Genomic DNA, 72089 nt, shown 5'->3' on the forward strand with positions numbered 1-72089 from the left:
GGAAAGGTTGTCACAACGGAAATCAGTTGGCATTGAAAATAAAGCCTAAGTTTTCGAGAGGCGACTACGAGAGCTAAGTCTAGTTTTATGAGGTGCGGATAGCGAGTCTCCGCTCCCGATAATATTTTACTAATGTAATAAACAATAAATTATGTACCTTCTTCTTTTTGGACAAAAATCACACTTACCGCTACTTTAGAGACCGCTAGATATATTAATAATTGTTCGCCTTCCCCCGGTTTTGATAGTAACAGGGGCTGGACAGGTACCTTTTTAAATCCTTCAGTGCCTGCAGGCATTCGGGAGTCCACTCAAAATATTTCTTCTTCAAAAGTGAGAAAAAGTGATAACATTTTTTTTAGGATCTTGAGATGAACCTGCTTGAAGCGGCCAACCTTTCGGTTAACCTCTATACCTCTTTTACATTTGTTAGTTGATTCAGTATGTCTTCGATGGTTTTGATTTTATCCGGATTTACCTCGATCCCCCTTTGCGAGACCAAGAACCCTAAGAACATACCGGAACCAACCCCGAACACCAATGTTTTAGGGTTAGGTTTCCCAAACTGTTTACCTAAAAAATAGTACAGTTAAATTTATAACGTGGTTTATAGACACGTGGATTAAATTGACCCGATAAAATAAAGTAATGAAGAACAAAGCAATTAAAATAAAGAGAATTGAGAAAAATACAAGCATGAGCTTTAGAATGTTCCCACCGGGATCCAGAATAATTTTAAAATCTTGACAACACTTATTTTTATTTTTAGATCCATTACCGGCACCACCTGCTTTATTGTTGTTTCTACTAAACTTCCCCTGGTAATGGTGTCACCGGTTCTTGGTGCTGTTTGATTTATAGGGACACTAGAAGGGAGTCGAACTCCACCATTTAAATTATTTAAAGCCCCCGGTATTGCTTGTTGAAGCTAAATCATTATCGGGTCTTGTCTTAAGATATGGTCAACAATTTCCCGTAGTTGTGCTCTCAATATTTTTACGGTAACAGCCACCAGCTCGCTATCCATATCATCAGGGGTAGGACTCCTCTCATGTCAAATATTTTCTACCCAGTTAGGAGTAGACTAATTCTCACCAAGACGGGTTTCACTAGTTGAACCATCTTGTTGATTTCCATATGGAGATTGTCCACGAGCTCATCGTTGTAGTTTATTCCAACATTGAGCGAGTTGTTGATATCATTGTGTGTCATAACAGTAGTATGCTTAAAACAGAAAAAACCTTTAAAGCACGTTAGTATAAGATGAACAGATCAAAATAACACCACAATTATCCATGCCCCACGGTGGGCGCCAAATTATTTTTCCATAAAATCGTACAGTTGAATTTGTTACGTGATTTAAAGACAAGTGAACTGATTTGATCCAAAAATGTTAAAAAAATAAGTTTAAAAATAAAACTTATCAATTGAAATTGAAGAAGATGACAAGCCTGGCTCCGAGCGCAATGTCTCCGAGGGCAAAAATAAAAGCAATATAAAAGAGCAAATAAAGTTGTTTAACTGGGAGCTAAAGTAAAATATTACATATGTTTTTCCCAAAAAACAGTACAATTGGATTTGTAACGTGGTTTATAGACACGTGGATTAAATTAATCTGATAAAATAAAGTAATGAAAAACAAAATAATTAAAATAAAGCGAATTGAGAAAAATACAAGCTTGAGCTTTAGAATGTTCCTAGTGGGATCCGGAATAATTTGAATATCTTGACAACACTTGTATAAAGCATGAGAGAAAGAATTCTAGTCTTTGATCAAGAATAATAAAGGGTAATAAAGACTGGAGGAATCTTGGGGTCTTCTGTACCGTCTCTGTAACGGTCATATCTTGAATTATTTCTTATCCGATCATATGTTTGTATCTGGTGTCAATGTCTTATCCGGTCACAGGTATATATCTGATGTGAACATGGTTGAATCACTGCTGATTGACACGTGTTACTTCCTAATTCACCAATCTTCTGAGATTTATTTTTACCGTATATTTATAGTCCCCCCAATTTTCGATTACTCACTATGATGTGATCGGGAAGTGGAAGTCTTTCACCCTCGTTACTGCCTCATTAAAAACCTTACCGGAAAAACCCAATCGGGACAAAATCCGGACGAAGGAAAAAAGAGTACAGAACTTAGGGATTCAGATGATCACTCCATCACTTATTATTCTTTCATCGTTGACCGATTGGTGCTGAAAAAGTACTACCATTGTAGAAAGCTTGATCTTGAGTCAAAAGTGTTCACCCGAAACTTTTAATCTTTGAACTTTGCCTCGTAGGTTTTTGGTTGTACCCGAAAACGTTTCTTTGAGTTTTGACTCTTGGGTTTTTAGTTATACCCAAATATTTCTTTGAGTTTTGACCCTTTGGTTTTTAGTTGTACCCCAAAATTTTTCTTTGAGTTTTGACTCTTAGATTTTTAGTTGTACCCAAAAACCTTTCTTTGAGATTTGACTCTTGGGTTTTTAGTTGTACCCGAAAACTTTTCTTTGAGTTTTGACCCTTGGGTTTTTAGTTGTACTCGAAAACTTTTATTTGAGTTTTGACTCTTGTGTTTTTAGGTGAACCCAAAACTTTTATAACTTCACAGCCTTAGAGACCGAAGATGTTACGACCAGGAATTTTATACTTCTGGTTTTGATGAAATCCGAGATTTTAATGCTTCTGATTAACTTTACGATTGGGAAACATGACATCCGACTTTTAGCCATTTGACTGGATGGCTTCATAAGAGAGGGCCCTTATGTTTACGGTATTGTAATCCCATTTTTGCTTCTAAGTATGGGCAAATATTAAGAATGATTTTGTTCATTCAAACATATACGAGAATGTTTTTAGAAAGTGCAAGTTTTGCTTTATTTCATACCTTGAACGTACACAAATATTTATAACTTGCAAATACGATGGTTTACAAGAAATGAAAAAAAATACCTTGCAAGAGTATTGCGGCCGGGCTAACATTTATTGGGTCTAGCCAGTCCTTTTCTTTATTCTAGAGATAGTTTGGGCTATCTCTGGTATCCTGTACGGATTGTTCCGGAGCCATCTTCAGATGCTTCTGGTTCTTATTGTCGGGGTTTCTGCTGCTCTAACGCAATAGTCCCCAGCATTCATAGATATTATTATCTTTCATCGAAGTTATTTTCTAGCGACTTGCTTCGGGTATGCCCTTATCTCATGTCAATCCATGATGCCGATGGCTATGGTTCAAATCGGTGTCTAGAATGCCTCTGATCAAAGTTCTGTTGACCTTGATTCTAGGATGTAGAAGATGCCAATGTAATTACCTGATCATTTTCTACGCGAATATTTGACCTTTGCCTATTATGAACATCTGCCCAAGTTATTGCTTGAAATTCTAACAAACTTTCCTTTAACTTCCATGAGGCATCGGAGCTTAAGGGATTGAGAGCCTTGGTAAATGCTTCTGCTTCCCATTCATCTGCTACTGTCGGTAACAACACGCCTTCTCTTTGGAACCTTATCACGAACCCTAGCAATAACTCTAAGTCTCCTTGAATGATTCTGAAAATATCTGCTTTTCTAGCTTGAACTTTCCTCGCTCCAGCGTAATCTTTAATAAAAGAATCTGCAAGCATTTCAAAAGAATCAATTGAATATTCAGGTAAAAGAGAATACCATATTAAAACCCCTTTTGTTAGAGTTTCGCCAAATTTCTTTAACAAGACTGATTCGATCTTATGTGGGGCCAAATCGTTTCCCTTCACCACTGTAGTATAAGTTGTAATGTGTTCTTGTGGATCCGATGTTCCATTGTATTTTGAAATATTTGGCATCTTGAATCTCTTTGGGATCAACTCCTGAGCCGCGCTAGGTTTGAATTGAAATTACTTTTTTGAGTTCGGGCCCTTTAGGACTGGAGGTGCTCCCTGTTGTTGATCTATCCGAGCATGAAATTCTTTAGTATTTTGATCCATTCGAGCATTTATTTCCCTCATAAACCTCATGAGTTTGGTTTTGAAAGAATAGTCTGCGTTATTTTTATTTTCAGATCCACTACAGGCACCACCTGCGTTATTGTTGTTTCTTCCGAACTTCCCCCTGGTAATGGCGTCATCGGTTCTTGGTGATGTTTGATTTATAGGGATACAAGGAGGGACTCGAACTCCACCATTTAAATTATTTGAAGCCCCCGGTATTACTTGTTGAAGCTCAATTATTATCTGATATTATCTTGAGAGATGGTCCATAATTTCTCATTGTTGTGCTCTCAACATTTTTATGGCAACAATCACTGATCCATGTCCAATCCGCACTTAACAGTGAGTGAAAACGTTCGTTGAAAGAATAATACCCAACAAGAGTCGAGGTCGATTTCCACACAGAGTTACTGCGGGTGTTAGGAGTATACACTTGACGAAAGCGAATGGAATAACTAAATTGCACTTCCAACAAAAGGTTTTGATTTCTAATTTTAATTTTACTCTAGAAATTATACGCTAAGAAAAGAAACTAGAAGCGAATGATTGTTTTTGGTATTTTTTCAAATAGTTAAAAAGCCTAGGGATGTGACTGTAACCTAGGTATTCACCTAATGGATTAAATACGTTAACACTTATTTTGTTGATTCGGGTGTATTATAGCTCTCAACTCTATATTACACACTCAATACCTCTCGGTCAAAGAGTGATTTTGTCCAATTTGGCTTTCTCAAACCCAAATGGGTATCAAACTAAATAGTTGATATGAGCTCAAGTCGGGTTCTCACCATCACTAGTTTGAACCATTTAATTAGGCTAATCAAACCCTCAATTAGCCCAATTCATTATTAGTCAAGTTATCCTAGACTAGTTACTTCTTTCTCAAGTACATTTTCATTTCTTGGCTCACAATTACCAATTCTTAGAGGCATTTTCTTTTCATTGGGGACTAGAGAGACTTAACATCACTCTTTCTTGTTGATTTCATTCTTTTTCTTCCTTTTTGATTGCTCATGCTAGGGATCATTACCTCTTTTTGAATCCATCAACCCTTCCACTTATTCATGTTTTGCATTTTTCTTTTTGTTCTTTTCTTTTCTTGCCTTCTCTTTTCATAGAGATCATTTTTTCTCTTTTTGTGCCTTGATACCCTTTTCAAATTCCTCATCGCTCCCCCAAACTTATGTTTTAAGCCACTTGTTTTACAAGAGTGTTAAGGAAAGTTCGGGTACCAAGAGAGGGTCAAGACAAAACGGGTGAAGGCTTATAACATGGTTATCAAATGAGAAAGTCTAGAAGCTTAAAGGGGTTGACTAGGGATAACAACATTGGTTGGCAACAGAAAGCTCAAACGGGCCAAGGAAAGCCTACAATCACCTCTCAAACCAAGAAAAACTTAGGATTTCGACTTGAAACACATTCGGGGCAAGTTCTAGATCTTTCGCACAATACTTGGACTAGCAACAATCCATCTCACCCCTCATGCAACTAGATTGTAAAAGAGGATAGAGTCGAGAGCCTACAACGACCACATTCAAGTTTAAAGATCACTATGGTCCAGTTAAACCACCCGATGATTACCAAAGTCAACTCAAGAGTCACAAAGTCACTAACTAGAGCTATTTCTCCCTCTGCCGGCTGTTGTTTTCTTTCTGATTGTCTTGGGCTGGCCAAGGGGCAAGGCACTTTTACCTCGACCCCAAGAAGATTCACCTCCTCCCTTTGAAGTGCCACCTCGGCCTCTTGATCAGACCATTTTCTGTATCAAGCAGAGAAGATTGTTAGTTGCAATTAATTATTCAAACACATGCAGGAGTCATGTAGGTAATGGGAAACAATTGGACACAGTGGGGTTATGAAGTTGATTCATGCCTGCAGCATAAGGGATCTGCGGTTTGCATATTTTTTATGTACGGCTGCAGATGGGAACTCGCTATCCGCATATTTCTGTTATGCGTCCGCATAAGGGAAGTGCGGTCCGCACATTTGAGATCGCGGCTGCACTTATGAGTCCCAAAATTGTGACCTCTCTGATGACAGAGAAATGGCCAATCTGCGATTGTAATGCGAAATCGGCGGTCCGCACAATTTGACTTGCGGCCGCACCTGGGAGTCTCAAAAGTGAAGCCTTTCTGATGATTGGGAAGGTCATAATATGCGCCCGCAAGAGAAAATCTATGGTCCCCATAATTGGACATACGGCTGCAGTTTCCAGCCTCACTTAAGCTTCAAAAATCAGAATCTACGGACCGCACAATTCAAGTACGGCCGCAGAATTCAAACAATTACGAGCAGACAACTTTTTATTCTAAGATTTTTCAATTTCTTGCACAAATAAGCATATCAACATTGTATAAACATGAAATTTCACTAACCCAATCCCAGTAGAGCATGTATCAAGTTTATCAGTTTAGATCTACTCCTCGTGGACACATAATGGAACTCTAATAACAGATAGCCTAAAAAGAACTAAAAAAAATCTAAAAATTAAACTAACATAAAAATTAACATGAAATTGAAGCATACCAAATAGAGTGAGTGCACTGAGTGATTAATCTAGGTGGTTGTGTGTGTGGACAGTTGAAATCTCCAAGAAAAATTGACAGAGTAATAGTGTTTTGTTCAAAGTGGGAAAAGGGTAAAATGAGGTCTATTGTTCTATATATACCAACAATTTTGAGAAGGGAGAATATACGATTGTGGCCGCACATTTTCATGTGCGATCCACACCCTACCACCTATGTGAACATTCTCAGAACCCAATCTGCGGTCCGCACATTTTCCTATGCGGCCGCAGATTTCACGTGCAGTCATAGATTGACCTCTGCACTAACAAGCTTAAACTTCAAAGAGTTGGTATTTTTGATGTGTCGAATGTGCGGTCCGCAAAAAAAATGTGCGGCTGCAATGCTCATCTGCTATGGCACATAAAAATGTACGGTCCACACAAATAAAGAGCGGTCCGCAATCTTTTGAACACTTACACTCATCCCCGCAGCACACTTCAAATCAAGTTAGAACACAAATAACACTTAACTACAAAAGAAAATGGAAAAGAAACATGGGTTGCCTCCCAAGAAGCGCCTGATTTGATGCTGCGGCACGACGCAGAAAACTTTCAAATGAAGTGAAGGACCGCCACCACGTGGCTATCTCCAAACTTGCCCAAGTAATGCTTCACTTGGTGACCATTGACTTAGAATACTTTTTTGTTTTTGTTCTTCAAGTCTAATGTACCAAAAGGTGTCACACCCATAGTTTCAAAAGGACCACTCCACTTGGATTTTAGCTTCCCGGGAAACATCCTCAACCTTGAGTTAGACAACAATACAAGATCGCCCACCTTGAACTCTTTGTTCCAAATGTATTTGTCATGAAGATATTTCATCTTTTCTTTGTACAAGGACGAACTCGCATAAGCATGGTACCGGAACTCATCCAATTCATTCAAATGTGCAACCCTCAAATTAGCGGCTACATCCCAATCAAGATTCAACTTCTTTAGAGACCACATGGCCTTGTGCTCTAGTTCCATCGGAAGATAACAAGCTTTTTCGAACACCAATTAGTATGGCGACATTCCGATAGGTGTTTTGTAAGTCGTCCGATAAGCCCATAATGCATCATCAAGTTTCTTGTACCAATTCGTCCGATTAGCATTCACTGTTTTAGACAAGATACTCTTTATCTCCCAGTTGGAGACTTCCACTTGCCCACTAACTTATGGGTGATAAGGAGTCGTGACTTTGTGAGTAACATCATACGTGCTAAGTAAAGTGTCAAAACCTTTATTGCAAAAATGTGACCCCCCATCGCTTATAATTGCACGTGGAGTACCAAACCTTATGAAAATATTCTTTTTCAATAAAGCCACCACACTTCTCGCCTCATTGTTGGGTAAAGCAACAGTCTCAACCCATTTGGACAGATAATCCACCGCGACCAAAATGTAGGTGTTTCTACAATGGCTCACAAAAGGGCCCATGAAGTCAATACCCCACACATCAAAAATATTAATATCCAAAATGGTTGTGAGAGGCATTTTGTTTTTCTTTGAGATTCCACCAGTCCGTTGACATTCATCGCATCTTTTCACTAACTCACTTTCATCCTTATAAAGAGTGGGCCAATAGAAACCGCAACTAAGCACTTTGACTGACGTTCTTGCTCCACCATGATGACCACCATAGGGCGAAGACAAGCCCCAAGAATATCACCTTGCTCTTCTTCCGGTACACACCTCCTAATCACCCCATCCGTACAAATCCGTAAAAAGTATGGTTCATCCCAATAATAATCTTGACAATCCCTTTTGAGCTTCTTCCTTTGGCTTGAAGAGAACTCATCCGGAATAATTCTACACACAAGAAAATTTGCTAAGTCGGCGAACCATGGCACTTCTTTCATTAAAATTACCAAGAGTTGCTCATCGGGGAAAGAGTCATTGATTTCAAGGCCATCACGCGGCCTCACCTCCTCCTCCAAACGAGACAAGTGGTTCGCCACTTGGTTTTCACTACCTTTCCTATCTTGGATGTCAATATCAAATTCTTGTAACAAGAGCACCCATCTTATCAACCGACCTTTGGAGTCCTTTTTGCTCATAAGATAATGAAGCACCGCATGATCCGTATGGACAATAACTTCTGCACCCATCAAGTACATGCTGAACTTTTCAATTGCAAACACAATAGCAAAGAGCTCTTTCTCCGTAACGGTATAGTTGACTTGGGCACTATTCATGGTCTTACTAGCATAGTAGACCGGATGGAAAATATAGTTGATGTGTTGCCCCAAAACAGCCCCAACCGCTACGTTACTTGCATCACACATGAGTTCAAAAGGCACACTCCAAATTGGAGCGGTGATGATGGGAGTAGTTGTCAACTTTAGCTTCAACAATTCAAAAGCTCTCATGTAACCATCATTGAAATTAAACTTAGCATCCTTCTAGAGAAGCTTGCATAGCGGATTTACCACCTTAGAGAAGTCTTTGATGAAGCGCCAGTAAAACCCGCATGGCCTAAGAAACTCCGCACACCCTTCACCGAAGTAGGGGGTAGAAACTTAGAAATCACCTCAATCTTTGCCTTGTCAACTTCAATTCCATTCCTTGAGATTTTATGTCAAGGACAATAACTTCCTCGACAATGAAATGGTATTTCTCCCAATTCAGCACCAAATTTATTTTTTCACATCTAGATAACACTTTATCCAAATTTGCAAGACAGTCATCAAAAGAATCTCCAACCACCGAGAAGTCATCCATGAAAACCTCAAGGAAGTTGATGTTTGTCCAAAATGCTATATTTTTAGTATATTACTCAATTCACATGTTGTTAGTTTAGAGGTTAATTGTGCAAAGTTTGAGCTAAATTATGTTACTTTATGTATAGGAGCATCGGAAGACAAATATGAGTGAAAGTTGCACAAAAAGAGGATAAAAATACGAGAAAAGAGCACAAAAGCACAAAGTACCCAAACCGTGCTACAGACCAGGCTTCGCGAGGTCTATAGCTAGCTTGACTGAGCTATAAACCAGGTTTCGCAAGGTATATAGCCAGCTTGACTGCGCTACAGACTAGGCTTCGTGAGGTCTATAGCCAGCTTGACCACGCTATAAGTCTAGCTTCGCGAGGTCTATTGCCTGGTAATTAAAAATCGCAGGTTAAAAGTCTCCAACCCGGATTTGGACTCAAGGGATTCAACCCTAGCCTATAAATACTCCCTAAACATGTCTAAGAGAGGGGAGGACGTTTTTAGAGCAGATTCGACCAAAAAGGAGACGTTTTTGAGAGGGTATTCGACCTAAGGAGGCATGAACACACTAGGATCAAGGCGGAGAATTCTTCTACGAGTTTTTCACTTCCTTCTTCCTATTTTCATTATTGGTTATGGATTATAGTGTTATAGTTTTGCATACTAATATGAATAGCTAATTTATTATTTAGGGTTTTGATGAAACCTTTTGTAGGATGAATTCTGATTACGTTTTTATATAATTGAGCCGTTGTATTTCTCTACTTGTTTAACTACGTATTTATTGTTGTTGATTGAATAGCCAGCAATTGACTGTGCTTATTTACTATGTATTGCTTGGAAAAGGGTACATATTTAGGTAGTTGTTGAACAACATCACTCCTAACGTATGTAAGGAATCAATACGGAGGGTTTAAAGGTGGGATAAGGAATAACGAAACCTTGGTGCGATCTTAGTGAGCGGTGAATTAGTGCCAGCTAGCATAGTTTGAAAAAATATGTCTAGTAAATTTTGGTAGTTGCTCGGAAGAGAATTACGACACCCAAAGTACTCACGATCGGTAGAAAATACTTAGGCGAAATTATAAAAAACGTAGCGAGAAGGGTTCCGACAATTGGGGAAACCACAACTCTAGACCTCCTTAGGCTTGTCTCCAATTTCATCCTTGTTAGTTGATAATTTTACTGCTTTATAATATTTGTTAGTTAATTAGTACAAATAAAAATCAAATCTCTATAACTAGGAAATTATTTGAACTTGTGTTTCTTTGCGGTATTGAACAACTGTATCTAAGCCTTAGTTCTCTGTAAGATTCGACATCCGGACTTTTAGACCGGATTATATTTGCAACTACCGCTTATCCTTTTTAGGACTAGAGTTGGGCGTGATCAAATTTTGGCACTGTTGCCGAGGAACTAATGGTGTAGCTGTAGGTGTACATATTGCTAGGTTTCAAGTTTGAACTTTTATTTTTATTTTTATTTTTATTGTATTTGATTTTTTTATTTTTGTTTTACTTGTTGATTTGATAAACATGGCATCTTGGAATTATGGGAGTTTAGGTATTGGTAATTCTACTATTGATCCTTATACATATTGTGAAGAAACCACCTGTGGCAAAATTATCCAAATATTCCCGAGAATAAGTTATGTGCACCAACTCAATCTTATGTGTGGAATGTGTGTGATATGTGTGGTGGTCAAGATGGTCACTTTCATAGTTGTGCTTATATTTCTTATCATCCCCCAACCCCTTACTTTGATGGTTCTTCTTTTTCTAGTGAAGTTAATAGGAACAAAGAACCCAGGGATAATAACCTGAAAGAGAACAAAGATATGTTAAAGTGCCTCATGGAACGAAGTAATAAGAAACAACTGCAAATACAAAGGCTAGGGGATACTAACCAAAGGCAATGGGATACTATCCAAAGGCAAGAGGCAATTATTTTTAACCTGGTGGCACAAGTGAGGAAATTGGTTGAGGCTTTAAATGCTCAACAAGATAATATTATGAATAGTAGCCAGGAGCAGTGTGCATTAGAGACAGAAATTGAGGTGCCAATAGAGGGGTCCATAGTAGAACACCAACAATCAATCAAACTAGAATTTGAGGATACCGATGTTGTAGAAGAGATACTAGAGTCAACCAAGGACATTGAGGATACATATTTAGTTGACTCTAGTATCATTGGTGTTGAGGATGTTGACAGTCTCAAAGTTCATGTAGTAGAGCGCATTGGTCCACACACCAAGCATTTTTCCACATTGTGTTTGGATGATGATATAGAAATAGAGTCATCCGAGCCACTTGAGGAGGCTTGAGGAGTCAAGAAATGAGGAACAAGGTGCCTACATTCTAGAATTCTTCTTGCTAGAAAGCCGAGATTACACACCTCATCTAAAGGCCAAGAAGTGCAGAATACTACATTATTTTTTTGGGCCAGTTAGATTCGTTCCACCACCCTAGGAGCATAATCATAAGTTTGAATCAAAACTTGGGGTCCAATTCATAAGTTCGAAGTGGAGGTAAAAAGTGATTCGCATCGTGCCGCGACGTTAAACCAAGCACTTATTGGGAGGTAACCCAGCTTTACTTCTTTTTTTATTTTTATCTTTTATTCTTTATTTTTTATTATTGTATTATTCTTGTAGTATTATTTTTTATTTCTCTAGGAGCATGGGAAGCAAGGCCATTGGAAGAAAGCAAAAGCAAGTGAGATGGTTAGAATTAAGTGTGGGGTGCCCGCACAAAGAACCAAGTATGGGAGAAGTTTGAGTACCCTATGAGCTACTAATGCTTCAGCCTTTGACCTACCAGAGAGTTTCATTTACCCTCTTATATATATGGGTGTGCATTGGGGACAATGCGTAATTTTAAGTGTGTGGTGAGGAGATGGTCTGGGGGGAATTTCTATGCTATTTTAGTTGTGTTAGTTTAATTGAATAAATTTTTTTTTTTAGAAAAAAAGAAAAGATTGGACTTTTCTCGACTATGGATCTATTAGACAGTTTTCTTGAGGGTTTAAAGTCTAACCAAAAACACAAAAAATTTAAAAAAAATAGAAAAATCCATAAATACTTCTTTTATTTTTGTAGGTAGTAATAATACCCCGTGGTTTTTCTTTGCGCCTCGGTTCTTTTCCATGGGATGTAGTTTGAACCGGGTCATAGTTTTTTATTTTTAGAGTAGATTAGGATTTAGGGAATAGAAGAAGGAAGATGAAATTTTTAGGTGCCTTTTTGACTTGTTTGATAGTAGCATATTTAAGCTCTAGCATGTGTAGTACATTCCCTATGGTTTGAAAATGCTTATGATGCCTTGTAGAGTAGATAACATGTGTATTGACGCCTGTATCTCATTTTCTCGGCTTGTGTCACTTTGTGCTTGATGCTTAATATTTTGTGGCTCTGTGAATACTTGCAATTGTTTGAGAATCGGAATGAAACCGTCCTTAGTGAGTCATGTGCCATGTGTGGTGAGAAATTATATAGTCCGTGTCATTGCATTAGAGTCTAGAACTTTCCCGATATGTGAGTTGAAGCGGAATTTTAGGTTTTGCTCGGTTTGAAAAATGAATTTAGGCTTTATTTGATCCTTTTGAACTTAATGCTTACCACAAATAAAATTATCCTTAGTCAACCCTTTTGAGCCTATAAACTTTGTTTGGCAACCACATTACAAGCTTATACCCCTTTGTTCTTAATTATCATTATTTTGATCCTTTTACCTGTTAAAGCACTTTAATTATAAAATAAGCGCTAGAAGAAGTAAGGACTAAGTGTGGGGTGACTTTTGAGTGGAACCAATGAAAGAAATAAGGGTGCACTTATTTTGTAAAGTAATACACCACTAGCGTAAACTTAAAAGGGAAAATAATTGTAAAAAAAAGAGAAGAAAAGAAGGAAAAATATAGATGAATAAATTATTGTCTTGTTCTTGCTAGTGGGGTATAAAGTAAAGTAGTGCTTAAAGAAGGAGGGAATATTTTTGGGGTGTGATCTTGTTTGTGAAATTGAAGTTGGGATTGAGGAATTTGCGCTTAAAGTTAATTTTGTGATGTGTTAAAGTGCTTAGGAGGGTTAGACACTATTCCAAAAATATATCCTACCCGTCTTGTAATCCACATTACAACCATAAAAAAGTCCTAATTGATTTTAGATCGAGCGAGCCTACATTAGTGGAGGTTTACATAATGGGCAAGCCGATGGTACTTTGTGCATGCATGTGACGTCTTTGTGAGAGTGAGGAAATTCTTTGATATATGTGAGTCCTTACAATATATTTGAGCATTTGATTCGAATGTGTGGATTCAACTTACTCTCCTATTCGTGAGGGCACATGGTTTCGCAAGGGATAGGTGACGTTATTAGACGTCTCTATGATGTTAAGTGTTCAAGCCACAAATGCATTGTGATATTGAGTCGGTTTGTGAGGCTGGGATTGTTATAAGCATGTTGTCTTGTTGTTAAATAAATTTTTGAAGTATGACATGGAGTAAAGGGAAGTGTGTGTTGAAGGCATATGCTAAAGTTTAATTGTTGCTATCAACCATAGTCATAGGTATGGTGTGCTTTGGATGTGCTAAACGAGAATAAGGTGCTCTAGGAATTAGTGGTTGACTCGAGGACGAGCAACGTTTAAGTGTGGGATAGTGATGTTTGGCAAAAATGCTATATTTTTAATATATTACTCGCCTTACATGTTGTTAGTTTAGATGTTAATTGTGCAACGTTTGAGCTAAATTATGTTATTTTATGTGTAGGAGCATCGGAAGACAAATACGAGTGAAAGTTATACAAAAAGAGGACAAATATACGAGAAAATAGCACAAAATCACGAAGTACCCAAACCGTGCTACAGACCAGGCTTCGCGAGGTCTATAGCCAGCTTGACCACGCTATAAACCAGGCTTCCCGAGGTCTATAGCCAGCTTGATCGCGCTATAAGCCTGGCTTTGCGAGGTCTATAGTAAAAGTCACGGGTTAAAAGTCTCCAACCCGGATTTGGACTCAAGGGCTTCAACCATAGCCTATAAATACTCCCTAAACATGTCTAAGAGAGGGGAGGACTTTTTTTACAGCAGATTCGACCAAATGGGAAACGGTTTTTAGAGGGTATTCGACCTAAGGAGGCAAAAACACACTAGGAGCAAGACGGAGAATTCATCTACTAGTTTTTCACTTCCTTCTTTCTATTTTTACTATTGGTTATGAATTCTAGTATTGTAGTTTTGCATACTATTATGAATAGCTAATTTGTTATCTAGGGTTTTGATGAAACCTTTTGTAGGATGAATTCTTAATACGTTTTTATATAATTGAGTCATTGGATTTCTCTACTTGTTCAACTACATGTTTATTGTTGTTGATTGAATGGCCATCAATTGACTGTGCCTATTTAGTATGTATTGCTTGGAAAAGGGTATATATTTAGGTAGTTGTTGAACAACATCACTCTTAACGTATTTGAGGAATCAATATGGAGGGTTTAAAGGTGGGATTAGGAATAACGAAACCTTGGTGCGATCTTAGTAAGTGGTGAATTAGTGCCAGCTAGCGTAGTTCGAAAGAATATGTCTAGTAAATTATGGTAGTTGCTCGAAAGAGAATTACGATACCCGAAGTACTCACGATCGGTAGAGAATACTTAGGTGAAATTATAGAAAACTTAGTGGGAAGGATTCCGACAATTTGGGAAATCACAACTCTAGACCTCCTTAGGCTTGTCTCCAATTTCATCCTTGTTAGTTGATAATTTTACTGCTTTATAATATTTGTTAGTTAATTAGTTGAAATATAAATCAAATCTTTATAGCTAGAAAATTATTTGAACATGTGTTTCTTTGCGATATTGAACAACTGTAGCTAAGCCTTAGTTCTCTGTGGGATTCAACATCCGAACTTGTAGACCGGATTATATTTCCAACGACCGCTTATCTTTTTTAGGACTAGAGTTGGGCGTGATCAGTAGTCCTCCACCATGTCCGTGAAAATTGCCATCATACACCTTTGAAAAATCACCGGTGCATTACACAAACCAAATGGCATCTGCCTGAAAGCAAAGTACCTAGGGACATGTAAAGGTTGTTTTCTCTTGATATTCCGGAGCAATGAGAATTTGGTTGTAATCCGAGTACTCATCAAGAAAGCAATAGAAAGCACGGCCGGCCAATCTATCGAACATTTGATCTAAGAAAGGAAGTGGGAAGTGATCCTTCCTTGTGACTTTGTGGAGCTTGCGATAGTCCATACACACCCTCCAACTGGTCACCGTTCTAGTAGGTATCAGCTCATTCTTGTCATTGGTGACCACCGTCATGCCCCCCTTCTTTAGAACACATTGAACCGGAGAAGTCCATGAACTATCAGAGATGTGTAGACAACCCCGGCATCCAACCATTTGATAATCTCATTCTTGACAACTTCTTGCATAGCCTCATTGAGTCTCCTTTGATGTTCAATATATGGTTTGGCTCCATCCTCCAACTTGATCTTATGCATGCAAAACGCGGGGCTTATCCCCCGAATATCCGCCAAGGTCCACCCAATAGCCTTCTTCCTCTTTTGTACCACCGCCAATGTGGAATCTACCTACACGTTAGTCAAACAAGAGGAAATAATAATCGGTAAAGTAGAATAAGGACCGAGAAATTCATACTGAAGATGTGGAGGCAATAGCTTCAACTCTAAGATAGGGGCTTTTCAATAGAAAGCTTTGTAGGAGGGGTTGTCCTATTTTCAAGATCCAAGGAGAATTTATGGGGTGCATAGTTGTATGATCCCAGTCCTTGCAAAGAGTTCATATATTCCATGAAGTCATCCATCTCGTCATCATAAAAGTTGAGCAAGACGGCCTCCAACATATCACCAACATTGATTGTAGCATTCGTTTCATCGACAATAACATCGATTACCAAGTCCACAAAAGAACACACCTCATTGCTATTTGGTTACCGCATGGACTTACACATATGGAATACCACTTTTTCATCACCCACCCGAAAAATGAGTTCTCCGGCTTCAACATCACAAAGAGCCTTACCCGTAGCAAGGAAAGGTATCTCAAGAATAATTGGCACTTCATAATCAACCTCACAATCTAGAATGACAAAATTTGCCGGGAGAATATGTTTATCAACATGAACCAAAACATCTTCAATCACACCCAAAGGCCTCTTCATGGTACGATCAGCCATTTGCAATCTCATAAAGGTGGGTCTTGGTTGCCCAATTCCCAAAGTTTTGAAAACTGAATAGGGCATCAAATTGATACTTTCCCCAAGATAACAAAGAGATTTAGCAAACTCGACACTTTTAATTATACAAGGAATCGTGGAAGCACCGGGATCCTCCAATTTAGGAGCCATTGAATGCACAATTGCAATCACTTGATGAGTGACTTTGATGATCTCAAAATTCATTGACCACTTCTTTGCCACAAGATCCTTCGTAAACTTTGCATAACCGGGCATTTGTTCCAAAGCTTCAACTAATGGCACATTGATTGAAAGACTCTTCATCATTTGAATAAACTTCTTGAATTGATTCTCACAATTTTTCTTGGCAAGTCTTTGAGGGTATGAAGGTAGAGGCTTAGGTAATGGTGCCTTAGCCTTTTACACTATCGGTTCTGGTATGTCAATAATGTGTTCCCTAGATGGGCTCACCTCCTCTTGAGTCTCTTCCATACTATCATCAATATCAATCCGAACTTCATCACTAGGTTGCACTACATTGTTCGGGATCTCTTCTTCTTGCATCAATTGATCATCATCAACAAGTTGCCTTCCACTTGAGGTGGGTGAATTCCCGCCTCTTCCACTTCTTATGATAACCACTATGGCATGCCTCGTGTTGTTACCACCCTTTGGGTTTATCACCGTGTCAGTTGGTAGTGCCCCCTTAGGACGAGAATTTAAAGCTTGAGAGATTTGCCCCATTTGAACTTCTAGGTTGCGGATTGATGTGTTGTGTAAGGAAAGTTGGGCATCCGAATCGGCATTCTTTTCCATCATTTACTTGAACATATTTTCAATACGCCCTATCTCATTGTTTGAAGAACTTGAACCATAGGAAGGATAAGAAGGTGGATTGCTTGGTTGTTGGTACATTGGGGTTTGAAAACCCGACCCCCAGTTGCCTTGATTGTTTCTCCACCCACCTTGATTATTGCCTTCCTAATTTCCTTGGTTGTTTTAACTCCAATTTCCTTGATTGTTGTTGTTATACCAATTCCTTTGATTGTTGCCTCCACTCCAATTTCCTTGATTGTTAGAATTTCAATTGCCTTGATTGTTTTGTGGTTGCCATTGTTGTTGGCTTGGGCCTTGGAAGTTGTTTCTTTGCCCTTGAAAATTATTCACATATTACACTTCCTCTTCTTGTTCATTATGGGAATCATCTTGCTAAAAGCCACCATCTTCTTGCACATAGTTCTCCACTCAATTTTGCACTTGTGGACCCTTGGTCCTTCTCATGTTCACCATCATGTTCATTCCTTCCATAGCATTGACTTGCTTTGGAGTTTGCACTTGATTTAGTTGGGCCTTTGCTAGTTGAGTCATGGTAGTTGTTAATTCGGCAATGGCTTGCCCATGGTCTTGCAATTCTTTGTGACGGTGGATCATATTCGGGTCACCTTGTGGAACATTGGCCCGGAATTGCCAAGCCGAAGACGTGTCCGCCATATCATCCAAAATCTCACATGCCTCCGCATAAGGCGTAGTCATAAAGTTCCCACTAGCTAGCTGATTCACTACACCTTGGTTGGTTGTGTTAATCCCACAATAGAAGGTTTGTTGAATCATGTTTTCCGTCATATCATTGTTGGGACATTCCTTGACCATCGTTCTATAGCTCTCCCATATCTCGTGTAGTGGTTCATTCGGCTCTTGCTTGAATGTCAAAATCTCATATCGAAGTGTAGCCATGTGTCCGGGAGAGAAAAACTTAGCAATGAACTTTTCCGCCAACTCATCCCAAGTGTGAATTGAATAGTTCGACAATCGTTCCAACCAATCTAAAGCTTTCCCTTGTAGAGAGAAGGGAAAATGCCTTAGCCTCAATGCATTCTCGGAGACATTCATTTGTTTTCTCCCCAACAAGTATCCACAAACCCCTTCAAATGTTTATAAGCATTTTATGTTGGAGCACCAGTGAAGAAACCTCATTGCTCAAGCAAACTGAGCATCACATTGGTGATTTGGAAGTTTCCCGCCCTAATACGGGGAGGGACTATTACACTAGCATAACCTTCGTTGGGCAATATCCGGTGTGGAGCCGCTCGTGGTGGAGGTGGGGGTGGAATGGGTACATTATCATGAGGTACTCGGCCTCTCTGATTAGCTTGTGGCTCATGAGGTACCTCATCTACTTGCTTGTCATCTGCATCTAAATCCCCCAAAAGGAAACTTTTCGAGCTCATTGTTCGCCATGGTTGTACCTAAGATTTCTCACACAAGTTAGTAACACGGAATAAAAAGAAGATATTCCAAAAACAAACCCAAATATACAGCTAACACCGTTTTAACTCCCCGGCAATGATGCCAAAAATTAATCCACGTCCAATACGCACTCAATAGTGAGTGGAAACGGTCGTTGGAAGAATAGTACCCAATAAGAATCGGGGTCGATTTTCACATGGAGTTACTATGGGTGTTAGGAGTACACACTTGATGAAAGCGAATGGAATAAATAAATTGCACTTCCAACAAAAGGTTTTGATTTCTAATTCTAATTTTACTCTAGCAATTATACACTAAGAAAAGAAATTAGAAGCGAATGATTATTTTTGATGTTTTTCATAATAGTTTAAAAGCCTAGGGATGTGATCGTAACCTAGGTATTCGCCTAATTGGTTAAATACGTTAACACTTGTTTTGTTGATTGGGGTGTATTATAGCTCTCAACTCTACGTTACCCACTCAATATATCTCGGTCAAAGAGTGATTTTGCCCAATTTAGATTTCTCAAGCCCAAATGGGTATCGAACAAAATAGTTGATATGAGCTCAAATCGGGTTCACACCATCCCTAGTTTGAACCTTTTAATTAGGCTAATCATACCCTCAATTATCCCAATTCCTTGTTAGCCAAGTTATCCTAGACTAGGTCCCTCTTTCTCAAGTAGAGACCAAGTCAAAAAGGTATGAATCAATGTTTACAACCATTAATTCTAAAATTAAAGCATAAACTAAGCTAAATAATCAACACCCAATCATAAACAAGCATTAAATTAGATACCCATAAGGTTTACACACTAAGTTGGGTCACAACCCTAGTAAGAATCTAGACACTCATAGTGAGAAATGAAAAAAACAAAGAATAAATGCTAATTAAACTCATAATCTAAGATTTAAATGGTAACATATGATGTTTAAATCCTTAAATAATCACAAACTTCCTAAAATGGCAAAATATAACGGCTACAACAGCTCAAACTTCGAAATTAGACCTAAAATGTGAATCTCGTCTATTTATAGTGGCCCACAATTCGCTGATAAAAATGCCCCTCGGGAGGTTCTGCGACTGCACAATTCCATGTGCGGTCCACATATTTCTTCATCTAGCAAGGTCTTGGATTCTGCAGCCGCACAGTTCTGGTCTACGGCTGCAAAGCATCATTTGTGGTCGTACATATCTTGTGTGGTCTACACTTCAGGCGAGGCTCAGGTCTTGGTCATTTGCACTCTCTGAAGTTTGAATCATTTGTTAGTGCAAACCTTGTTCTGCGGCCGCACAATTCATGTGCGGTCCGCACATTAGCTAGAACTCTGTTGAGCTCTTTCACTTGTCTTGCGGTCGCAGATGGAATTATGCGGTCCGCACTTTCTTCTGCGGCCGCAGAAATCCTTCTATGGACTGCACTTCTTAAGTTGTGTGCTCCTTCTTGCCTTGTGATTCGTAACACTCCTTTTTGAGTCAGATTTCATCATGAGAGCCCAAACTTCCAACATTCCTGCAATTTGCACACTTTCATTAGTTTGGGGAACATAAATCAATACTTTCGAACTAAAACAAAAGCAAAAAGGTACTAATAAGTAGTCAAATTACACACTTATCAGTCACCGACACACTATCCATATCATCAGGGGTAGGACTCCTCTCATGTCGAATCTTTTCTACCAAGTTAGGAGTTGACTCATTTCCACCGATATGGGTTTCATTAGTTGAACCACATTGTTGATTTCCATCATGGAGATTGTCCACGATCTCATTGTTGTAGTTTATTCCAACATTGAGCGAGTTGTTGATATCATTGTGTGCCATAACTGTAGTATGCTTAAAATAGAAAAAACCTTTAAAGCACGATAGTATAAGATGAACATATCAAAATAATACCATAATTGTCTATGCTCCACGGTGGGCGCCAAACTATTTACCCAACAAACAGTATAGTTGAATTTGTAATGTGGTTTATAGACATATAGATTAAATTTATCCGATAAAATAAAGTAATGAAGAACAAAGCGATTAAAATAAAGAGAATTGAGAAAAATACAAGCCTGGGCTTTAGAATGTTCCCATCGGGATCTAGAATAATTAGAAAATCTTGACAACACTTGTATATAGCTTGAGAGAAATAATTCTAGTCTTTTTCCATTGGTATTTCTTCCTCCCTTACAATAGAATGAAAGCCCCTATTTATACTAGAGCTATAGGGTGTACAGTCTACCATTTTGTCCCGACCAGAAATTTCCTACCGACGGGACCGTGATGGAGCCTATCATTTCACTTGCTAGGCAAGCCAACATTAGACAATCATTAAACCAATTCCTTATTTCTATTCAGTAAATAACAATAATTAACTAACATGAAATATAATAAGGGTGAAATATTATAAAACTGTATTACTTACTACTACCCCGATCTGGAGTCACAATTCACGAGCATTCTAGAATTTACTATAAGTAATAATCTGAAAGAAATACAACTGTCTGGATGAAAGAAAATAGTAGGACATAAAAGATAGATGGGGATTTCAAGGTCTGTGAACGCCGACAGATCTACCTTGAGTCTCCGGACAGCGGACCAATAGCAAAATCTCGATCAACCTCAGCCGATACCAAAATCTGCACAGAAAGTGCAGAGTGCAGCATCAGTACAACCGACCCCATGTACTGGTAAGTGTCGAGCCTAACCTCGGCGAAGTAGTGACGAGGCTAGGACAAGACACCCACATATAACCTGAACAATATAATCATGCTAGTGGCAACAACAGTAAATAAATAAATAATGCGAAAATAATGGGAAGGGGACATACAGTGGGGGAAATACAATATAAAGAGTGAGAATAATGAAAAGACAGAATTAAACTGAAAATCCTTAAATGAATTGAGCAAATAAAACAGCAAAGGAAAACTGCACGGCATCACCCTTCGTGCTTTTACTCTCAACCTCACCAAATAAATAAATAGAATGGCACGGTATCACCCTTCGTGCTTTTACTCTCAACCTCACCAAATAAATAAATAGAACGGCACGACATCACCCTTCGTGCATTAAACCTCTCATAATATACATGGCATCACCCTTCGTGCTTTACACTCTTTCTCACAATATAAATAATGCATGCACGACATCACCCTTCGTGCTTTACACTCCTCCTCACAAATCACAGAATCAATAACAACGGATAGATAGGAGTATAACAAAGAAACCAGTATTTTACCCATAATCAATAGCACAATGTAACCTCAACCTTGAATCATTATTCAAAAGTTACCAAATCTCAGTGAAACCAGATATAAGTCACCCAACATTTCAAATAACCCGCTAAGCATGGATAGTTGAATTTAAGGCTACAAAATAGACAAGAATAGAATTTCACTCGCATGCTATGACTCGACAACGAAGCATAGATGCTCGTCACCTCACATATACATCATATTTAACAACCAAACACGTAGCAAATAAACACATAATACCTATTCCCTCAAGCCAAAGTTAGACACGACACTTACCTCGATTCGCAGGCCACTCACTGCTCAAGTACCGCTTTTCCCTAGAATTCATCTCCAACTCACTCGTATCTAGTCATAAATAGCTTAATACCATCAATTATCGCTAAAGGAATCAACTTTAATGAATAATTACAGATTTTCCAAATTTTCTCAAAAAATGTCAAAAACCGACCCCGGGCCCGCTTGGTCCAAACTCGAGGTTCGAACCAACCCCCGTTTACCCATTCACCCCCGAGCCCGAATATGTCATTAGTTCCGAAATCCGACCCCAAATCGAGGTCTAAATTCCCAAATTTACAAAATCCCCAATTCTCCTAAAATCCCTAATTTCTACCCTTAAAGAACAAGATTTAGGCGTAGAAATCTAGTAGGTGTTGATGGAAATTGAAAGGAATGAGTTTAAGAACACGAACATTTGGTTTTGAATTCCCACTTCAAAAATCGCCCAAGGTTGAGCTCAAGTGAAGAAAATGTGAAATTTTGAACAATTCCCATCTTTGAAGTATGTTTTAAAACACTAGACAGGCCTTCATCGCGTTCGCGAGAGGCCTGTCGCGATCGCGATGCATAGCGACCTAAGGCCTTCGCGTTCGCGAGTCTTTCTACACGTTCGCGTAAGGCAGCTCCCCCCAAGCCTTCGTGTTCACGACCTAATGGACGCGTTCGCATAGAAGAACATGACCCCCCCCCCCCCCCCCCCCCAGGTCCCTTAACCTATCGCGTTCGCGGGAGACTGATCGCGTTCGCGAAGGGTACCACCCCCAATGCTTCGCGTTCGCGAAGAAGAAAATTCCCTTGCCCCTATTTTACCTTTTGCATTCGCAACACTATCTACGCAAACGCGAAGAAGGGCACACCAGAACAGCTGCAGCAGCAAAAATCTCAGATTTGCTAAGTGCAAATCACTCCGTAGCCTATCCGAAACTCACCCGAGCCCTTGGGGCTCCAAACCAAACATGCGCACAAGTCTAACGACATCATACGGACTTGCTCTTGCGATCAAATCGCCAAAATAACACCTAAAACTACGGATTTAGCATCAAAATCAATGAAATTCTCAAGAACACTTAAAGTTACTATTTTCTCAACCAAAGGTTCGAATCACGTCATTTAAACTCCGTTTCTCACCAAATTTCACAAACATAGTTCATATATTATAACAGACCTGTATCGTACTCCGGAACCAAAATACCCCGATACCATCAAAATCAAGCATTAAGCATATACTTTAAAACCATAAATTTTCTAAAATTCAAATTTAGTCAAAAATTCATTTCTCGGGCTATAGACCTCGAAATTCGATTCAGGGCATACGCCCAAGTCCCATAATTTGATACGGACCCACCGAGACTGTCAAAACACAAATCCGGGCTCGTTTAATACAAATGTTGACCGAAGTCAAATAAAATCAACTTTTTAAGGCATAAATTCTTGTTTTTATCAATTTTCAACATAAAACTTTTCGAAAACATGCCCGGACTGCACACGCAAATCGAGGAGGATAAATATAAGATTTTGTTTTGGCTTAAGAGCACAGATTCGAGGTCTAAAACAAAAGATGACCTTTTGGATCATCACATTCTCCACCTCTAAAACAACCGTTCATTCTCGAACGGACATAGAAAAGTACTTGGGCTGGTTAAAAGGTGGGGATATCTACTTCGCATATCGGACTCCGACTCCCAAGTAGCTGCCTTAATAGGCTGACCTCTCCACTGCACTCGAACTAAAGGATAACTCTTTGATCTCAACTGGCGAACTTGCCGGGCTAGAATTGCCACCGGCTCCTCCTCGTAAGTCAAATCCTTGTCCAACTGGACAGAGCTGAAATCTAACACATGGGACGGATCACCGTGATACTTTCGAAGCATGGACACATGGAATACCGGATGAACAGCTGCTAAACTAGGTGGCAACACAGGCCTGTAAGACACCTCTCCCACTCTCTCCAGAATCTCAAAAGGTCCGATATACCTAGGGCTCAACTTGCCCTTCTTTCCGAACCACATTACACCCTTCATGGGTGATACCCGAAGTAACACTCTCTCTCCGACCATGAATGCAACACCATGAACTCTACGGTCGGCATAACTCTTCTGCCTGGACTGAGCTGTGCGGAGTCGATCCTGAATAATCTTGACCTTATCCAAGGCATCCTATACTAAGTTTGTGCCCAACAACCGAGTCTCTCCTGGCTTGAACCACCCAACTGGCGACCGACAGCGCCTACCATATAATGCATCATAGGGAGCCATCTGAATGCTCGACTGGTAACTGTTGTTGTAGGCAAACTCTGCAAGGGGCAAGAACTGATCCCAAGAACCTCCAAAGTCTATGACACAAGCACAGAGCATATCCTCAAAGATCTGAATAGTATGCTCGGACTGCCCGTCCGTCTGAGGATGAAATGTTGTGCTCAACTCAACCCGCTTACCCAACTCATGTTGTACTGCCCTCCAAAAGTGCGAGGTAAACTGCATACCTCGATCAGAAATGATAGACACGGGCACACCGTGAAGGCGGACGATCTCCCGAATATAAATCTCTGCTAACCACTCCGAGGAATAGGTAACTGCCACAGGAATGAAGTGCATTGACTTAGTCAACCTATCCACAATAACCCACACGGCGTCGAACTTCCTCTGAGTCTGTGGGAGTCCAACAACAAAGTCCATAGTGATACGCTCCCACTTCCACTCAGGAATATCCATCTGCTGAAGCAAACCACCGGGTCTCTGATGCTCATATTTTACCTACTGACAATTCAAGCACCTAGCCACGTAAGCAACTATATCTTTCTTCATCCTCCTCCACCAATAATGCTACCGCAGGTCCTGGTACATCTTGGCAGTGCCCGGGTGAATAGAATACCGAGAACTGTGAGCCTCCTCAAGGATCAACTCACAAATCCCATTCACATTAGGCATACAAATACGACCCTGCATCCTCAAAACTCCGTCATCTCCAACAGTAACCTGCTTGGCACCACCGTGCCGCACTATGTCTCTAAGGACAAGTAAATGAGGATCGTCATCCTGCCGATCTCTGATGCGCTCAAACAAAGAAGACCGAGTAACTGTAAAAGCTAGGACACGGTTGGGCTCAGAAACATCTAACCTCACGAACTGGTTGGCCAGGGCCTGAACATCCAATGCTAGTGGTCTCTCACCAACTGGAATATAAGCAAGGCTGCCCATACTCACTGCTTTTCTGCTCAATGCATCGGCCACCACATTGGACTTTTCCAGATGGTACAATATAGTGATATCATAGTCTTTCAATAGCTCCAGCTACCTCCTCTGCCTCAAATTGAGTTCCTTCTGCTTGAACAAATACTGAAAGCTTCGATGATCAGTGAATACCTCACATGGCACACCGTAAAGATAGTGCCTCCAAATCTTCAGCGCGTGAACAATGGCTGCCAGCTCTAGATCATGAACAGGGTAATTCTTCTCGTGAACCTTCAGCTGCCGCGAAGCATATGCAATAACCTTGCCACCCTGCATTAACACCGCACCCAGACCAATACGAGATGCGTCATAATATACTGTATAAGATCCTGAACCTGTGGGTAACACCAATATCGGTGCCGTATTCAAAGCTGTCTTGAGCTTCTGAAATCTCGCTTCACACTCATCTAACCACTTGAACGGGGCACCCTTCTAGGTCAATTTGGTCAACGGGGCTGCTATGGATGAAAACCCCTCCACAAATCGACGGTAATAGCCCTCCAAACCCACGAAACTACGGATCTCTGTAGCTGATGTGGGTCTAGGACAGTTCTGAACTGCCTCAATCTTCTTAGGATCTACCTGAATACCCTCTGCTGATACAACGTGACCCAAGAAAGAAACTGAACTCAACCAAAACTCGTATTTTGAGAACTTAGCATATAACTGGTTGTCTCTCAGAGTCTGAAGAATGATCCGAAGGTATTGTTCATGCTCCTCTCGACTGTGAGAGTAGATCAAGATATCATCAATAAACACAACCACAAAGGAATCCAAGTAGGGATTGAACACTCGGTTCATCAAATCCATGAATACTGCTAGGGCATTTGTCAGCCCAAATGACATCACTAGAAACTTGAAATGCCTGTACCGAGTCCAAAAAGTTGTCTTAGGGACATCGGATGCCCTAATCCTCAACTGATGGTAGCCAGATCTCAAATCAATCTTTGAAAACACCTGGGCACCCTGAAGCTGATCAAATAAATCATTAATCCTCGGCAATGGATACTAGTTTTTGATAGTGACTTTATAAAACTCCCGATAATCTATACACATCCTCATCGATCCATCTTTCTTCTTCAAAAACAACACAGGTGCACCCCAGGGTGAGACACTAGGTCTAATGAAGCCCTTATCAAGCAAATCTTGCAACTGATCCTTCAATTCTTTCAACTCTAGCGGGGCCATGCGGTATGGGGGAATGGAAATGGGTTGAGTGCCCGGAGCCAAATCAATGCAGAAATCAATATCCCTGTCGGGTGGCATCCCCGGCAGGTCTGCAGGAAACACCTCTGGAAACTTATGAACAACCGTCATTGAATCCATGGAAGGAACCTCCGCACTAGAATCGCGGACATAAGCCAAATAAGCTAGACACCCCTTCTCAACCATATGACGGGCCTTCACATAAGAGATAACCCTGCTGGCAGAATGGCCAAGATTCCCTCTCCAATCTAATCGAGGCAACCCCTGCAAGGCTAAGGTCACCGTCTTGGCGTGACAATCTAATATAGCATGATAAGGTGACAGCTAGTCCATACCCAATATGACATCAAAATCAACCATATCGAGAAGTAGAAGATCTACACGAGTCTCAAGACTCCCAATGGTGACCACACACGAACGATAAACACGATCTACAATAATATCATCCCCCACTGGTGTGGACACATACACAGGAGCACTCAAAGAATCACGGGGCACAACCAAATAGGAAGCAAAATAGGATGACACATAGGAGTAAGTAGATCCCGGGTCAAATAGATTTGAAGCATCTCTACTGCAAACTGAAATAGTACCTGTGATAACAGCGTCAGATGACTCAGCCTCAGGCCTGGCTGGGAAACCATAACACCGGGGCTGGGCCCTACCACCCTGAACTACGTCCCTGGGATGGCCTCTAACTGGCTGGTCTCCACCTCTAACGGCCTGAACTCCACCTCTAACAGTCTGGCCTTTACCTCTAACTGCCTGACCCCTGCCTCTGGCTGGCTGAGCAGGTGGTGCAGCAACTGGTGCCAGAACCATGGCATGAGAACTCTGATACTGTGAGTTGCCCATTGCCCGAGGGCAAAATCTAGCAATGTGCCTTGGATCACCACAAGTATAACATAACCTCGGCTGCTGTAACTGCTGACCCTGAAACTGACCCTGTCGACCTGAATAACCACTCTGATAACTCTGGAGTGGAGGTGGACTAATAGGAGCTGGTGGTGCACTGTAGGCTAGCTGGTCGGAATAATGCATCTGAGGGACACGACTACCTGAGGCACCGTGGGATGCCTGGAGCGCTGAATGAAATGGCCTGGGAGGATGGCCTCTACCAAAAGTACTCCTGCATCTAGATGAGGCACCGCTGAACTCACCGTAATGACGATGTCTTTTGTCAGACCCCTGACCTCCCTGAGTAAGAACCATTTCGGCTCGTCTGGCGAAATTAGCAGCCGCCTGAAAAAAAATCTCACTCCCAGTCTCCTTAGCCATCTGCAATCTGATAGGCTGAGCAAGTCCATCAATAAACCTCCTCACCTCTCTCTCTCTCTCTCTCTTTACCCTCTCTCTCTCTCTCGGTGGGAAGCAGAAGAATAGCATGACGGGCCAAATCCACAAAACGGGTCTCATACTGAGTAACAGTCATAATGCCCTACTAGAGATGCTCAAACTGAAGGCGATGCTCCTCTCTCGATGTGATAGGTAGAAACTTCTCTATGAAGAGCTGAGAGAACTGGTCCCAAGTAAGAGCAGGCGACCCAGCTGGTCTGGTCAACAAGTAATCTCTCCACCATTTCTTGGCGGAACCAGTCATCTGAAATACAGCAAAATCGACCCATTAGTCTCCACTATACCCATGTTCTGTAGAACCTCGTGACAGCTGTCAAGATACTCCTAGGGATCCTCTGAAGGAGCACCACTAAAGTGAACAGGAAAGAGCTTGATAAACCTGTCCAATCTCCATAAAGCCTCAGAAGACATAGCTGGCCCATCTCCGACCTGTGCCGCAATAACCGGCTGAACTAATCCGACTGGCTGAGCTGCTAGAGCCTGATATTGGGGAGCTATCTGTTCCAGAGCAGGAGTGGTGGGAGTCTGGGCTCCTCCTCCTGCCTGAGAGACTGTTGGTGCCATGGAAAATGCGTCGGTCTGGGCCATACTATCCATAAGGCCCACCAAACGGACCAAAGCGTCCTGAAGTACTGGGGTGGCAATGAACCCCTCCGGAACCTGAGTTGGTCCGATAGGAACAGTCTGGACTGGAACCTCCTCGTCAAGCTCTATCTGAGGCTCCACTGCTGGGGTTGTTACTCATGCTCTAGGCTAAGCCCTGCCCCTGCCTCGGCCTCTGGCATGGCTTCGGCCTCGACCTCTGCCCCATGTAGGAGCTGCCACTGGAGGCCCTGGTTGCTGCTCAGCTGAGGAAGCGGTACGTGTTCTCTCCATATGCGAGAGAATAAGAGTAGAAGAGTTCAATCAGTATTGAGAAAGCAAAATCGCACGACAGAGAAGAATAGAAGTGAAACTTGTTCCTAAACTTCATAGCCTCTAGAAGATAAGCACAGACGTCTCCGTACCGATCCTCCAGACTCTACTAAGCTTGCTCGTGAATCGTGAGACCTAGGCAACCTAGTGCTCTGATACCAACTGTCACGACCCGAAATTTTCCACCGACGGGACCGTGATGGCGCCTAACATTTCACTTGCTAGGCAAGCCAACGTTAGAGAATTATTAAACCAATTCCTTATTTCCATTCAGTAAATAACAATAATTAACTAAGATGAAATATAATAAGTGTGGATTATTATAAAACTGTATTAATTACTACCACCCGGATCTGGAGACACAATTCATGAGCATTCTAGAATTTACTACAAGTAATAGTCTGAAAGAAGTACAACTGTCTGAATGAAAGAAAACAGTAGGACATAAAAGATAGACCGGGACTTCAAGGTCTGTGAACACCGACAGATCTACCTTGGGTCTTCGGACAGCGGACCAATAGTAAAATCTCGATCAACCTGAACCGGTACCAAAATCTGCATAGAAAGTACAGAGTGTAGCATCAGTACAACCGACCCCATGTACTGGTAAGTGTCGAGCCTAACCTCGGCGAAGTAGTGACGAGGCTAGGACAAGACACCCACATATAACCTAAACAGTATAATCATGCTAGTGGCAACAACAGTAAATAAATAAATAACGCAAAAATAATGGGAAGGGGACATACAGTGGGGGAAATACAATATAAAGAGTGAGAATAATGAAAAGACAGAATTAAACCGAAAATCCTTAAATGAATTGAGCAAATAAAACAGCAAAGGAAAACTGCACGGCATCACCCTTTGTGCTTTTACTCTCAACCTCACCAAATAAATAAATAAAACGGCACGGTATCACCCTTCGTGCTTTTACTCTCAACCTCACCAAATAAATAAATAGAACGGCACGACATCACCATTCGTGCATTAAACCTCTCATAATATACACGGCATCACCCTTCATGCTTTACACTCTTCCTCACAATATAAATAATGCATGCATGACATTACCCTTCGTGCTTTACACTCCTCCTCACAAATCGCAGAATCAATAACAACGGATAGATAGGAGTATCACAAAGAAACCAGTATTTTACCCATAATCAATAGCACAATGTAACCTCAACCTTGAATCATTATTCGAAAGTTACCAAATCTCAGTGAAACCAAATATATGTGACCCAACATTTCAAATAACCCGCTAAGCATGGATAGTTGAATTTAAGGCTACAAAATAGACAAGAATAGAATTTCACTCGCATGCTATGACTCGACAACGATGCATAGATGCTCGTCACCTCACCTATACATCGTATTTAACAACCAAACACGTAGCAAATAAACACATAATACCTATTTCCTCAAGCCAAAGTTAGACACGACACTTACCTCGATTCGCAGGCCACTCACTGCTCAAGTACCACTTTTTCCCTAGAATTCACCTCCAACTCACTCGTATCTAGTCACAAATAGCTTAATACCATCAATTATCGCTAAAGGAATCAACTTTAATGAATAACTACAAATTTCCCAAATTTTCTCAAAAAAAGTCAAAAACCAACCCCGGGGCCGCTTGTTTTAAACTCGAGGTTCGGACCAACCTCCGTTTACCCATTCACCCCCGAGCCCGAATATGTCATTAGTTCCGGAATCCGACCCCAAATCGAGGTCTAAATTCCCAAATTTACAAAATCCCCAATTCTCCTAAAATCCCTAATTTCTTCCCTTAAAGAACAAGATTTAGGCGTAGAAATCTAGTAGGTGTTGATGGAAATTGAAAGGAATGAGTTTAAGAACACGAATATTTGGTTTTGAATTCCCACTTCAAAAATCGCCCAAGGTTGAGCTCAAGTGAAGAAAATGTGAAATTTTGAACAATTCCCATCTTTGAAGTATGGTTTAAAACATTGGATAGGCCTTCATCGTGTTCGCGAGAGGCCTGTCGCGATCGCAATGCACAGCGGCCTAAGGCCTTCACGTTCGCGAGCCTTTCTACGCGTTCGCGTAAGGCAGCTCCTCCCAAGCCTTCGCGTTCACGACCCAGTGGACGCGTTCGCGTAGAAGAACACTTAGACTATCGCGTTCGCGGGAGACTGATCGCGTTCGCGAAGGGCATCACCCCCAATGCTTTGCGTTCGTGAAGAAGAAAATTCCCTTGCCCCCATTTTACCTTTCGCGTTCGCCACACTACCTACGCGAAAGCGAAGAAGGGCACACCAGAACAGCTGCTGCAGCAAAAATCTCAGATTTTCTAAGTGCAAATCACCCCGTAGCCTATCTGAAACTCACCCGAGCCCTCGGGGCTCCAAGCCAAACATGCGCACAAGTCTAACAATATCATACAGACTTGCTCGTGCTATCAAATTACCAAAATAACACTTAAAACTACGGATTTAGCATCAAAATCAATGAAATTCTCTAGAACACTTAAAGTTACTATTTTCTCAACCGAAGGTCCGAATCACGTCATTTAAACTCCGTTTCTCACCAAATTTCACAGTCATAGTTCAAATATTATAACGGACCTGTACCAGCTTCTGAACCAAAATACGGGCCCGATACCATCAAAATCAAGCATTAAGCATATACTTTAAAACCATAAATTTTTTGAAATTCAATTTTAGTCAAAAATTTATTTCTCGGGCAATGGACCTCGAAATTCGATTCCGGGCATACGCCCAAATCCCATAATTCGATACGGACCCACCGGGACCGTCAAAATATGGATTCGAACCCGTTTACCAAAAATATTGACCGAAGTCAAATAAAATTAACTTTTTAAGGCATAAATTCTTGTTTTCATCAATTTTCAACATAAAGCTATTCGGAAACATGCCCGGATTGTGCATGCAAATCGAGGAGGATAAATATATGATTTTGTTTTGGCTTAAGAGCGCAGATTAGAGGTCTAAAATATAAGATGACCTTTTGGGTCATCACACATTTATGCCCGATTAATTGACGATATTAATTGACGAGCGCAAAACACATACTTAAATTGTGCTCACTAGTCAAAGATAGTATAGTATAATTATCATCTCCGCAAGGATTGGATTTAAACAGTATTATCGTAGTTTGTAGCTCGATTGCTATCCAGGAGGATCAATAATAGAGATACAATTAAGAATTGAAATTAAATAAGAACCTAAACTATTGACTAATGACAATCTCAACAAAGGTAAGCAAGGAGGTTATCAATGGGAGAAAATATGGGTTGATAGGATAGATGCAAGATAATTGTTCGAGATCTAACTCTAGATAATTCACTTCTAATGTCCAAATAAGTCTCTCGAATTCACTTAATTATCAATACAAATGTTTAGTAGAAATGCCTCTATCGATTTAGTCTCAACCTCACAATATGAACCAATTTAAGCTCGGTAAAGATATGCAAGAATTCGTAATGAATTTGTCTTTAAGAGAACCTCTTTCGATTATCCTCCTGACTAGGTTTAATCAAGGATTCAACTAGCCTCTTTATTACTTAGAAGAATCTATGAACTCAACCAACAATATAGTGCAAAGATATCACGAGTTATGCCTCTTTCGATTACAAGAATAAGTGAACATAGATGCAATAATTAAATCTTCCAAAAATAATTCAAATACATAAAAATAGAGTTATAATCCACAAACAACCATCAATATACCAAATCCATCAAAATCCAAAAGGTTCTACTCCTTAGACATGGAGAAGTTCTTCACAAATGAAATAAAAGCAGAGAAAAACATAAATACAATCCAAACTTGGATCTTGAGTGAGGAAGGAATGATGAAATCCTTGTGCTTGTGTTCTTCAAACTCCTCCTTAGCCTCCTTGGCCTCCCTAGGTCAAAATCTGTCCAAAAGTCTGTCAAAAATGGTGTTTTGGGGCATTTAATCCGCCCCCAAAATAAATCCCGGACGAAACTACCCTTTCTTAGCAAACTATGACTTTTCCCGGACAGAATATATGTGATCGCGCACCTGGTCGCGCACTTGGTCGCGCATTTTGCACATTATTTTCTCCCAAGTGCGCGCACCTGGGTGGTAAGTTGGAAATTTGGGAAAACGTAAAACATGAAAGTTGTAGCCCTTTTAAATAGTTTTCCAATGATATATTGTGGAGCAAAAACAGAGTTCCGAGACGTTATGTGCATTTTACTGGACACTGCGTAATATGCCCGCTCGATTCTTCCTTTCGTTCCACTATCATCCGTTGATCCCCGAACTCGATCCCGAGTTAATCCTTGGGCTTTTACTCAGACTTCAAAACTCCAAAATAGCATGAATTGATACCACAACATCTACATAGCTCGGAATCACTCCTACAGGGCATAAAACACACAATAAGTGCAAAACACGCCTAATTAAAGCTCAACATAAGTAAAGTGCAGTGAATTAGAGTGATATAAGCGACTAAAATACGGGATCATAGCCTACCATCAACACCCTACACTTAAATCATTGCTCGTCCTCGAGCAATCAAACTACACTTCACATAGACATGACCTTTTTAAGCAACTCTCCTAACTCATCACACTAAGAATATTCGAGCAGATTAAGCACAAGACTGTAACATCCTCGCCTCAAGAGTTGACTCAACAACACCACACATTTTTCACAACCTGCTCACTTACTCTAATACAGAGGTCAATGACATTACCATTCCTTCATGATTCAAGTGCCCTCACACAAGAATAGAGAGTAGTTCCACAAACAATAAAGTTCAAGAACAATTAGGAACTCAAGATAGGAAGAATTCGCTCACTCTCAGAACAGCATTCATGTGCAACAATAAATGTACCATAAGCTTGCCCGTAGTGTACTACTCTACTAATTGAGCTTATTCAGTCAAGGATCAAGTAGGACTTTAATTGGTTGTAATGTAGGCAGGTAGGATACATTTGGATATATTGACTACACCTCCCTAAGCACTTTAATACATACAATTGACCGTTCAAAATCCCACACTTATGTCAAACCATATCTCCACCTTCACATCAATATACATTAACTCCCTACTTCTTTAAGCACAATTACATCAAGTAACCACTATCAAGGAAATTTTTCACAATCATACACTTATATTTGTTTCCTTTCTTTTTCAATTCAAGTGGCTCTTTCTTTTTCAAAATAGTGCACCTTTCTCCTTATTCAATAGTTCCACTCAAAAGCCAAACCAACCACCCCACACTTTAACTTTTACAAAGTTCATACAATTTTAAGTGCTCACGAGAGGTAAATGGTTCAAATAGATAGTCAATTCAAAAGAATGGGTAAGGCTTGTAACGTGGTTGCCAAAAAAACAAGATTATAGGCTCAAAGAGGTTTACTATGATACATAACAATTTGGTGGGTAAACTATATAGATGGCTCAACAAAGAAACGCCTAGATCACTTCCAAGACTGAACAAACTACTATTTCGCTTTACGGACACACGGGGCAAGTTCTAGACAACAAATGCAATGCACAGAATACACGAAATCTTACACACACATGGCACATAACTCAATCAGGATCGGACTCATCAAGACACTCTAATAAAAGTAGTTAAGCAAAGTTAAGATCGTACAATTTAAGGTGCTTATACAAGAGTTAAAAATTGAGCCTAAGCGTCATAACTAAAGCACTTATTATTCTCAAGGCATAATGAAGTCAAGAGATATTGCTTTCATTTAAAATCACTGCACAAGGTTTCCTACTCCTAAAAAAAATTAACTACACCTGATTCAAACAAAACCCTTGGAAAAGAACCGCGGCACAAAGAAAAACCAAGGAGAATTTATTATACTACCTAAGAAAAATAATAATATATATATATATATATATATATATATATATATATATATATATATATATATATATATATATATATATATTCGACTTTAAAAATTTCAATCAAAAGAAACGAAAACACACATAAGAAACAAAAACAAACATTTATTTATATATTTACATCCCACCCCACACTTTAAATTGTGGCATGTCCCCATGACACACAAATAAAAAGCAAGAGGTAAAGAAAACTTCCCTGGACTTTTTTCATTTCCGAGAACTTGTGAACTCCACCCCTAATTCGAAATGCATTTTTCGATTTCGCTCCTCAGGATTCTTTATGGAGCTCATCAGGCCAAAGTCCTTTAGGGATTTTTTAAAGACCCGCTTTTTTCTTTCTTTCTTAGACTCATTTTAAGCGGTGGATTGTTCTTGTATGATTATCCTCAACTTGTTTCTGCATTCATTCACAAGATTAATCCGTACATATTCCTGTAAATCACCAAAAATAAAATTCACATGATCAAGGTTAGAATAAGAAAATGAAGAAGAAGGATCATGTGAGTGTTCCTATGGTATGTCCAAGACCATTTGTTCCTCATTCTCTTCTAATAAAAATGTGGTTGTGGATAGGTGGATGGGGATTTGAACTCTTCTTTTATTGATGCACAATCAACCCAAACCTCATCTTCAATTATCTCAGTTGAAAAAGAGTCCTCTTGCAGATTGGAAAACTCTCTATGTAGATGTTCATCATCTTGGTTAGGCTCAATTTCACATGGTATCTCTTCCATATATTCACCATCATAATGCAATGAGCTTTCTGAAAGTATACTTATTATTTGACTCATTTGAATTGTTAGGTTGTTAATGGTTTCATCATCTTGTGTAAATCTCTCTTCCACCTTATTAATGAACTTATACATAAGCTCTTCTAAACTACCATTCTCAGCTTGAGGTGGTTGTTTTACTTCGCTTTCATTCCATCATAATAAATGTATTCATCCTAACCAGAGTCAGAATTGTAACCATATGAATACCCATACATGTATGGACTAGAAACAGAGTGAGAGTTTTCAAAATATGAAACATAGGAAGAATACCTACCTGCTTGACAATTAACCCATAGATGATTTCCACCGCATTTAAAACACATAGCAGACCGTTGACAATGTTCAGCTGCTAACTCTTCAACCGTTTTCTTAGGTTGGTTGTACTCTATCTTTACAATATTTAGAGTTCAGTATCAAGAATATGCTCTTCAAGATTTCTTCAACAAAAGAAATCTTGAAGAGAAGTTAACATAACAAAACTAAAAATAAGAGAAAGAAAAGAAAATATAAAAACTAATTCCCAGATTAGCACTACAAACTATGTCAAACACTATTGATTGCCAATCCCCGGCAACGTCGCCAAAATTTGACGAGCGCAAAACACACACTTAAATTGTGCTCGCTAGTCAAAGATAGTATAGTATAATTATCGTCTCCACATGGATTGGATTTAAACAATATTATCGTAGTTTTTGCAGCTCGATTGTTATCCAGGAGGATCAACAATAGAGATTTATACAATTAAGGATTGAAATTAAATAAGAACCTAAACTATTGACTAATGACAATCTCAACAAAGGTAAGTAAGGAGGTTATCAATGGGAGAAAATATGGGTTGATAGGATAGGTGCAAGATAATTGTTTGGGATCTAACTCTAGATAATTTACTTCTAATGTTCAAGTGAGTCTCTCGAATTCACTTAACTATTAGTACACATGTTTAGTAGAAACTCCTCTCTCGATTAAGTCTCAACTTCACAATATGAACCAATTTAAGCTCGGTGAAGATATGCAAGAATTCGTAATGGATTTGTCTTTAGGAGAACTTCTTTCGATTATCCTCCTGACTAGGTTTAATCAAGGATTCAACTAGCCTCTTTCTATTAATTAGAAGAATCTATGAACTCAGCCAACAATATAGTGCAAAGACATCAGAAGTTATATCTCTTTCGATTACAAGAACAAGTGAACATAGATGCAACAATTAAATTTTCCAAAAATGATTCAAATACATAAAAATAGAGTTATAATCCACAAACACCATCAATACACCAAATCCATCAAAATCCAAAAGGTTCTACTCCATAGACATGAAGAAGTTCTTTACAAATGAAATAAAAGTAGAGAAAAACATAAATACAATCCAAACCCGGATCTTGAGTGAGGAAAGAATGATGAAATCCTTGTGCTTGTGTTCTTCAAACTCCTCCTTAGCCTTCTTGGCCTCCCTAGGTCAAAATCTGTCCAAAAGTCTGTCAAAAATGGTGTTTGGGGGCATTTAATCTGCCCCCAAAATAAATTCCAGAGGAAACTACCCTTTCTTAACGAAATAGGACCTTTTCCGGACAGAATATGTGCGATCGGGCACCTGGTCGTGCATTTTGCACATTATTCTGCTCCAAGTGCGCGATCGCGCACTAAGTTGGGAGTTTGGAAAAATGTAAAATACGAAAGTTGTAGCCCTTTTAAATAGCTTTCCAACGATATATTGTGGAGTGCAAACGGAGTTCCGAGCGAAAAGTTATGTGCATTTTACTGGACACTGCGCAATATGCTTGCTCGATTCTTCATTTCGTTCCACTATCATCCATTGATCCCCGAACTCGATCTCGACTTAATCTTTGGGTTTTTACTCAGACTTTAAAACTCCAAAATAACATGAATTTATGCCACAATATCTCCATAGCTCAGAATTACTCCTACAGGGCATAAAACATATAATAAGTGCAAAACACACCTAATTAAAGCTCAACATAAGTAAAGTGCAGTGAATTAGAGTGCAATAAGCGATTAAAATACGAGATCATAGCCTACCATCATTAATGCTACAATAAAAAGTAATAAAAAGGTGATAAAGAATAATAAAGGATAATAAAGGCTAATAAAGGCCGGAGGAATCTTAAGGTCTTCTGTAACGTCTCTATTGAATTGCTTTTTATCCGATCATATGTTTGTATCTGGTGTCAACATCTTATCTGGTCATAGATTTGTATCCGGTGTGAACAACATTGAATCACTGCTAATTGATACATATTGCTTCCTAATTCACTCACTTTCTGAGATCGGTTTTTACCGTATATACAATTGTGATCCAAAATTGAATATAGATGCAAGTGCGCGATTTCTCTTATATTAATGTCCCAACCCCGTTGAATTAAGTCGTCCCACGGCTGGGAGATCCAACCAAACGGGTCAATTAGACTCCAAAATGAACTTTTTCCGAAGTTGGATTCAAACCTTAATTTTTGGCTTTTTCATGAAATGCTTATAACCTTAATCGGCTTTTTTAATGAATAAAGAAGATCGGAAGCTTAAAGCACAAAATATTCGTATTTATCACTAACACTCCTAAAAGTACAATAAACAAAGAAGATCGTATGAAAGAAAATAACTCAGTCATAAGTCAACGGATATAAGTAATATAAATTATACTACTAAGGCCACTAAAAAGATGATAGAAATTTTATATTTCTCCTCTCTGTCCAATGTGGTTTTTATGTTGATGGAGTATTAGTTTATAATATTTACTTTGTCAACTTAACTTGACGAATGAAATTGTTTAAGATCATTGACAAAAGATTTCTGAAAAAGAATATTTTGGACTATGTGAAGATTCAGATCACATTATTAAAGAAAACCAACCAGATCCGATTTACTTTCTCCAAGAAATAAAAATTGATTTAAATATTCCTATTTGTTAAATTAAAATTCCAGGTCCAATTGACTTTCTCCTTAAAAAGTGTTGTTCTCGTGTTGAACGAGGCCTAAATAAACAATTCTTATATTCTTCGCATAATACACGCAACGCAACTTCCATTTGAACATCCCATGTCACAGATCAATTAAATATTAAAAAGACTATAAATTTTTCGTGAAATTTTTTTAATTGCATTCAATAATTATATTAAATTACATAATTTTTGTATAATTAAGTTATAAATTAAGGTTAAAAATATATATTAATTAATTATGAGTTAGTAATAGAGAATATATGAAGACACATGTTGTCTATTTATTTGTTTGATATAAAATATTAAGTGCGAGTAAATTTTTACTTCCTTACTTTTTCACATAGTTATAGAAAGTAAAAGCTTAAAAAATACATAATTCTCGCGGGTGAACGACTAGTTCTTAGTTAAAAGAAAACTCCTAATTTTTAAAAGAGAAAGGTAACCATTGCAACTACCAAATCCAAAACTTTATCCACTATTTATTGGGAGAAAAGGACTTTCGAAGAAAGAGAAGGAAAATAAAATAAAAATTAGCAGGCAATAATTGAAGAAGTAATGAGAAGACAAGTGAGGTTTACTTAGTAAAAGCACCTTCATGTGATTCAGAAGAGTTGACTTAGTAAAAGCACCTTCATTTGCCTTTGCCTGAAGTGTGATATAGGCAATCTATATCGATAAGTTGCTCGAACATGCGACTCACGCGGAAACAACTTTACTTACTGATTTTAGATCCTAATCTCCTTTAGTTTTCACTCTGGTCATTAACACTACCAACCTCCATCTAAAGCTGACATTAATTTATATATATATATATATATATATATATATATATATATATATATAGTTGTATCTCTTTTGTATGTTGATTAGAGAAGAATAAGGAGAAGCAGAGAGAGATGGGTCAGAAGGGAGTCCAAAAGCCATTGCAGAAGCTTTTTTCAAGGGTACGAAAGCAGTCCAACAAAGTGAAGACATTCTTGGGCGTATTCACAGTGCTAACACTTTTGGTCACTCTCAAACTCCTTATACATGAACACAACCACTTCTTTGTTTTGGCTGAATTTGCTCATTTTGTTGGTATCTTGGTTTTGATTTACAAGTTGTCCACACTCAAGACTTGCTCTGGTACTTCTACATACTTATAATTTGTCCCTTTTGTTCACATTTCTTCTCTAGCATTACAAAAGGCATTTCCCTAATCCACTGATATGATAGATTCTAATTACACGTGTTTTAAGGAGTTGAACGTCTTATTCTTATGAGTGACCTATGTGAATATACGCCAGGAACAAGGATTCCGGAAAGTCCTGATATGAAAGTGAAAGTGAAATGAAAGCCTGCTAAGCAGGATCCAAAGATGTTTAAGTCCAATTCCAATCTGGATATAAAAGCCCGAGATCACATTACAGCCTTATTACCAAACACCAAAAAAATGTTTTTCTTGAGAAATAGGAAAAGACTTTTTTTTTAGTCCATTTGAAATAGTTTTTAAATTTTAGAGAGTGTTAGATAAAAGTTTCTCATGAATTTCCTTCCCTTAAGGGTGTGTTTGGTGCGATGGAAGTGGTTTTCCATGGAAAATGTTTTCTTGAAAAAATTTCCCGGTGTTTGGTTTGGTTGGTGAAGGGAAATTTTTTTTCTAGAGAAAAATATATAACAATAGGTTTAATTTTCTCTTTCTAACATTAATCTTCTAACATTTTTGTGTTGGTGCTGTAATTAGGCCTTTCATTGAAGACTCAACAGCTTACAGCAATATTTTTATTTGTAAGATTATATTGTAGCCTTCAAGTTGAAGGAGATATTCATACTTTGCTAGACCTTGTCACTCTTGTGGCAACATTCTGGCTTATTTATATGATGAAGTACAAGTTGAAGTCATCCTACATGGCAGATTTGGATAATATGAAGAAATATGTTGTGGTAAGTCACCCTTTTGGGCTTTTTTCTCTTATATTTGTTGTTGAAGTAAAACTCAGGTTGTCTGTTAATCCCTTTATTGATTCTAAACTTATTAGCAGGAGCGGAGCTAGAGCATTAGCTGCGGGTTCGGATGAACTCAGTAGCTTTTGCTTAGATCCTATATTTTTATTAAAAAAATCCTTTAAATATGTATAAATATTTAGTTGCGAACCCAATAATTAAACGACTATAAGTTATGTGGCAAGTTCAAAATCATAAACTTCAAATTCCGGTTTCGTCTCTGCTTATTAGGACACATGCTTCTAATATAAGTAGGATTATGTCCATGTACAACACCACACACATAGTAAACATGGGAGTAGGGGCGAAACTACATAGTCCGAAGGAGTTTCAATTGAATCCCTTTATCGGAAAATTATACTGTGTGAATAGGGTATAAACAAGGAATTTTATAGATGTGTAAGTTGTTGAATCACTTTGACAATCTTGATTTTGTTGAGTCCCCTTGTTATAACTGCTTGCGAGAGATGTCTTCCCAATTATTAGCTGATCCACAAACTAACCCTTGTAGTGTAAGGTCTTTTCTTCATACTTAGAGAAAAAGCTACTAAGCTATTTGGGAAATAATATGCCTATTCAAACTTGATAATTGCAGGATTTCTCAAAGTTGCCATTTCTGGTCATATAGGGTGAATTTCTGCGTGGTCGTCTAAAGTATTGTGATAAAAAATATTCAGGCGCGTAGTGAGCGAGGACAGGATGGAAGTTCGTTACAGATTTTTGGTTGATCAGTAGTCGACAATGATGTAGCACACAACACTACAAGAATTCCATCAGTTCTTTGTTCAGACTATGAACTTAACATTGATAAGTGTTAAATTCACAACTGATATTCTCATATTACTATATTTGGAAGTCCCTAATTAAAAGTTGTCAGTTTGGCCATACTTACATGCGGAGGGGGATCAGAATTTTAACTCTATTGGTTCAGGACTTAAGTTTCATCCATTGAATTCATCACTTTGTTTGAGTGATGGATTCATAGTTCAATATTTTCAACAATTTTAATGGGTTTTACACAGATAAATCCAGGTATAGGCTAAAAGTTATAGATCCGCCCCTGCCTACATGTTGCGCCTAACGGTTAGGTAGTAGATTTCTTTACTCAAGTGGTTAGTTGGCTAGGGAGTTTGAGTGTTCTATTTTGGGAGTGCCTATGCTTGATAAGCTTTCTGCAATTTACTCTATTTGCATAGTATAATTTTTAAGCCAAAGAAAGTCAATTGAACGACCTTTATTTACACGTAGCTTCGCCCCTAATCCCGACTACCTTGATCTCGATAAATTTACTCTAGCTGCTTTTATGCAAAGATAGTTGTGAAGTATCCGTTGGAAGTGATTTATGTGCAAGTAAAATTCCTTCATAGAGTCATGACATTGCTTTTTGGATCATTGCTATTTTCTTCACAGATAGTACCTTGTCTCGTAATAGCCTTCTTTATCCATCCGCGGACAAATAATCTTATTATCAGTATACTTTGGGCTTTTGCTACATATATAGAAGGTGTCTCGGTGCTGCCTCAACTTCGCTTGATGCAGAACGTCAAGGTACATATCTGTCATTACTCTAATGTTTCATCAAAACATTCTCCGATTCACTAATATTATTACTCATTTTTTTCTTCTCAATTATATTTTTCGCTACCAATCAAACATCTGAAAACATCTTCAAGGAAAATATTTTCCGAAAAAATGACTTCCGCTATACCAAACATACTCTTAGTTCACGTGCTCTTTCCCGAATGAAGTACCTATTGTTGTATTTCAGATTATTGAGCCATTCACAGCTCATTATGTGTTTGCGTTGGGCGTTTCAAGATTCTTCAGTTGTGCTCATTGGATCATTAAGGTTAGTTTTGGGGTATTACTATTGTAGATTATGACTTTTTGAACTAAATACAGCAATTTGTTCAAATTTCAACTCTCCCAAAACCATTCTTCTTTTGAGAATGGACTCCAAACATATTTCGCGAAACAAGTATTGCACAAACGGCTCTTGAGTTAGTCGAAAGCTTATAACCTGAGTCGGATGCAATTGCCCTCATTGCTTTCGCAAAACATGTGTGTGTGTTTAAAAATTCTAAAATATGTAACTTAATACTTTGTTGGCACCTATTGTCACACTATTAGTGAGTTTAATGACACGTCATATTCATAAACTTAAAATTCTGAATTCGTCTCAAGTCTATGTGATATGCAGGTGTATGATACAGCTGGTTCATATTTGTCTTTGACTGGAGGGGGTTTCTTGTGGATACCAATGATCATTTTAGCCGAAGTCGTTCAAACATTCGTTTTGGCCGATTTCTGTTATTATTATGTGAAGAGGTGAGCCTTGTAAATTGTAATACAACTATTTCTTTGAATCCATACACTTTGAATTAGATAACGATTTAACTTGTATACACTGACAACATAAAAATATTTGACACTATCATTGTATTTTAATATGTTGTATCGGGTATTTTTATGGACAGTGACGTGTAATTCATCTGACAAATATTTCTTTATTTGATTTGCAGTGTCATACAAGGTCAAATGATGGTTCGCCTGCCAGCATAGGTGTAAAACTCCAATGACTGCATTTTAGAGACTATACTATGTTGGTGTTTTCTAAGTCAAGTTCTTCTTGTGAATAAATAAATATTATGGCATTGTTGCATTTAAGCTACTTTGCTGAAGTGCTGATGAATTGTGCACTCAATAAGGATATCATGAGATAGGGGAGTATATGAGACTATGGGTCGAGTTAGATCGGATTTTCTAATTAACAAACCAATTATATCGAGTTATTAAATCTAAATACCAAACCAAACCAATAAAAGTAGGGTTTTTAAATCTCGGATTTTTTGGATTTTCGGGTTTTTCAGAGATGCAAAGTCTTAAATGTGGTTGAAACTGAACAAGAATTGCTTTCAAAATCATATAGTAATAAGGATATCATATTACTATATTTTTTGTGGTTTTCAATATGCGCAGTCTGATATTAGGGTAAAACATTCTCTAACAAAGGCGATATCATACCAAGAAATGAGATTTGCATTAGGGCTTGACTAAATCTAAATTCGCGCAGGGAAATCCCATGTTGGGAGGTAAAATGTTTCTCAACAAAGGCAATTTCATACTCAGGGTTAGAACCCTGGACCCTTAATTAAGAATGAATAAAGCACTCTCTAATAAAGACGACATCATACCAAAGAATTAGGTTTGCATTGAAGCATGACTAAATCTAAATCCGCGCAACAAATGTGATTTTATCCTTGAGGCTCGAAACTCGTACCTTTGATTAAAACTAAATGATTACTTACTATTACATGTTTCCTTTAATTGTTTCATATATAAAAGAAATGTTGCGAGGTCGAAAGTAACTTCCAAATTCCAATATCCAAAGACCTTTTCATGATTATTTTACTCTTTCTTTGGCTTAGAAAAAATGAAAACCAAGCAAAGAATGGGCATTGGGAATTTGCTCCGTTATTAATAAAAATAAATATCATATTGATTTGGTAATAATAACAGTATGGTTAAACCAAAAAAAAACAAGGAAGAAAATTGCTCAATTTTCAACCGTACAAAGCAAACTTGAATCATTTCCCTTAAATTTACCAAGTTGTGTAGTTACACAATCTAGTAATTACATAACCATCTAGCAAAAAGTAAAAAAAAAATGATACAAGAGTTAAAAAAAGAGAAAAGAAAAAAGAAGTGAAAAAATGCCAAGCAAATAAACCCTTTTCCCGAGATCCACCTCTCTCCTCTGCAAAACCCTAGAAATACAACCCCTTCCACTTCCATAGCAGAGAAACAGAGAGAAATAAGCAAAACAGAGAACTTGAGGGCCTAACACCACATATATCCAGGTACAAGTACCTCATTCTTTTGTTTTTCTATATTTATTTTTACGTGCTATAATTCTGTTCTATCCCTTACTTAGGGTTTTGATTTTTGATCGTATAATTTTGTTGCCTTTTCATTTAAGGCATATGGAGACTGCAGCGGCGGCAGTAGCACAACAACCCGTCTCTGCTCAAGTTGTGCGTATTTTGACATCACACACCTTTTTTTGTGATTTTTTTTTTTCATTTTCTGAGCTCAGTTCTGTTTTTGGGGGTTAGTTGGATACTGAATTTGGGTTGATTTTTTGTTTTTCTTTTGGGTATAGGTTGCAAATGCTTTTGTGCAGCAGTATTATCATATACTGCACCATTCGCCTGGACTGGTATTTAGGTTTTATCAAGAGATAAGCAAGCTTGGACGACCTGAAGATGATGGGTCGATGAGCATCACGACTACAATGCAAGTAAGCTACTGAACTAACCTGTATTTTCCCTGTCTTTTAGGGGTCGTTTGGTTATGAGGATGTGGGATAATAATCCCGGGATAAAATGTGTGATTATATTATTCAAATGCTTTTGGTTGAACTTAGATTCCAGTGTAAGCTATCCCGGGATTGTTTATACCGAAATTGTGATATTATTTTTATACCACACTCTATCTGAGATAACACTTTTCTCCCCCAATTTAAACTTAGAAGTAAAAGTTTATCGATGTTTATCTAGTGTAAAACCTAACACATGTTTTATATTATGTGCCGAATATACCAATAAAAGTATATCCAGTAATAATTTCGTCATCATTTAATTGTTGTATTATGATCCCCACATTATAATCCTATTATAAATTGTTGACAAACGAAATGACCCTTAGTTTGTTTAGAGATTTTGTATGTTAGGTAGAGAAAAAGTAAAGGTTTTCTAGTCTTAAGAGTCCCTAATTTGTTTTTAAAGATAAATTTATTAAGTGCCGGGAAGAACTTCTAGTGATAAAGAGCCCTTACTTTGTCTTAAAAGATAAATTATTAAGTATTGGAATGAAACATGTCCAAATGGAACAAAGTAGATAATGATGAGTCATATAATCGACCACAACTAGTTTGGAATTGAGAAATAGGGTTTTGCAGTTGCGATCTTTCTTGTGTCCTTCTCCTGGGATTTTAACGTAGTTTGTGAAACTTTCCTCCATTGTGTCCAAACTACGTGCTGTTTATGATTATAGCACTGTGTCTTTGTTTCTATTTGGCTAGCTGCAAATTTTTTACCATAAAGGCGATGTATGGGCTTCAAATTTTAACAGTTGTTGAATTGATTTTACGTTCTGCACTTAAGCGGTTAGTCATGGCTATGTTAAATGCTGTGACGTGGAGGCATGCGAAGATTGCCGGTGCAGGGTTTTGGGAATATAGAATTATCATCTTTTCCAAGACTTTGAAAGTTGTCAAACCTTGATCTACTCACGTTTCATTATAAGAACGAGATGGAGTTGACAGTTTACTTTGCCACTGTGCTTGTTCTCTGTGGTAAGTTTTGAGTTTAAGATTCTAAAGCCTGTCATTTTCTTTTGTTTGATGTCAAACACACAGGCAATCAATGATAAGATACTCTCACTAAACTATGGGGACTTCAGAGCAGAGATTATATCTGTGGATGCGCAAGAATCCTACAATGGGGGAGTGCATGTCCTTGTGACTGGATTATTGGCTGGGAACGACAACGTGGTCCGGAATTTCTCTCAAACTTTCTTCCTAGCACCACAAGACCGAGGATACTTTGTTCTGAATGACATGTTTCGATATGGAGACAGTGTCAATCAGCATGTTACTACCGAGGTCCCGGCAACTAATGCGGTGGCTCCTGTGACTCCTGAACAAGGTAATATAAGCTGATAGGTTATTTTTTTGTTTGATCGTGACCTTAAATTGGAACTGAGCATTGAAGTGAGTGTTTTCTATTTGTTGCAGATCCCCCTCCGGTGCAGCAGAATCACAATTCTGAGCAGAGCTCACCATCAGTGGAGGAAGCTAATGAGGGAGAAGTTTACAACCCACCTGAGAATGGTGACATGCCTGTCGAAGAGGAAGTTCCTGTCGCTGAGGTTGTTGATGAAATGCAAGACGACTCTCAAATAGCAGTTGAATCTAACATCAAAAGTGAAGATGCTCCTAAGAAGTCATATGCTTCAATTGTAAGTTTGTTCCCCACCTCCCCCGCCACAAAAAAAAAAAAAAAAAAAAAAAAGAAAAAAAAAAAGAAGCCAAATGCTTCTGCATGTTTATTTGTGAAGGGTTGAACAAAATTTTGAAGGTTTACCGTTTATACATAAGAGATTTTTGGAGGGGGGAGGGGTATGATGGACCTTTATTAAGTTAAAACAATTTGCAATATTTTTTCAGGTCATGCATCTCAAGGAAAGTGCTGCCAGTTTCTCCCCTCCTTCCGCACCTGCTCATCGGAAGCCTACGGCAAAGAGCGTTGAGCAAGTGAATCAACCTCCTATAACAGCTACTGATGGCCCAGCTTTCAGCGTAGATTCTGTTAATGACGCGAATAACCAAGAGGGAGAAGGCATGCAACTATGCTATTGTGCTCCCATTTTCTACTCCCTTCATCCCAATTTATGTGACACTCTTTCCTTTTTAGTCAGTACTAAAAAGAATGTCAATTTTCCTTATTTAGAAATAATTTATCTTTAGAATTCCTACTTTACCCTTAATGAATTAATTTACAACCACACAAATATCTATGGTCTGTTTTAGACCACAAGTTTCAGAAGTCTTCCTTTCTTTCTTAAACTTCATGTCGAGTCAAACACCGCCACATAAAATTAGGACGGAGTGTGCATCTCTTTTTAATTTTGTCTTGCTGCTAATATATTTGATATCTATTCATATGTTCGCTTTTAACTGCTTCCAGCAACTGAAGGCTACTCAATCTACATAAAAGGCTTGCCTATGAGTGCAACTGTGGCGTTACTTGCAGATGAGTTCAAGAAGTTTGGGCCTATCAAGACTGGAGGCATTCAAGTCAGAAACAGAGTATGTGGTTTGCCCTAACATTCTAACTAATTAAGGAAAAAGCAGAGTAAATTGTTGGTTAATGGATTTCTTTTTTTGGGCGCTCGCTGATTCTGTAAACAATCGTAATTGGCGGATGACAGCAGCAGGGATTTTCGTTCGGTTTTGTGGAATTTGAGGTGGCAAGTGCTGTGCAAAAAGCTATTGAGGTATCTTCAATTTCGTTCTCTATATATCATGTCTAGTTTATTAGTCTAACAATTTTATTGTTTTGAGAATCATTGATAAAATTTATTTTTAATGCCGATTAAGATTATTGTGGCTTACCGTCTTAGCTAATTTATTCATAGCTATCTGAAATGCCAGGTCTAGGAAAATTGCGACTTGGCATACTTAATCTGCACTGTATTTCGATAAAACTTTATCAGATTTCCCTACAATTTCAATTGCTGTGATGAATCCTTGTAGAAGATGAAATGTTTGGGATTCTTCGGAGAGACCAAATTATCCCTTTTTAATTTTTTAGTGGTCCATCAAATAGAATGGCTAAATTTCATGTAGAATGTATTGGTTATGAGCCTTGTGAAAGTCTTTATGTGTTCAATTCTTCTTAGAAAAATAGTATCTCCGTCATGCATTAGAGTTAATACCGGAAACGCTTAAGATAACTTACATAGTCCTTATATTATGTACACTTTTATACGGTGTATTCCGACTCATGTATGTTTTTTATGTCTCATGAACTTCTATCTAGGTAGGTTTCATCATTAGTCTTACTTCACTATTTTGGGAATCTATTGTTTCTTCTTTGCAAGTTTTATATGATGCAATTACCCTTCTGATCTTCAAGTGTAGCAAAGTTTAACCGCTGGCCTTACATTGTCTCTTCAATGTAAGGCCCCAACTATAGAAGACCCCAACTATTTCCAGACCCGGTTTAGTTGATAAATCACTTTTTAAAGGTGTCTTATAAAATGAAGAAATTGATTTTACATAGTCAAGAGTATTAATATTTTAGTGATATCATAATAATTTGAGTATTTTTATGCTGGTATCAACCTACCATTTTTCTTGATAAGTTTTTTCCTCTATATTTCAGGCATCTCCAATTTCAATTGGTGGACGCCAAGCTGTTGTTGAGGAAAAAAAGTCTACAAATTCTCGAGGCAAGTTTAATATTATCCTTCTGAAGTAATTAGAGAATGACTGTATAGTTAATTGATAGAAAATTTTGAAAAAATTGCACAAATGACATGTGGTAGAGTTCCTGAGAACAAGAAATTGAACCAACTTTTAGCCCCAGGAGCTGTTCTTTGTATTTCAGTTTTCGGTTATCTTATCAGTTCTGTTCTCTATAGCACAGGGGCATTCTCTCTTACATTTATCGATTTTTTTTTTGAATTAATTATCTTCCTCCTTTCAGGTAACAACAGGGCTAGGTTTCAGTCCGGAAGGGGTTTTGGTTACAGGAATGATGGAGTAAGAGGTCGAGGAAACTATGGAGGTGGCAGGGGTTACGGTCGAGGTGATTTCGAAGGAAGAACTGAGTACAATAACAGGGGTGGCAACCGCGGCTGGTCATCAAACCGTGGTGGGGGCGATGGATACCAGCGAACTGATAACACAGGTGGCAATGCTGCGCGACCGAATCGTGGTGGAGGGATGCCTAATGGAACTGCCAAACACACAACAGCATGGGTTTCTGCTGCACCTGAAATATAGTAGCTTAAAAGCAAAATTTCAACTGATTTTAGTAGTTCTGAAATTGGCATTTTCTAACAGTTGACGTCCTGGGTAGGAGAAGTTTTGTCAGGAGCAACGATATTTTTGCAAGGGATCTTTTGCTAATTTTCAGTTCCCTAATTTCCCCTTTAATTGGTATAGGTGGGGTAGGAATTAAAGGTAGGAATTTAACTTTAAGTAGCTTTTGTTAAGTAGTATATAGAGTATCTAAGTCCCTAGGAAGAGATTATACAGTCATTTTTACAGACCTCTCTATATCAGTTGAATTATTTTTGTTTGGAGGCTATATTGTGGCAATTGTGGAAACGAGTTTATATTAACTGTAAATTTCTCATGGTTCTATTATCGGTTTGGCAATAGAGATTAAAATTTTTAGGTTGTCCATCTTTATATACGAGTATCATTCTGTCAATCCGACCATTGTAGTGGTGACTGTGGCTGGTCTCTTTTTCAAACAAAAACTTGAATTGTGATTGCTTATGTGAATATAAATATCAGTCCCTGTTTTCTGTTTGGGATAGTGTTTTTTTAAGGTTACGTAAATAAAAGTTGAAAAACGTTTGGCAGATGTTTTACTCTGTCTAAGTGAAAGCATAACTGGTTTGAAACCCGAATAAAGCAGGAGGGCTGCAGAAGATTTATAGCCGTTTTGGCCAAGCTTATTTTTGGGCCAAAAAAAAAGAAAGTAGTTTCTTTTCAAAAGCACTTTTCTGAGAAGTACTTTTGAGAAAAATACATTTAGAAGCAATTTTCAAAAGCTTGGCCAAAAATTAATTACTGCTCAAAAGTATTTTTTAAATTAATTAGCTAAACACAAACTGATTTTTAAAATAAGCTGATTTTAGAAGCTTGGCCAAACAGGCTATTACACGTGTAAAAGTAGTTTAAACGTGATGAATCCTCTGAATATTTACTCAATTTCCGTGGTCTTGTAACAAATTTTCCATGTACCAGCATTGCTTTATGTACTTAGTAGCAACTGTTATCTAAATCACGTTAGTCTTGAGAAGTATATTTAGACTTGGGCATAATACATAGTTTGCATATTTAATACTAGAAACCTGTTCTCCTTGCAACAACTCAATTCATAAACTCTGTCTGTTTGCTCACATTGTTGATCCCAAATCCAGATAAAGAAGGACGTTGCGGTAGACTGACTACAAACATAAAACTAGTTAATTTATAATAAATCCACACAATACATAATTGTTGTTGTAGCTAATTTAATTCATAGAAAGCCAATTTCATTAGAAGCCATCTCCACAGTGCACCTTCTTGCTATTCTTGTTTACATGATGTAGCCATCCAAATCCTCTAAATGCCTTAGAAATCTTGACAAAATTAGGCTTTCCCATTCCCAAATTCATCTTTCCAGCTGAAAACTTTAATGCCTGTAAACAACAAAGCTGCTGCTCATCCATTTCTTCTTCAACCTCATCATATTCTTTTTTATATCCCTTCAATTCTCCTTTCTTTTTCATCTTTTTCAAACTATTTTCTCTTTTTGCCTTGCTCTTTTTGGTGTCCATTTCATGTGTTTCCCACAACAAATCCATTCCTTCACTATTGCTATAGCTAGAATTGTGTCTCTCCTCAAATAGTTTGCATGCTAATGTCCGTTTCCACTCTTTTTCTTTCCTCATTGATCCATAACTGATTCCCACATTATCAAGATTTTCACTAAGTCCCTTAGAATGGACATTTTTCACTAGTACCTCATCCTTTTGTTTTTCAATGTTTTTTTCAACTTTTTTCACTTCCACATTCTGACTCCAAGTTGTGTTTTCAAACTCATCTACTTCTTTGAAGAAGTTTTCCAATGTCTTCTCCTCTATGACATGCTTAGTACTCTCCATTTTAGCTGAAAATTCTTCTAAATTTTCTTCTAAAGACTCATCTTTGTCATGACATGAAGAATCAAGAATAGGGGTGGTATCACTTTCCTCAGCTGATGTATAGTCCAAGAATTCATCAGAGTTTTCTTGAACATCAACCGTCGACATGCCAAACACGATCTTGTAAGCTTCACATTCCTCCAACTTGTCAGTTTCATCAACCCTTTGTGATTTTAATCTTGATTCAAAGAATTTTGTGGAAGTAGAGTTGTTGTGGAGGATGAGAGTTGGAGAGATAGTAAGAAGGGCAAGGAGCAAAAGGGTAGTTGTAATGAAGAGAGGAGAGAGGAAAGAGAGGAGTTTAAGAAGGTAAGGAGAGAAGAAAATGAAGTAGGAGAAGTAAAGAGGGTGAGATAGAATGAAAGAAAAGAAGTGGAAAAAGTATGACATGAGAAGACTCAAAATTTGAGGCCTAGTTGAAGTAGTATAACTTCTTGGCAAGCACAATTCTGGCATTTTTCTTAATATCTAAATAGTTGTTCTTGTAACCAATGTGACTGTGTTTTGAGAATCTATAGAATTAGCTACTAGATTCTGTTGATTCACCGTCCATTTGTCCTTAAACTAGAAGGGGTTAAAAAAGGACTTGATTGCAGTCACACTTTTGTTTTAGAGAAGTGTAATGATCCAAAAAAACTCTTCTGGCTTAAGCACTGGTCAACTTATGACGTGTCACATACCCTGAAAACAACAACCGCAACAGTTAATAAGAATGTGAAAATTAGTGGAGGGAAGAAGAAGGGGTAATTGAAAATTGGAAGATGGAGTAGAAATGGGAAAGAAGGAGAAGGAGAAGGAGAAGGAGGAGGAGGAATGTTGTGATTGTTATAGTAAATGTGGTGTGAATGAAATGAATAGAATGTGCTATGCCTCTCTATAAACCTCTGTTTGGCTCTGTGAGAATCTAAAACGAAAAGTAATAATAGAGGGAGAGAAACATCATTTCCTTTGGAAACTTTTCTTCTTCTTTAACCACTCAATAATTTGCCTTTTTCTCTTGAAATTTGCCTAAACTAACAATGGAAGGAGAAACATCATTTCCTTTGAAAAATTTTCTTCCTCTTTAACCAGTAACCACCAAATAATGAGCCTTTTTCCCTTGAAATTTACCTAAACATCCTGATGGGAATCTAACTAAAATTTCCATTTTTTAATTACTCCCATTGCCAAAAAGTAAGTGGATTAGATAATTTACTATGAGTTCAAGTTTTATTAGCTGATAGTATAAAAAGTATTAATACAATCAGATCATTTAAAATCAATTGCAGGTTTCTACACTAAGTTTAGATCTTATTCCGAAAGAATCTATGTTCAAGTTTTATTAGCTGATAGTATAAAAAGTATTAATACAATCAGATCATTTAAAATCAATCGCAGGTTTCTACACTAAGTTTAGGTCTTATTCCGAAAGAATCTATCTATATAGAATAGGAGAAGTAAAAGCACTATATTAAGACAAGTGGTATAACCACAAAAAGCCAAGTGGCATTGTTAAGACAAAATAAACTACCTTTCTAACTAATTTTTTTTTGAATTTTAAATTTTGAATTAATACACTACTTGAATTAATAAATATAGACATATTATAATTTATCTATAAAAAACGAAAATATAAAAAAATAAACTACTCATTCAAATCTATCTATATAGAATAGGAGAAGCAAAAGATTATAATTTATCTATAAAAAATAAAAATATAAAAAAATACTACTCATTCAAATTGGGGAGTAGTTTCAAGTTGGGGTTTAAAAATTATTTTACAATAAAAAATAAAAAAAACAAAAAATAAAAAAATATCAATTCAAATTGGAGAGTAATTTCTTCCTAAAGAGACTTATAGTTAGAACTATTATGAGAAAAGTGGTACATATACACATAACTAAAGTCATAATAAACAAATAGTAATAAAGGAAGAATACTAAAAACAAATCAAGTGATAGCCTAAAAATATATATACTAATTAAATTTCTCATGTAGGAAGATTTATTTAATAAATAAAACTCATAATTTCATAATGCAAAATACAAAAATATAAAGAAACTATTAGAATATTTTACATAAGATAATATATTATATATAAAACACAAATTATTAGATTAATTTCTTCCTAATATAGTAGTGTGTGTGTGTCTATATATAAAGAAAATTGAAGAATTTTGAACAGTATAACATAAGTATAAAAAACATATTTCCATAATAAGAAAATTTCAGTAAAATATAAAATGGGAAAACTAACCAAATATTATATTAGAAAAGAATGTACGCAAAGAGATGGATAAAGATAATTTTATAATATTTATATTTTTAATTAATAAATAAATATCACTCAATAAAATTATTGATAAATTTAGAAAATTGAAGAATTTTGAACAGTATAACATAATTAAAAAATATTTTCAAAATAAGAAAATATATACTTATGTTCTATTAAAACAGAAGTGATTTAAAAATATTAAGCCAATTGACAAGTTAATAGAAAGTCACATTAGTAAATATATAGTACTAAGTACTTACTAATTTAATAAAGAATAAACAAGGAATAAATAATTTATTTGATTAATAGTACTTTGTATCCTTTGATTTTGTATAGATTTTATTATATTTATGTACACTATATTAAATGATAAAATAATAAAATAATAACTAATATTTATTCAAATAATATGATATATTAGACCATAATTTTATAAGATTAATATTTTGTCAAATTATCCGCGCATCGCGCGGGTTCTAACACTAGTGACGGATAACAAGGGTGAAGCTAGAGTGTAGTTTTCGGGTTCGGCCGAACAAAAGCTTTGATTCAAACTTTGTATTTGTCTTTAAAAAAATCATTAAATATATACAAATTATAGACTAAAAGAAATCCATTCAGACTAGCGAGCTCTGTGATGGAAATGCTCTTTCTATCATTCCATCCTCAATTCCTTAGTCTTTTTAAAATATATTTTACATACTTAAAGACTAGATAAAAAATATTACAAATTACTACTTAAAAAAGTTGTGATAAAAGAAAGTGTAATATTTAGCACAGTTATGGCATAGCATTTAGCATATTGAGATAAAATCAACTATTCTACAAGAATTGGATAAAGTAAGAAAATGAAATGAATATTATATGTACCTAAAAGGTTTACTCTTTTATAACTAGTAATTTATTTATATGTCCTTTTAGTTTGATAAACATTAAAATGGTTAGAAAAGAATTATGAAAGTGAAATTAAGTTTTATCTAACTTGACGGCAAGTCCTTAAAAGTCCTTCAATCATCATGTATTGCCAAAGGAAAGGGAAAAGATACTTTAAAATTTTACCTTAGTCATAGATAATTCCCCATTATTCACTTGCCTATACCTACTATTAAAGAAATTCAAAATTTTTTAAAAAAAATTAACAAAGAAATAAGAAAAAGATTCAAATTTATCCCTGAAGTATGCGATTTGTCTTATAATTTATCCCTGAATTATGCACTGTTAATTTTGTCTCATATTTGCCTCTTCCTCTAACGGTTGTCACCTTGATTCTGACATTCTCCACAGTGGAGCCACATATACAAAGAAAAAAAATTCAAATTCACTCTTAAACTATCAAATTTGTTTAAGCATACCCTTTGCAATAATTTGAAGCATATTTAAACAATTAAAAAATCCAAATATGCAAAAGTTCAAACATAGCACTACGTGACTCATCAGACCAATTTTTTTACTATTAAAATCATTAGTGAAAACTGAAAAGTGTATATTTGTGACGAAAGATAACGATAAAAATTTTTGAGGACCAAAATTAAATAAACAATAAATGCAAGACAAATCGCAAATATTAGAGATATATTTGGATTTTCCCCAAAAAATAAAGAACGAATTTTAAGTTTGATTTGAGTAGTTCTTCTCTTGTGACATAAAGTTTATCACTGAAGTGTGAAGAGAGGTTAACAGAGTGTGATTAGGGAGATTTGACGAACTTCACATGGGATACCACTCAATGTCTACTCAATTCCATTCCTTTTTTGTCATGTCAAAATGGGTGTCCCACAATGTCTGTTGTTGCCATTTTAATTATTTACTTTGACTAAGTAAAGGGTATCTAACATGAATTAAATGAATGATTAAATAATTTTCTATTACCGCAACTTGTTTGAGTTTTTAGTAATACAAAACTCGTAAATTTTATTTCCAAAAACGGTAAATAATTTGTGCCTGAATCACCCTCCATCTTGTAAGAATAAATAGCAGGAGAAGAACAACCAACCGATTGTGACCTACCGATTTCAGTTGGTCAATTAAATTTCATATCCGATCCAAAAAAAAAGTACGATCCAAAAAACGGATCGGCTTTGATCGATCTTTTTAAATTATGTAATTAAAAAATACACTATTTGAGAAACGAGCTGGGGTCAGTGGCAGAATACTATTTTACCGCTAGACTATTGTTGCTTTTTGGTTTAAGACTTTATTTTATTTTATTTACAACAACAACCCAGTAAAATCCCACTAGACTATATTCTTTAATTGTATTTTTGCGTGAAATAATTTACCGATTTCAATCGATTTTGTCAAAAAAATAAAATTATTGATTGAAATTGATCGATTTTTTAAAATGACTGACTGACATATCCGATTGATTTTGATCGATTTTTTAAATATTAATTAAAAAACCGTTCAAAGTTAATAGGTTTCTTGAAAATATTTTTTTTGGAACCAAAAATAATTTTCTGCATTTTGACGCAAAAGAAAATGACCGAATTCGATCGATTTGGTAAAAAAATTGAAAAAGAAAATATTTTAACAGAAAAGTTTGTAAAGTAAAATGACGCAAATGACTGAATTTGGTACTATTAAACTTCTTCTTGGTCTAACTTTTCTTTTCTTTTTCATTTTTCATTTTTTGGTTTTTATATTTTGATCACCTATTAAACTTTTATATCAGCAAAGAGATTTTCAATTTCCTTTGTCCAAAGCTGATATTTGCTCCCATCTTACTATCCAACGGATGATTTCACATAGTGGCGGAATCAAGATTTAGAGTTTATACGTTATTAATTTGCCATTGAATTCATAACTTGTTTAGTAATTGAATTTGTATATATATATATATATATAATTAAATTTTCAATATAAATATAAAATTTAAGCTAAAGTTATTGAATTTATTCGAACCCAAAACTATTACTCTAACTCTGCCCAAGTTTCACGTTCAAATCACCAAAGGGACCTTCCTTCACTAGCTTTTCAATCGTTGTCTTCTGTGAGTCATTGAGCTTTTCTCGAGTTTTAGTCAATTACATAAAACGTGTAGATAATAATTGCATCTCCTTTTCCCTACTTATCTTTCCAATGATGGTAATAAAGTAACTCTAAAATTATGAAGTGCACATTATTAGCTTATTGCTATCATATTATATGTCGTAGTTACTAAAAATAGTTATCTCAACTTATTTATTATTTTAGAAGTTCAAGACAAAATTGATTATTTTTTTCTTTAATACCCTTAGTAATAATTATTCTTGAAGATGAAATTAATACATAAATAGAATAAATATTCAATGAAAAGAGATTTTATCTTAAGACATAAATAAGGGTAAAATAATCTAATTTTTTTTCTAATTACTATTTCTTAAGGGGCGTGTAAAAGAAAAACAAGATAGATAATATGAGATACTAGTTAATGTACTCATCAAACATCATTAGATTTAGATGATTTCTTATCATACATTATTGGACGACCGAACCAATTTAACGCTTTTGCCTTCTAGATTGCACTTTGTGAATCCTTTCTAATTTCGACGGCCCCCATCACGATTAAAAGAAACTAAAAAAGAAAAGAAATAAAGCTTAGGTGGTCTTAAAGTCAAATACAAATTAATTGGCTTATTGGGCGAATAAATTTCCACATTAATAGTTGAAAAAAAATTTAAATACATAATGTGGCAAAAATGATGTCAAATGTTGTGATGCCTTTTAATGAAAATTCTTGCGCGCTTAACACAAAATGAACATCATCGCATCGTGTAAGAGTATCTCAGGCTAACTAAATGAGACATAATAAATAGAGAAATATACGGATATACAACAGAATATAAACTGATACAAATAGAGAAATACACGGATACACAAGGGGATATACACAGATAAAGTCGTCTTCAACCTCGAGTTTTCAAATTGAAAATCAACTTAAATCCGCCTCAAATTGAAAATCAGCTCAAAGCAACTCCAAAATTGATATCCAAGCTCTTTAAGATGTTTCCGACAAAATCCTATATCACCCAACCAAAATAAATCACTAATTAAACATATAGGAAAAATATGAACTAAATTTCAATAGTCTTTAATGGTATTTTTAGGTCTTTCTTCAACCTCAAACAATGTATTCATTGTTATATTCAAGTTTTTATGTTCTAGATTTCACAACCATCGTTTCCATGCTTTTAGGAAAAAAAAGTTCAACGCAGTGTCGATAATTGCAGAAGGAAGAAGTTGACGAATGATTGAGCTTATCTATAAGCTGCAAATTTAAGACATATTGGGTTAAATATACGAATAAGTGAAAATTGATAGAATTCGAGGGTCCACCAAACTCTATAGAGAACCAGGTTCTCTATAAGTTCCCACAGATATAAGTTCGCACAGAAACCATGCACACTGCAGTAGGTAAATGACAAGAGGAATTTTACGTGGAAAATTTCCAGCTCAACGGGATTAAAAATCACGACCTACCCTTGTAGGATTTCAACTTCACTATGAGCAACTTTTAGATTACAACCTATGTAACCTAGGAATTAACCTCTAAATCCCTCACTAACTTGTAACAACTCTATTACAAGCCACTTTGTAATAACTCTATTATAAAGACTTAATCTCTCACTAACTTGTAACAACTCTATTACAAGCTACTTTGTAATGACTCTATTACAAAGACTTCCAACTCGACTAAACTAGCCAAGACACAAACACAAGGGTTTATGATTTATAAAGGTTTTCCACACAATGCTTCTAACTAAGCGAAGTAGGAATTACAAGTAAAGAACTTTAACAAAGGTGCAACACAACTAAGGACATGTAATGACTCAATTCTGGAAACTGGTCCTTCGTTATGTTGCTCTTTGTTCTTGACGCCTTGAAGTTCATTTCCAGGTTGGCAATATACTTGAGAGAAAGCTTGATTGATTCTGAAGTATGCGAGTGTTGTTTTACCTTCCTTCATGTTAATATTGCATAAGTGACCTCACTTGAATGATGTAAGCATGTTTGGTACAAAGGCATTCCCCATAAAGTTGACTGCTCTACTGTTTACACTGTTGCATGTGTGCAGGGGAACAGTTGCAGTCGCTTTACAACTGTGGGGAGTTGACTGGTACTGTCAGCAAGGGAACTGATATTTCCCCTGTTGTTTCTTGGACTCTGAAGAATTGAACCATGTCCCCGAACTGAGACTTGTTGTTCTTTAAGTACTTGAGGATGTGTATCAGGTTCCTTATCTAGTTCTTGTCATTAAGTTTGTTAGATCATCAAAACATAACAAAGTACATATAACCTATCAATTTCCCCCTTTTTGATGATGACAAACTTATAATTGAAATTCCCCCTAAGAACCAGAATGGCATACACATAACATGTATTCCCCCTGAATCTGTTCCCCAGCTTGTTCCCCCTCAATTAATCTTTACCCTTTTAGCATCATAAAAAGATCAGTAGCAAGTAATAAGCAAGAAGAAGTCTAGCTTGGTTAACTCATGCCACATGTGTGCACACAATCATGACTAAAAACAGAACAGAAGAACAAGATATGCACAACAAAAGGACGAGAAATTCATTAATTTTGGAAATAAATAGGGAGCAGTTCCATTGATACACAATCATCACAAAATAAAAACAACAAAAAGGTGCCAGTCATCAAACATAAAACACAGGAAACAAAAACAACTTGAACTTGAACTGACATTGGAAGGGAATGACTCTAAGGAGCACTGGAAGGGGAAGGCTTAGATGAAGAGGCAAGGGTGTTAAGAAGGATGTCCATTCGAGCATTAGCTGACATCTACTCATTGAGCAGTTTCTCCTTCAGGCCCTCAACCTGTTTCCTGAGGTCAGCATTTTCTTTGGTAAAACGGGCAACCTCTGTGCTGTGAGAGCTGCTGGAACCAGGTGCCTCCTGAAGCTGACTTAGCTGACTTTCAAGAATGGCATTCCTTGCCTTCAGTTTCCTTGTCTCATCAGTGGCACTGTTTTGGGCGTTGATCAACTGGGAGATAGTAAAAGTGCTGCCAACCCCTCCAGCCTTATCAATGCACTCACATTCCTCGAGGGTGGTCTTGGAGAAGGTTTGCTTACAAGTACCCACTTTAGCTTTTCCCAAAGGGACTTTGAAGAATTCAAAAACCTTAGTGAGGAGGAACCCGTAAGGCAACCCATGATTTCCATCCTTAAACTCTACCACCTTCTGCATGTGTTCTATCATGATGCCAGGCAGGTTGATAGTTGTGTAGCCATCCAATGCTTCCATGAGAACCAGGTCTTCTCGAGATGTAATTGACCTTCTCTCAGTACGAGGGAGCAAGACCTTGTTCACTAATTCAAACAAGAATTGGTACACTGGAAGGAGGGCCTTCTTGTGTACCCGTTCCCCTTGCTGAACTACCTTATCCTTCACAATAGCATTTCTAAAGTTTGAAGAACAAAAGCCTTGAACAGAAGACAACTCCTCAGTAGGCACACCCAGAATAGATCCCAGCACAACAGAGTCCATCACAAAATCGACCTCATTCACCATCATGCAAATATGATCATCCTTAACTGTGAAGAAATTCAACATAGAAACTGCGCACTTCTTCCTCATACACTTTGGGAGTGTCACCTGTGAACAAGTGCGTCCACTGTTGAAATTCACAAATCTCCACCAATTGTCGCATGCCAGCCATATCCAGAATATCAGGGGCAAAGGTTCTGCCCCAAAGAAACTTCTGTTTCCTCAGGTTTTCCCTTCCAACATCCTTGGTCATACTGACCTTGGCCTTTTTCAAGGAACCAGGTCCTTCACTTGCACTATCCTTCCTTTTCACATGATTTCTTTACACTGTTTCTTTTCTCAGCAGTTTCCCATACACCTTCTCAGACAAGTTCTTACCAGACCCCTCAGCCACTTTTTCTTCAGAATTTTGAACCGTAGGTTTCTTGGAGGATTTAAGGATTCCTCATCCACCTCGTCATCAATGTCCACAACAAGAGCTGTAGGCATCACCTCTTCATGTACTAACTTTTCACCCGTAACTAACCTTCTCCTCTTCTTTTCTTTTTTGCTTTTCTTTAGAGCTGACTCAAGAACCTCCTTCTATTGCAGTCTTGTAGTAGGTCTTTTAGGAGTGGGTGTTTTGGGAGTTGCCCTGCTATTCCTAGTACTAATAAAGCTTGCAATAGCCATATTATCATAGTCTTCTTCACTACCGTCATTCTCCTCCTCAGTCAGAGATCTCATCTCGGGAGCAATAATGGCCAATGGCTCAGCATAGAAGTGAAGAGAGGGAGCGAGATCAGTACTGACCCGGGGTTCTTTAGAAGAATAGGGAGTTTCATACCAAGTAGGAGCATATGGCTCCTCTTGTGTGAATGGATCAGGTCCCTCAGTAGGTTCCCCAGTAGTACTGTCTGGTGCCAGATTTTCAACAGGCACCAATACCCTTCCTTCTTTCAGTAGACAGTCACCTTCCTCCTGAGACCCATTCATTTCAGACACACCTTCATAACCACTATCTACACAACCCTCAACAGCGATTGACAACATATTCTCTATGGCCTCTTGTTCTTGCAAACCCAAAGTGAACTCAGAAGGCATAGGAAAAGCATTACCTATAGAATCGGCGACATTCAAATCAACCTCTGGGGTAGTTCTTGTTGATTCATCATTATTACGACCCATGCCTTGCTATATCTCAGAACTTTCTTCCACTGGCAGACTAGAAATTTCGTGATTTTCTTCTCCCTCAACAGTATCTTCTTCAACCATCTTTTTCGGCGAGGCAGAAGTAGAGGTCACAACCATAAATTTCTTGGGAGTCGATGGTTTGCGACTCCGATGAGAACCGAAACTCGACTGGGTTGGAGAGGAAGCAGAGGGTGGTTGTGACTCTAGCTTAGTGTTTGGACTAGTCGGAACAGGGAGTGTGGGCTCTATCACTGGTGTTTCAACGGATGAGGACACAATGGGGACAATGCTTGGAACATTCTGTGTTTCCTGATTGTTAGACATAGTGGAGTATAGTCAGTTGAAGAAGAGAGTTTGAAGAAGGAAAAAGGGAATTTTGGATTCTTGATCTGAACAGTTCTGAAATGGATTTATTTAAGAGGGGTGAGAGACCGGTTGGGTATCAATTTTGGGTAGTCGGGTCGCTTCATAAAGGGTGAGACGCTTGGATTCAAGAAGCAACAAAAAGGGAACTAAAAATTTTAATGATGTGGCACCATTTCAGCCATTTAAAAAATTGTGCATGAGAGTACAGAGGAACTACTAACCTGTGTCAAGGAAACCAGGTTCCCTGATAGATTTTGCAAATATAAGCCTCATCCTTTGACCAATGTGCAATGCATTAGCTACTTGTTTGCTCTGTAATCGTCATGCGTGTCTACGTATAACGGTATAGAGATGAGTTAGACTTTGCCAGAAAATACTTTTTAGCTATTTTACATGTACATTTCTTCCATAGCCAATCATCGAGGGACCAGGTCCTCAGCTTAATCTCATCAACCCTAGTGCCAAGCGATTCTTTTCAAAATGCTCTATGCTTAGCGCTTTTCCTATCCACCATATACTCAGCATAGTCATTAGCATATCCTATTAAGTCAAGGTTATCTCCTGAGGGAAAGTAGAGAACCAGGTCCTGCATCCCTTTGAGATATCTTAGGATTCTCTTGGAAGCTTTCAGATGAGATTCCTTTGGATTGGATTGAAACCTGACACAAAGACCCACACTAAAACAATATCTGGTCTACTACAGAAGTGACCCTATGATACCTCTATACATTGTCTGATTTATAGGGGAACCGGGTCATCCATGTCTAGACGAGTAGCTGTGGCGATGGGACTGTCAATGACTTTTGATGTCTCCATGTCAAATCTCTTCAACAGCTTCTTGATGTACTTTTGTTGACTTATTATTGTCTCCTTGGGAGATTGCTTCACTTGTAAATCTAAGAAGAAATTCAATTCCCCTATCATACTCATTTCTACCTCACTTCCCATGAGTCTTTCAAATTCTTCACATAGAGAGTCAACTGTTGCTCCAAAGATGATGTCATCAACATAGACTTGCACAATGAGCAGGTTCCTTCCTCGTTTCAAGCGCATTTCTTGCCTTTGATCTTGTTGTGAGATGGTCCAGGTATTTCTGAATGTGATTCTTTCTCTGCATGTGGGGTCCCTTGACCTGCATCAACAACTCTGTTTTCAGCTTCAGTTGTAGTGATTGAGGAACCGGGTTCCTCTATGTCAGTTGGAGATTCAGATGTGCCATTATCATCTGAATCCTTGACCTGACTCATCATGTCAGTTTTTCCATTTTCCATGTCAATGACTTCACCAGGGACAATTGACCGTTCTCCCTCTTGATCAATCTTATCATGTGAATCCTTCCCACATGAGTGGTGAGATTCATCAAAGATCACATGTATACTTTCCTCAAAATATTGCATCGCACACTTTGTGATCCTTGAAGCTTGAGTTGGGCATGCCACGAACCAGGTCCTTATTGACCAGCAAAGTGAAACTTGTATAACCCAGCCTTCTATGTCATAGTTCAACATCATCCTCAACAGCACTCAGACATTTGAGATCACCACTCTTGTTTCCTATGTCACAGATTTGGGAGACACTTAACAAGCTGTACTTCAACCCATTCACGTAGTACACATTTTCAATTGAGTGAGAAGGAGACTTCCCAATTCTTCTAATTCCCAGAATGTATCCCTTTTTCCGTTTCCAAAGGATACACTCCCTCCTTGCAGGGCTTTGAGTGAAAGGAAATCATTTGTGTTTCCAGTCATGTGCTTCAACAACCACTATCTATGTACCCTTGTTGCCTGCTCCCTTTCACTTCTCCCTGCACAAGGAAATCAAGGGTTAGACTTAGGAACCCAAACAAGTTTGGGTCCCTTGTAGTGAGGAAAAGGTCGAATTAAACTTCTTTTTGTCTAGGCAGCAGTATATGTTTTTTAACGGAGGGACCAGGTTCCTTAGCAGTAGTTACTTTCTTAGCAAAAACTTTATTTTTTTATTGAGACTGAACCCTAGCCTTGCAGTTTTCTTAAGGTGCCCATTGTTACCACAGTGAATACAAAGCCAATTATCGGGTATAGTATAGTAACATACTTACTATGAGGGTTGTATGGAGTCTTTTCCCTTTGAAACCCAATTCCCTGCCTGTTTTCCCCATTGTTTATGTACATGGAAGTGATAGCATCAGAGGACCAGGTCCATTTGAGTGATTTTTCATGATCACTCTTGACTCTTCCTAGTTCTTCCTGAAGTTGTTTGTTCTTTTCAAGTTCAATACACACTCTAGACTTCACTGTATTCATCTCATCTTCAATCCTAAGATGTGTTTCATTAGCAACTTCCTTACCTTTGTGAAGAGTCTCATGCCTACCCTCTACTTTCAATTCCTTAATTGTGTCATTCAGATCAACTACTACTGCTAGTAGGTCATCTCTCTCAAGCTCAGTATTAGCGACTCTTTTGGTCAAGACATCTTTTTTTTTTTTTCAAAACTCTTAATAGTTTCCTTCAAATAAACCACCACTACTACTAGATCATCTCTCTCAAGTTCTAAGTTAGCAGCTTTTTCAATTAAAACTTCTTTCTCTTTCTTAGCACACTCAATAGTCTCTTTCAAATCTACCACAACGACTACTAGGTCATCTCAAGATTGTTCTGCTTCTCCTAATTCCACAATTAGAGCATTTTTATCATTTATAAGACTGTGGTATGCATATATTAAAACATTTGCCAAAGACATGAGTTTTTTTGCAGAATAAGATTTCAGATTTCTCTGAACATCCAAAAAATTTACCTCATCATCGTCGTTGTCATCTTCATCATCATCAGACTGAGCCATCAAGGTAAAAATGGAGTCATACTCAGTTGCTTCACTTTCGACTGCCATCATAGAGCTTTCACCTTGCCCATCATCTTCTTCGGATTCGCTGAAAGAGTCTCCCCATGCAGAAAGAGCCTGTTGCACAATGTTATCAGCAACGTCTTTTCTTTTGAATCTTTTGTCAGGAACCTGGTTCCTCTTGGCTGCTTTGTTAGTGTTGTGTTTGTATTGATCTTGCTTGAGAAGAGGGCAATACTTGATGAAGTGTCCTGGCTTGCCGCACTTACGACATATGTCATAACCTTTCGGCTTGCTGGAACTGCCCCCTTTTGGAATGCCTCCATTTCTGTGAACCATTTTCTGAAACCTTTTTGTCAGGTAGGCCATATCAGCATCCTCACCACCTGAGTCATTGCTGTCCGTCTTGGGAACCGGTATCTTCTCCTTTTTCAGCTCTCTTCTCTCATTGTCCTTTTTCTTCATCATTTCATAAGTCTTCAGATTGCCAACAAGTTCGTCCATGGTCAGCTTCTGCAAATCTTTTGCTTCTGTGATAGCATTTACCTTACTTTCCCAAGAGCTGGGCAACACGTAGAGGATCTTTCTCACAAGCTTGTTTCTAGGAATGATTTCACCAAGAGAGTGAAGCTTATTGATGATAGAGGTGAAGCGAGTGTGCATGTCCTGAATGGACTCATCGTCCTTCATTCTGAATAGCTCATACTCAGTGGTTAGCATATCAATCTTCGACTGTTTGACATGAGTAGTCTCTTCGTGTTTTGTTTGGAGAGCCTCCCAGATCTCCTTGGCAGATTGGCAGGCAGAAATCCGGTTATATTTGTCTAGTCCAATACCATAGATGAGGATCTTTTTTGCTCGGAAGTTCTTCTCTATAGCCTTTCTGTCAGCATCGTTGTATTCTTTCTTAGTCTTAGGAACTGACACTTCTGGTTCTCCAATGGTCTTCATAGGAACAAAAGGACCATCACAGATGACATCCCAAAGTTCTGAGTCTTCAGCCATGATAAAATCATGCATCCTTGTCTTTCACCATCTATAGTACTGTCCATTAAATAGTGGTGGTGTGTAGGTTGATTGACCTTCTCAAAGTTTGGTGGAGCAGCCATGAGGATCCTTTTTAGGTGTTAGCCCGATAGAAAGAACCTACTATGATACCAATTGATAGAATTCGAGGGTCCACCAAACTCTATAGAGAACCAGGTTCTCTATAAGTTCCCACAGATATAAGTTCGCTAGAAACCACGCACACTGCAGTAGGTAAATGACAAGAGGAATTTTACGTGGAAAATTTCCAGCTCAACGGGATTAAAAACCACGACCTACCCTTGTAGGATTTCAACTTCACTATGAGCAACTTTCAGATTACAACCTATGTAACCTAGGAATTAACCTCTTAATCCCTCACTAACTTGTAACAACTCTATTACAAGCCACTTTGTAATAACTCTATTACAAAAACTTAATCTCTCACTAACTTGTAATAACTCTATTACAAGCCACTTTGTAATGACTCTATTACAAAGACTTCCAACTCGACTAAACTAGCCAAGACACAAACACAAGGGTTTATGATTTACAAAGGTTTCCCACACAATGCTTCTAACTAAGCGAAGTAGAAATTATAAGTAAAGAACTTTAACAAAGGTGCAACACAACTAAGGACATGTGATGACTCAATTCTGGAAACTGGTCCTTCGTTATGTTGCTCTTTGTTCTTGACGCCTTGAAGGTCACTTGCAGGTTGGCAATACACTTGAGAGAGAGCTTGATTGATTCTAAAGTATACGAGTGTTGTTTTGCCTTTCCTTCATGTTAATATTGCATAAGTGACCTCACTTGAATGATGTAAGCATGTTTGGTACAAAGGCATTCCCCATAAAGTTAACTACTCCACTGTTTACACTGTTGCGTGTGTGCAGAGGAACAGTTACAGTCACTTTACAGCTGTGGGGAGTTGACTGGTACTGTCAGCAAGGGAACTGATGGCGATATGTTCCCCCTGTTATTTCTTGGACTCTGAAGAATTGAACCACGTCCCCGAACTGAGACTTGTTGTTCTTTAAGTACTTGAGGATGTGTATCAGGTTCCTTATCTGGTTCTTGTCATTAAGTTTGTTAGATTATCAAAACATAACAAGGTACATATAACCTATCAGAAATGATTTTTACCTATCTATACTACATACGAAACTTATTTGCCCTCCTTAATCAAGTTTTAACTTAATTACATAGTCATATACAATTTACTAGTTATATACAAATTAGTTTTAAATGAGTATCCCTTCATATTAGGAATTGAATAAGGAATATCAGTTATTTTCCCATATACCTTCTCTCTCTCTCTCTCTCTCTCTCTCTCTCTCTCTCTCTCTCTCTCTCTCTCTCTCTCTCCGTCTCTCTATCTCTCCTTCTCTGTTCTTTCCCCAATTTTCTTCATTTGATGTTGTATATAGTTTTAACGGAATTTATCAATAGATTTTAATCGTTTTACTATAGAGTTTTAACTTAGCAATTTCTTTTCATGTTGCACAATTGGTGTTCGAATTAAAATTGTCAATCAATAAATTTTGAAGGTGTTTGACTCTCTACTATTGACAACTATTAAAAAGTTTTGAAGCTTTGGATTCGAGTTTGGTTCAAAAACTATTATTTGTTTGGATTGGGTATTGTTGCAAATAATTGGAAATATCTTTTGGAGTTTATATCTCAATTTTAAGGGTGTTAAGTAAAGATTGGATTTGATTTTGGCTGAATTTCAGATTGAAACTCGAAGAAGAAGAAGAACACATGATATACAATATACTTACAAAATTGTATTAAAGTTGTTTTATAGTTGTATATAAATTATATTCAAGTTGTATTCTGTTGTAGTTATATATATTTTTATTTAAATATTGTATGAAAGTTAAAAAATAGTCGTATAATATATGAATCGTTGTATGAAATTTGTATTTAAGTTATAAATACTATCTTTTTACATAAAGTTATTGATATGTATCAAAATTGTATTAAGAGAGGAAGTTTTGATTGAAATTTCAGAGAGAAAGAAGAACATACCACATACAAAATATATACAAAATACATTAAAAAAACCATATTGTATAAAATTTGTATGAAAATTATATTTAAGTTGCAGGATGTTATAGTTGTATTTAACTGGGTAAAAATGATATATGAAAGTTGTAGATAAGTTATAAATAATTTATATACTATATAATTAGTTGTATAAAATTTGTTTTTAGTTTATATGTTGTAGATGTATCAAATTTGAATATTTCGATATTTAACTTGTCTGGTTTAGATGATGTCTATCGTCAGTGTCTCTATTGTTTTGGTTTGGCGCTGAGGGATAAACATAAATTACTAGTCAATGGGTGTCTAATCTAGAACATCACTTCTTGATAGATGCCACTCTACATGATTATTTATTGTATATGAATATAATGAAGTTATGAATAGAATGGACGCTGAATCCAAATAATGGAGTTACGAATATAATTTATTGTACAACTTTTGAAGTGATGATGGAGTTATGAATAGAATGGGCGTTGAATCCAAATTGCCGGCATCACGTCTGGTTAGATTATTTATGCATTGACTCTCTCAAACTATTGTATGTGGAGAGAGGTGGTAGAGAATAGAAAATAGAAGAGGAGAGAAAAAAGAAAAAGGATGTAACTGACCTCCCCTAATTTAAAATACTAATAATGGATTGTATATGGAGAGAGGCGACAAAGAATAGCGAAAGAGGAGTGGAGAGACAAAAGAAAAAAAGTTATAACTGAATCCCCTAATTTAAGACATTAATAATGGATTCTATATAAATTGTAAGCAAACCTTGTTTAGGGCGGGTAATACACAAAAGTAAGACAATTTTAATAAATAAGTTTCAAATATTGTATAGGAAGAAAAAAAATCCCTAAGTGGAAAGGGGTCTATTCTTTGACCATCTTTTATCCTATTAGTATATATATATATATATATATATATATATATATATATATATATATACCAGTATCTCAATAAAAGACTATACAGATATTGGGGTTGTGGCCCATTTATGAAGGCCATAGAGCTTAGAAGCCTGTTTGAATTTCAAACCAATTGAATACGAGAAAAGTTACACATTTGGCCGCACATCCAATAATATTAATGGCCCTTATACGCAACTACACACATACACGTACACATAAACACACACACGCATAAATACACATACTTACATACATACACACATACATTATTGATATTCTCAATAGGTTTTCTTCCTAAAAGCCTAAGGAAGTAACTGTCCAAGATCTTCAATCTGAGATAAAACTCCTTAAGGAAGAAATCCGTGAAATCAAAGCTAAACAAGAACTAGATCGTCTTATTTTGCAACAACTCTCTACTAAATTTGAAGAACCTAGACAAACTAAAATCAAACCAGCTGACCAAGAAAATTTATGAGTTCATTCTCACAAATAGCAGATCCTATTTATTCAAATCCTACAAGGATAAGTAGATACAGACATATGTTATTCATAGTACAGGGTGGATTAATAAAATAATCTCACCGAAAAAATGGGGCATGCATCCAGTTAAATACAGAAGACTCTCCCAACCTTTTGAACTGAGAATTTTACAACTATTGTGACTACCATGCGACATAGATGAATGCATTCATTTTTCAGAACTACCTCAAAAAAAATTCATGATTTATTCTTTAGAATAAACAACTAGTCTCTAAATTCCCTTAATGGTTTATGCATGAGCAGTTGCATGTTTATGGTCATAGGGTTGATATCCTCCCTCCACTAGTAAGGAAAGGATATGATTATTTGTGTCGCAGGTTGTTTAGTAAGCAACAAGTACTCATACTCTTCAACTTTCTCATAGATTTTCACATCCCGTAGATTTATTCCCAAAAATCTTTCTTCCATAAACCAAAATGACATAAAGGACTACTATGGTTAGCCCTCTAAGGTCACTCCAAGTGGTACAAATATTGGGACTCATCTGAAGCCTATGTTTCAGCAATCGAAAAATAGTTCCTAGCCAATCCAAAGTATCTGTTGTCACACCCATTTTCTACCCCACAAAAGATATTATGTGAATTGTTGTGGGTTAAAGAGTTTTCCCAATTAAAGTGACATTTTTGAAGTAGGGATTATTTTATTATTCAGAGTCGCCACTTGAAATTTGATTTTTGGGTGTTCTAATTCACCTTTTATTTGAATCCCTATTCAAAGGAAGATTTGACTCTTTTATTATTGGTCTGTAAAAAATAAAGTCCGGGTAAGGAATTCTATTGACCGGGGAGAAGGTGTAAGGCATTCTCCGAGCCCCGTGGTTCTAGCACGGTAGTTTTATTGATTACAACTTGGCTTGAATTAATTTTGGATAAACCGTGGTTTATTGGTTTCCTTGTTTTATCTATCCGCTTTTAATTATTAAAATATGGAATTATCTTTGAAACGAATTGCATGTGTGAATCTGTTTTGTTTATTGTGCCAAAATCAAGTCACGCGTACGTGTACACAATTAATAGCATTTTATTATATTAAGATTGTTTTGGCCAAAGTTGCACGAACACATACTTAGATTTTAATTTTGAAAATTACAATTATGCCACGCGAACATATACATAATCACGATAAACTAATTAAAAACGTACCTAAAGCACTCTAACGGAGTTCATTATTCTTCCTAAACTAATTTGAGGTTGTTATAAAGTCATGAGGTATGGATATTATTATGGAGAAAATGAAGCAAATTAATTATAGAAAAGGTAGACTAGCTTATGTGCTTCAGACTGTCAACACTGGGCCAACAACATTCATTTGGCCCAGATCTGATTCTTTTGATATCACCCTACGATCCAACACGTGATAGAACACATTTCCAACTATTTTCCAAAGACCAGTTAAACCAATTCTTCTCAATTTCAAACTGAGTAAACCCCAGGGGGACCTTATTCTTTTAGTTCAATTAAACACTAAGCCACTAAGCTAATTAACATCTAACAATGAAATCTCATCATTTAAATATAAGATATCAATTTAAGGGAAATAAATTGAGGACAGAAAAGACAAACTAGAGCAAACAATCACTTGCACAATATTAAAGAAACAATAACTTCAAGAAGGGATGGTACTGTTTATGGGTCTTTTACCATGGCTATGCTGCTGCATTTTCAGCTGAAAATTTGGACTATTTCAAGGAGCGACGCAGCTGTATTTTTAGGGACTGTTTTAGATGCTTTGGCTTGATTTTGGGTAGCATTAGAGTTGGATTTCGGGGCTGTTTGCAGTTGAACTTTGCTGCTGTTTTAGGTGGTTGTTCGGGGGTTATTTCGAGGTGATTTTTCAAGTCTTTTTGTGAGGTATTTTGGGACTGCTTTAAGCTACTTTGGAGCTGTTTCGCTGGTCTTTCAGAGGTTGGATTTCTAGGGTGTTTTATGGGGGTATTTTGGGGTTGTTTTGTTGCGATTTTGAGCTGGAATTTCCAGCTGGTTCCCATGGTGAAAACGTGAGTGAGTAGAAGATGAGTTGTGAGTAGGGGACAAGCATGGAGACAAGGAAAAGTGGAGTGGGGACAAAGTGTAGGGGACAAAGAGTGGGGGCAAGGAAAAGTAGAGTGGGAACACGCGTGGGAAGATAGGAGCAGGAAAGATGGAGTGAGAAGTGAGGTATTGGTGAGATGAGTGAGAAAAAATTCAAACATGGTCAAAAATTAGGTGCTCACAGCATGCTGCTCTTTGCTTGAAAACATGAAGAGTTTTCAGGCAAAGAAAAGATGACCGATATGACTAATTTTTGGCCATACCATTATTCAAAAAGGAAGAAAATAAAAGATAGGGTGCAACCGAGTCCTGGTTTAGACAACCTACATATCCCGGGTTATAGGGGAATCAGGTCGCGTGTAGTTCAAGAAAAGTGATGAAATGATGAGTTGGAGAGTCGAGTGAGGTTCCGTCAAGGCTCCGGTCCGTGGTCCTGCTATTACATCAAAATCGAAAGAAACTAAACAAGCCTATTAACTATGAGTTACAAGATTCCTATCTATAAGTCTTTTGAAGCTTGATCTTGTGTCTTGATTGGTTGTTCATGCAGACTCTGATCTGAACCTTGATTCTTGCTAGCTGTAGGTGCTAGTTCATTCTTCTACGGCTTCTTCTGAGCAAAACGGAAAATGTGAAGCTCGTAACGTCAGTCATGTCTTGAGCAGTCCATATCCTTTCCATCTGCTTCTACATTTGGATTCACTTTTTTTCCTTTTCTTTTCTTTATTCTGGATTGAGACTTCTTCTTTTGTTCATCTTGAACCCTGTGCCTCAAGGTAAAACCTACTCAGACATCACAACAAACAAATGAACAAAATTGTGGCCAGGGAATGGGATACCCTATATTGGAAATGGTATCAGGGAGTGGTGTATCCTGCATTTAAAATCAAATTAACTAGGGAGTGGTGTACCCTATGTTGGAGAATACATCTAGGGATTGGTGTACCCTACACTGGTAAGGAGATCAGGGATTGGTGTACCCTATACTGGTAAGGAAATGTAATCAGGGGATGACGCCCTGTATTACTGAAAAAAGAAATGTAACCAGGGGTTGGGGCCCTGTATTACTGAAAAAGAAATAAAATCAGGGGTTGACGCCCTGTATTATTAAAAAGGAAATGTAACCAGGGGTTAGCTCCCTGTATTACTGAAAAAGAAATGTAACTAGGGGTTGGCGCCCTGTATTACTGAAAAAGAAATGTAACCAGGGGTTGGCGCCCTGTATTACTGAAAAGAACATATAACCAGGGGTTGGCGCCCTGTATTACTGAAAAGAAAATGTAACCAAGGGTTGGCGCCCTGTATTACTGAAAAGGAAATGTAACCAGGGGTTGGCGCCCTGTATTACTGAAAAGGAAATGCAACCAGGGGTTGGCGCCCTGTATTACTGGAAAAGAGATGCAACCAGGGGTTGGCGCCCTGTATTACTGGAAAGAAAATGTAACCAGGGGTTGGCGCCCTGTATTACTGAATAAAATGCTGAATCCCCT

At 37.5% G+C, this 72089-nt stretch overlaps 5 protein-coding genes across 6 annotated transcripts; 2 read left to right on the forward strand and 3 right to left on the reverse strand.

Annotated features, from left to right (window-relative positions):
• Positions 1-15709: 15709 nt before the first annotated feature.
• Positions 15710-16736, reverse strand: LOC138906245 (uncharacterized). Its single transcript, XM_070194777.1, has 2 exons — positions 16259-16736; positions 15710-15807 (listed from the first exon to the last, which is right to left on the reverse strand). Exons 1-2 carry the CDS (start codon positions 16734-16736, stop codon positions 15710-15712), a joined length of 576 nt encoding a protein of 191 aa, XP_070050878.1.
• A 22583-nt stretch (positions 16737-39319) lies between these two features.
• On the forward strand, positions 39320-43158 carry LOC104086426 (uncharacterized). The gene is made up of 6 exons (XM_009590673.4): positions 39320-39608; positions 40207-40406; positions 41877-42014; positions 42235-42315; positions 42667-42794; positions 42989-43158. The coding sequence occupies exons 1-6, from the start codon at positions 39380-39382 to the stop codon at positions 43026-43028; spliced, it is 816 nt and encodes a 271-aa protein (XP_009588968.1). The 5' UTR covers positions 39320-39379; the 3' UTR covers positions 43029-43158.
• Positions 43159-44095: 937 nt separating this feature from the next.
• LOC104086427 (nuclear transport factor 2-like) lies at positions 44096-49404 on the forward strand. Of its 2 annotated transcripts, none has more exons than XM_009590674.4 (10): positions 44096-44326; positions 44446-44500; positions 44629-44766; positions 45886-46174; positions 46264-46487; positions 46696-46867; positions 47216-47337; positions 47460-47525; positions 48416-48482; positions 48740-49404. In XM_009590674.4, exons 2-10 carry the CDS (start codon positions 44450-44452, stop codon positions 49036-49038), a joined length of 1428 nt encoding a protein of 475 aa, XP_009588969.1. In that variant the 5' UTR covers positions 44096-44326; positions 44446-44449; the 3' UTR covers positions 49039-49404. The 2 variants fall into 2 exon arrangements, with proteins under 2 accessions (XP_009588969.1, XP_009588970.1); XM_009590675.4 differs by having other exon boundaries at positions 47463-47525.
• Positions 49405-50143: 739 nt separating this feature from the next.
• On the reverse strand, positions 50144-51956 carry LOC104086428 (uncharacterized). The gene has a single exon (XM_009590676.4). The coding sequence runs from the start codon at positions 51408-51410 to the stop codon at positions 50307-50309; it is 1104 nt and encodes a 367-aa protein (XP_009588971.1). The 5' UTR covers positions 51411-51956; the 3' UTR covers positions 50144-50306.
• Positions 51957-63857: 11901 nt separating this feature from the next.
• Positions 63858-65057, reverse strand: LOC138906246 (uncharacterized). Its single transcript, XM_070194778.1, has one exon. It carries the CDS (start codon positions 65055-65057, stop codon positions 63858-63860), a length of 1200 nt encoding a protein of 399 aa, XP_070050879.1.
• Positions 65058-72089: the final 7032 nt, after the last annotated feature.

Source organism: Nicotiana tomentosiformis, chromosome 2 (assembly GCF_000390325.3).
Source record: "Nicotiana tomentosiformis chromosome 2, ASM39032v3, whole genome shotgun sequence".
NCBI classification, from domain to species: domain Eukaryota; kingdom Viridiplantae; phylum Streptophyta; class Magnoliopsida; order Solanales; family Solanaceae; genus Nicotiana; species Nicotiana tomentosiformis.

Bases quoted from the DNA above. Each gene is read 5' to 3' on its own strand.
- LOC138906245 (XM_070194777.1), bottom strand. From the start codon at position 16,736: ATGAAGAGTCTTTCAATCAATGTGCCATTAGTTGAAGCTTTGGAACAA. The intron at 15,808-16,258 runs GTAAGGCTCTTT...ACTAACGTGTAG, and splicing joins GATACCTTTCCTTGCTACGG to GTAGATTCCACATTGGCGGT.
- LOC104086426 (XM_009590673.4), top strand. From the start codon at position 39,380: ATGGGTCAGAAGGGAGTCCAAAAGCCATTGCAGAAGCTTTTTTCAAGG. The intron at 40,407-41,876 runs GTAAGTCACCCT...TTTTCTTCACAG, and splicing joins ATATGAAGAAATATGTTGTG to ATAGTACCTTGTCTCGTAAT. The intron at 42,015-42,234 runs GTACATATCTGT...GTTGTATTTCAG, and splicing joins GCTTGATGCAGAACGTCAAG to ATTATTGAGCCATTCACAGC.
- LOC104086427 (XM_009590674.4), top strand. From the start codon at position 44,450: ATGGAGACTGCAGCGGCGGCAGTAGCACAACAACCCGTCTCTGCTCAA. The intron at 46,868-47,215 runs GCATGCAACTAT...AACTGCTTCCAG, and splicing joins GAATAACCAAGAGGGAGAAG to CAACTGAAGGCTACTCAATC. The intron at 48,483-48,739 runs GCAAGTTTAATA...TCCTCCTTTCAG, and splicing joins AAAGTCTACAAATTCTCGAG to GTAACAACAGGGCTAGGTTT.
- LOC104086428 (XM_009590676.4), bottom strand. From the start codon at position 51,410: ATGCCAGAATTGTGCTTGCCAAGAAGTTATACTACTTCAACTAGGCCT.
- LOC138906246 (XM_070194778.1), bottom strand. From the start codon at position 65,057: ATGGCTGAAGACTCAGAACTTTGGGATGTCATCTGTGATGGTCCTTTT.